Source organism: Haemaphysalis longicornis, unplaced genomic scaffold (genome assembly GCF_048455015.1).
Source record: "Haemaphysalis longicornis isolate Haplotype H1 unplaced genomic scaffold, Haemaphysalis longicornis Haplotype H1 scaffold_2, whole genome shotgun sequence".
Taxonomy (NCBI): domain Eukaryota; kingdom Metazoa; phylum Arthropoda; class Arachnida; order Ixodida; family Ixodidae; genus Haemaphysalis; species Haemaphysalis longicornis.
In genome coordinates, this window is record NW_027526295.1 from 22,576,715 (window position 1) to 22,648,803 (window position 72,089).

The 72,089-nt window shown below is 47.2% G+C and overlaps 3 protein-coding genes across 3 annotated transcripts in view; all 3 read left to right on the forward strand.

The window, feature by feature from the left end:
- The first annotated feature begins 10,892 nt into the window (after window positions 1-10,892).
- On the forward strand, window positions 10,893-34,570 carry LOC144167011 (uncharacterized). Its single transcript, XM_077696414.1, has 4 exons — window positions 10,893-11,074; window positions 21,389-21,610; window positions 28,943-29,111; window positions 33,896-34,570. The coding sequence occupies exons 1-4, from the start codon at window positions 10,917-10,919 to the stop codon at window positions 34,001-34,003; spliced, it is 657 nt and encodes a 218-aa protein (XP_077552540.1). The 5' UTR covers window positions 10,893-10,916; the 3' UTR covers window positions 34,004-34,570.
- A 17,764-nt stretch (window positions 34,571-52,334) lies between these two features.
- Window positions 52,335-63,303, forward strand: LOC144167012 (uncharacterized). The gene is made up of 4 exons (XM_077696415.1): window positions 52,335-52,678; window positions 55,140-55,367; window positions 59,442-59,527; window positions 63,098-63,303. Exons 1-4 carry the CDS (start codon window positions 52,354-52,356, stop codon window positions 63,260-63,262), a joined length of 804 nt encoding a protein of 267 aa, XP_077552541.1. The 5' UTR covers window positions 52,335-52,353; the 3' UTR covers window positions 63,263-63,303.
- Window positions 63,304-69,228: 5,925 nt separating this feature from the next.
- LOC144167866 (phospholipid-transporting ATPase ABCA3-like) overlaps window positions 69,229-72,089 on the forward strand; it is a 91,778-nt gene continuing 88,917 nt past the window's right edge. Inside the window, exon 1 of the mRNA XM_077697016.1 lies at window positions 69,229-69,466. Coding sequence (XP_077553142.1) covers window positions 69,229-69,466 — 238 coding nt within the window. The remainder of the gene's footprint in view (window positions 69,467-72,089) is intronic.

The window sequence follows — 72,089 nt, forward strand, 5'->3', positions numbered from 1 at the left end:
AGTAGCAGACAGGGCCCGCAACCGGACCTTCTTGCAGACGTCACGGAGAAGAGAGGATCATGGGCCGTCACGGTCGCGCGGTGAGAGCAGGTGGACGAAACGAGGGAGAATCGTGGCACGGGCGAAAATTTGATGTTTTCATTTGCAATAACTCGATTAACACTCCCCGCACGGGGCACTTTGACTAATCTTGGTGACGGTATTGGCGACACCGTGGACCCCGAGCCCCCATACAAAAGCTTTATTCAACCGTGGCGACGTGGCGACGGGTGAGAAACCACAAACGGTGGCCGTCGGAGCCTAGGTCAAGCTCTGGCGGATAGACTCCCTGTCTGCTTAGTAGGCAAGGAGCTCCGCGACCTCTTCAGCTATCAGGGTAAGGCTGACGAAGAAAGTACCTCCGTCTCCTGCTTCTTCCTATGCCATATCAATAATGCAAACCTCCCCTCAAAACGTGATCGGTCCCTGAAAAGGGGAAGCTCCGAAGTTTCCTTCCCATCCCTTCCAACAGTCAACATTCCGAAGCCTGACAACTATCCTCGATTCTTGGGTATCGAGGCAGTTGACAAAACCAACCCTGTTTCTTCCAAATCCGTATACCTGATCACTAAATTCCCGGACGGCATCCTCGGAAAATCGTTCGATGCTATCAAACTCCGTACCGGTGAAGTGTTAGTCAATGTCAAGACACAGCAACAAGGCATTAGCCTCCTGACCCAAACCTGCATGGCAGATCTGGCCATCAGAGTCACACCCAATCGTAGCCTCAACAGCTCTCAGGGTGTAATTTCTGAGACGTATTTATTGAATTAGGCCGAAGCCGATCTGTTGGAAGGCCTAAATTTACAGGGTGTAACTGCAGTGAGGCGTATCACCATCAGACGACATAATCAGGAAATCCCCGCAAAGCATATAATCTTGACTTTCAACCGCTCCACACTTCCTGAATCCATTAAAGCAGGCTTCATCTCGTGCTCCATACGAGCGTACATCCCGAATCCGCGTCGCCGCTGCAAGTGCCAGTGGATCGGGCACGGTACTTACTAACAACTCGTGCACTCGTGTCAGGGCCAGCCAACCTGCGCCAAATGTGCCCAACACCATCTCACTGACGACTGCACATCTAATAAATTCCTCTGAGCCAATTGCCAAGGACCTCACGCTAAATATTCGCGAACGTGCAAGCGGTTCCAACTTGAGAAAAAAAATCAACATCAAGGTCACAGAAAACATCACCTTTGCAGAGGCGTGAAAGAGGTTCGCCTGTTTCCTCCTGGGGAGGTACACCGACGAGGCTCGCTGGGGGGCGCGGAGCGGCGTCTTGTTTCGGCAGGAACCCAGTACCGTGATTCGGATCTGGTCTCACCCCCACCCCACATCAGGTTGCCTCTAGCGACCGGTCCCGCCCCCACACCACCTGCTGAGCCAGCAGCGGCTGTGGTGTCAACCACGCCAGTTGGTGACGCCGCTGCATCCAGTGCTCCCTCTTCACCGGCCAAAGCACACGCGAGGGCATGGAGAGATGAAAAAAAGGCACCCGCAGCAGTTCCCACCCCCGCCGCACCGTTTCTGCCACCTAGAGCGATCCTGACACCCTCGGAGGTCGCGGCTAAAACGAAGGGCACCTGGAAGGGTGCCAAGTCGAAGTTCAGGGAGTCCGGTATATAGGCTGCCCTCATGACTTCGGATGACGGCATGGACGTCGAGCCGTTCCGGCGTGCACCACAGCGATAGGAACGGGCTCTGGCGTCCAGGTCAGTACGGAAGGTCAAAAAACCCCTTCCAAGAGTTCAAGCCCCGAACGTCGACACATAAACACTCACATATTCCAGTCGCTTTATACTTAAATATAAGAAATAGAAAAAATCATATAATGGAACTGCAGGGGCCTTCTTAAAAATCTTCATGATGTCAATGAGTTACTGCATTCCAATCAGCCAAGTGTGATGTGTCTTCAAGAAACCCATTTATACTCCAGACACGCCGAAAAGACCATTACCCACGGCTCTGGTGACTTGCGCAGCCAGAGGCGTGGCGAGTCGTTTTGCGCAGGGCACGCCCCACCCCACGTCGGGAACCTCGTTTTGTTCAAAAGGGGAAGGCGTTAGTCGTGAGGCAAAACGTTATACTTGGCGTTCATTTGTAACATCAATAAACTCCTACACCGACACACGAGAGGTATGGACAAGAATGCGCAAACTGAACGGACAACAAACATACAGCCTGCCTCTCGTCAGCACAACAAGGGACACACTCGAAGACCAGGCTGACACACTCACACAGCACTTTCATTACGTGTTCAGTTCCGCACCCTACACAAAAACTTTCATAAAACACAAGCAATCGGCCGAAAAGAAGCCTTTACTAAATAAAAATAGGTCAGCATCTTCTTATAACTCAGAGTTTTCACTCAATGAGCTGAGGGCTGCTCTGAGCACGTGTAAACCCTCAGCTCCAGCCCAGACAACATCACATATACAATGATACAAACCTTACACGCAGACACACTTGAAACACTTCTGCATCTAAATAATAAATTATAGCTTTCGGGACACATTCCAAAATCGTGGAGGGAGGCCATAGTGGAGGCTTTCCTTAAAAAGGGAAAGGAACGCCGTCCCCCTCAAGTTTCCGTCCAATAGCTCTGACGAGCTCCTCCTCCAAACTTCTCGAGGAGATGATAGATCGCAGGCTCGTGTACTTCCTCGAGTACAACCGCCTTCTCTAGAGCGTCCAGGCAGCTTTAGGGTGGGGCGATCCACGTACAACCAACTCGTGGCACTTGAATCATATATCAAGGATGCTTTCATACACAAACAATTCTCTCTTACGGTGTTTTTGGGCATACAGAAGGCCTATGACGCTGCATGGCGTTACGGCATACTTAGTGACCTCAAGTCGTTCGGTGTCTCGGGAATGCCCTTATTAGTTAGTTGTCGGAGAGAACTTCTAGCGTGAGAGTCGGTAGTGTACTCTCAAGAGTTCACGTGCAAGAATATGGCATGCCAAAGGTGGATTGTTGAGCTGCCCTCTTTTCATAATTAAGATGAACTATCTTGGAAAAGCATTGTAACATAAAATATCTTATTCCATGTATGTATATGACGTCCAGATATCCTTTAAATCGTAAAATGTCAATCTGCGAGCGTCAAGTACAGCTTGGTGTCAAAAAAAATTTGCCGGCTGGGCAGACAAGAATGGCTCTAAACTGAATCCTGCAAAAACACCCTTGCGTTGTGTTCTCTGGGAAGCGTGGGGTTCATCCGGACCCAGACATCACTCTGAAGGGCGTTTCGCTTCCTGTGAACAAGAAGCACAAGATTTTAAATGTTGCGTTTGGCCACAAACTCACATTCATTCCTCAAATCAAACAACTGAAGCATAAATGTCTCAAAGCAATGAATATCCTTAAGGTCATCTCACGCAAATCGTATTGGGCCGACAAAAAACTCCTGCTACGCCTGTATACTGCTGGTGTATGCGTCGGCGACAAAACAGCATTCAGAATGCTCGACTCAGTGCTAGACTTGGGGCTTCACCTTGCGTCGGGTGCTTCCGCACTAGCCCCGTCCAAAGTTTCTATGCTGAGTGTAACAAGTGGTGCCTTGAGGACCAACGAACGTACATTGACTTGCTCTACGCTTTTAAAATTTCATCGCTGAATAACCATCCTTTTCAACATGTTTTTATTGATACATCAGCATCTCCACTGTTTGTAAATCACCCGTCCCTTTCTTTGCATTTCTCACTACGGGTGAAACAGGAAGCTTCGGGTTTCCACATCTCCTTTCTAGACATTTACACATATTCTTTTATTATTGTTTTACCACCCTGGCAGCTTCAAACTGTATCTTGTAAATTGTCCTCCATGAAAACTAATAAAACCTAGGTACCATAAACTGCTATTTTGCAGCACTTCTTGTCACTGCAGTATAAGTATCAATGTTTAGAGTTTTATAGCCACGCATCCAAAACAGCAAATATGGTGTCGTGCGCCAAACTTTGATGCATACAGAAGCAAGAGCACCTACACCACAATTTGCCCAGATGAAGCATATGACATCTTACTCATTGCAGAACACAATCTTGAAAACGAAATTCCGAAGTCCATAATATATACTGATTTCTTGATTGTTGTGCGCTCATTGACATCACACAAGCCATGCAAAACAGAATTGTCAATATGGTCCTCAACACTATCATGTCAATATATACTAACAAACTTGTTCAGGTCTTCTGCTCGTTTGCAGGCCACGCAGGGATCGCTGGCAATGAGGTTGCTGATGAGAGGGCCACTGCCGCCGCACTTAGGTACACAGTAGACATAACAACACTACCGCACAGTGACCTTAAGCCACAAATTCCACAACATCTTCGTAGCAAATGGCAAGCACAGTGGAATGAACAGACAGATAACAAACTACATGTAATAAAGTCACACTTGGGACGATACACAACTGACTCACTCAACAGGCACACCGAAGTGACTTTACCAAGGTTGCGGATAGGCCACACACATGCAACACACTCCGCAAACGAATGGGTTGACCGAAAGATTTAACCGCACGCTTGGCGACATGCTTTCAATGTATGTTTCTTCGGATCATTCAAACTGGGACTTAGTTCTGCCATTTGTCACGTATGCGTATAATACGGCGTCACAGACGACGACGGGCTTCTCGCCCTTCTTTCTACTTTATGGGCGTGAGCCTTCCGGCACAATACGACACCATACTGCCCTACCGACCCGACGCCTCCGAGTGCAGGCCCATTTCCGAGATAGCTAAGCATGCCGAAGAGTGCCGTCAACTCGCTCGATCCTTTACCGCTGCGGATCAAGGGCGCCAAAAATCTCGTCATGACGCTTCAGCGACCTAGCCTACCTATGCCACCGGATCTCTCGTGTGGCTGTGGATCCCGTCCAAGACGCCCGGCCTTTCGCCGAAACTCCAAGCTAACTACCATGGACCCTACACAGTTCTTGAGAAAACGTCCCCCGTCAATTACGTAGTTGAGCCGATCGCTGCCACGACCGATCTTCGTCCCCTCGTCGTCGCATCGCCTTGAGTCGCCAGGATGGCTCCTCTCTTTGCCGGGGGGTGATTGTAATGAAGATATCACGGCCACTTCCTTAAATGGGTGTGTGCCGTGCACGTCTCGCGTCAGACGATGTATGTACTTGGATATGGGACAATCCACCACAAGTGGGTATGTGCTTGAATCTGGGCTAGACAGCCCCATCGAGAGCGCTGTGCGCGAGACTGGTGCCCCGACCCGAGAGCTCGCTTGGACGCGTTTGGACTCCGCGGTAGTCAGGCCTTGCTATACCTTCCTGCCAATAAACCCCACTATAATATATATATGTAAAGTTCCATTCTACAGCATTTTTGCAGCCGCCCCTTTCTATAGGGGCGATTTCCCGTGCAAGCCGGGTGAACTTCCCAAGCGTTGCAGTCCCACACAAGGGCCGAGCGCCAGGCCGGGTAATCGCTTGTACCTATTTTACCGGTAGGTTCCCGGCGCCACCAAGGCACTCGAATGCACATGGTGCCTTCCATAGTCACGGTGGACGCCCAACTCGCAACCGCATTTTCTTTCTCCCTTTTTGCTTTCTCCCTTTTCCTGCTCACTTTCTGTTGATGTATAGTTCACTCGCTGGCTCCTATAACGCCGTTCTTTTACGCACATTCTCACCGGAGGTCCCCCCCCACAGGTTTTAACTACGGGTCTCTTTCGGTATTATTGTTTGCACGGACTTTTCACACATCTTAAATAAACTTAAACTTAATACAAGTGCAAGCGCGAGACACAAAGATATTTGAAGCTTGCCACATCTGCCGGGAAAGGTCAATATGTATACGCCACCCATCCCTGCATCCGCACGGGGTGGAATTGGCATTCCTGGAGCCACACATGGAGTGATCATTCTGGAAAAACTGGTTTATGTGTGTGCGCTTTTGTATCTATAAATGTAAATGATAGCGTGGGTCGCATCTACAAATTTGTTGTTCCTATAAAATGTGTGTTCAATTTTGCGCCCTGTATTCTGCGCCTTCGTTCCAAAGTTGTAGATGCAAGGGAAAAGCAACACTGGTTGTTCAGGTTTCCCGTGGAAACCTAGGAATTATGTGGTCAAATAACGTCCTTTGATCACATGAAAATACGCAGTACTTCGTCTCTCTGCTGCTATTACTTCGATTTTGCCCCGCTCTTCAACTGTGACTGCTAAAGTGCGATTTTAGTGCTCCTTATTTTGTGGGCGTGCATTCATTGTTTTTTCTCCCATTTGGGTTCAACGTCTCTTCCATTCTTATCCCCGTATTTTTCTCGTACCCATGCTCTTTTCTCTAGTGGGAAAGCGTTTTGAGCTGCGGCCAATCTCCGAGTAAACCTTGTTCTCTGAAGTTTTACGAGAGCCCATTGACTGCTCTAAACAACGAATCACGCCTGAATTTACGACAACATTTAATTTACTTATGCTCTCCTGGCTGATTAGCTCAGTATGCAGCTATCCTTTTAACTGAGCAGTGAGCTCTGAAACAACTGAACTTCAATGCCGTGCATTGGGCAATCTCCTTCGTATCTACAGGCCGAACTACCACGAAAAGAAAAGGAGGGCAAATCAAGACGGCGTCCATCGGTTGCACCCCCGGAGGGGTTGCGAAACGTGATATAACAGGCCTCGCGTTGCTTCTGATTCCCGTAAAATTGAGACATGGTAAGAGCTTCGGTTTACTGTCATTCGTAGTGTACGGTGGATTCACTAGATTTGAAGACAAGTAGACGGTAAAAAAAGTTTAGTGCAAAATTCTACCGAAGGCTAGTTTCGAAGGTAGGCGTTGCATCTAATCGTATGAACAGAAGTGTCCGTCTGACTGACTTACTGATTCATCAACGCCCAGTAAACCACCCGCTAGATCTAGAGACATGCAATATCAGGAGGGCATTCGTGTCATCACGTGGGGGCTCGCTGAGGCGGGATGTTCCGAAATTGTACTCCTTAGGAAAGGAAAGGTGAAAATGGTGTTTCGTTAAATTCGCTATTATTGTTTTGCTGATATTCACATATAAAATTCTTTTTGCGGTGTTCCCGTAAGCGTGGGCACATTGGGCCGGTTCTGCCTTTCGGAACAAAATATGTGTTCTTAAAGGTTATCCAGTAATTTTTTTATTAATTGACTTATCCGATTGTTTTTTTTTTATTTTTTGCTGCTAATACAAATACAAAAACCTTTTTTTCAAGGATATCGCCCTGCAACGGCGGTTAAAGGGCGAAATGATTTTTTTTAATGACCTCCCTGACGAGATGAAAAGGTTTAACAGATTATATCAAAGCCTTACCAAACTACTCATTCAAAAGGCTTGAAATGTAATTAGCATATTCTGTTTATTGCAGGTGCTGAGTATTCCTGAATTTTTTTAAAATGTCACTCGGGAGAGAGTGAACACAGCTGAAATTGTATTTCATGTATCGATTTTTTATTGCAAGCCAGTTGAGATATTGCACTGGTTTTTGTTAATATGTGTAACTGGTACAGGTATCTAAACATTGTTTGAGAACATTTTCAATAACCCGCATCTAGTAGGGCCAGTTGTGATTTCGAGAAAATTATGCGTTTTAAAAGATTACTCAATAACTAAACATCCCCTTGGTGTATCCAATTCGTTTTTGCTTGAAAATGCTGCCCACACAGTTGTCCAAAAAGCGATTTGAGGATTTTCACGTAGTATGCATATAAAGGCGACAGCGGGATTTTCTAACTTACAGCCCTCTGGACATGCAATTCAGTTCCATTTTACCTGCGTTCTCACAGCTCTAGCAATCTGTTGGGAGTTTCTGCAACCACGCGCTTCGTGTACCAGCCCATGTTACTTACTATAAAGCCGTAACTGATTAATACCCGTCATACCTACTCAGGCAACACTTCCCATGAGTAAGTGTTGCAACGTACCATCTTGGTACACATTGTTTCGGAAAAGCCCCCCTTCCCCCCTTCCAAAAAAACACGAGTTCCAGCCTTTTCCCACTACCACACGCCTCCGGTAGGATCCCATGTATTTACAGCACGCGAGAATCCCTAATTGTGTACAATTTCAAGGTCAATTACCGAATTATGGCAAGAAATAACTTAACAGTGGTTATTGGTATAGCGGCCCACCGGGTCTTTGCCGGTGCTACGGCTAGTCCTATTATACAAGGAATTTTCCCGATTCATTTATACCTCGCACATCTGTTAACTCGACCTACTCTCACGCGGCATTTGCTTACACATTGGACGTTATGGCTTGATGACGTGCTATGCCTACTTTCTTGGTGTAAAGAGCTGTTTATGTTGTTATTGCTTGCTCTACCACTGTGGAATACCTTTTAGCCACCTACTTCTTTCTGCAATGCCCTTTGGCCCTGAAGTACAGAAATAAATAAACAAATAAATAAATAAATAAATAAACAAAAAACAAATAAATTTTACACCGTAATTTGAATTTATTCCCACCTTCAATGCTAAATACGTCTGTCCGTAAGTATGTGCATACGTGCCCAAATTTCTTTACCGCAACTTTATCCAGTGTTAGAAGAAATTTCATGTGCAAACAGCCGGATCCTTCCAACTTGTGTTTTGCTTGAAGGCTTCAACTCACAATCTATTTTGCGTAAATAACTATTTCAGGACACTTAGGATCTGCTTATGATCTAGTGAATGCGAAAGCTTTATTGGTAAAGTTTTGAGCTGAGAGGCTCACATTGTTGGGCATGTTAAGTATCCTTCATTGTGGCGTGATTAATTTGCTTTGCACTACTTTCATGCCACCTGTTTCGGCTCCCCCTTACCATCGTAGGTGCTTCACATCTACTGCTGCGATGGATGCATTGTAGTTCATCGCATCCGCTTCGGCTCCTTCGTTGTGGCATCTCTTTGTTCTTATTTCCCACCGTCTTCAGATCTTTACTTTCGCTTTTCTCTGTGCTGGGCGATTTGGCGTCCCTTGGCGCTGTTTTGCTCTCTTCGCCCCAGTCAGTCGCTCCTGGTCCCCTTTAGCGCCGTATTTCACATTTCACAGCGGGTACGTTTCACAGCTGCTGGTGGCAAGATCCGAAACAGCAATCATAGGATAGCGGCGTGCAAAGCAAGCCGCCATATCAAAAGGGAAAGATGGGACCACCAAAAATTGGGAAGTTATTGCGAAAGGAAGTTATTGCGAAATGCAAAAACAAAAAATGTCAACCATGGTGCACCGAATTAAATTTCAGAGCTGTCAAAGTCGGTTAACACACGCAAAACGAAAGAACTTTTTGCGCACAAAACGGCAGTGAGAGAGGAAACACTGGAAACAAAAGAGGACGAAGCCTAAAAGCAACTAAGAAGAAGGTACCTATTGACACAGGCTGAATATAAGCACTCACAGGCAAACAGGGACAGCATGTACGATATGTACATCATGTGCAGCATGTACATCATGTACAGCATGTACAACATGTACAGCATGTACAGCATGTACGCACAGCCTGTACGAAATAGAGGATTTTAGTATGGCGTTTTCGTGCCTTTGCGTACCCTAAACGTTAATTTCTTGCTCCACGCCAAGTCGCACCGTGCGGGTAGTTATATAACCGCGTTTCGTCATTTTTGGGTTCCGACACGCTAACTATTGTCCCTAGGAAGATTTGCTAGACGGTCGTCCGCCGGCTTCGAAGGGGGCTCTTCCGTGATGCATGCAGCGGCGGCGCAAGGCAATCGGAGCGCGGCCAGCCAGTGCCGGCGCTGGGAGCAGTGCTGTTTTTCCCTATTCTAGTTCACTATAGTGCTGCCTTCGTAGGTCTGGGCCAACGTTGGTTTAAGCGGTTTCAGCCGATTTTTACTGCGCGTTTTCGTCCTCTCTTCGTGTCGGTCTACACAACGGATTAGCGAAATAAATTCGCTCCTACGAATACGAAGAGTTTTTTCACCGAGGCATGAATATATGGGGGTGGGTTTTCGCATATTATGAACGATCGAGCCAAACAACGGAATCGTGTCGCGGCCTATATATCCTCTTCCGGGCAAGAGGTTCGACACTTAGTCGGGGACAGCGGGAATAGTGTCGGCATGGCATCTTTTGCTAGCTGGGGCACATCATGCTGAATTTCGACTACGTTAACTAACAAAGAAGCGTTTTTGTGTATGGATATGTATGGATATGTAAACGCGGGAAAATAGGGAAAATTTTGTTGGGGTGGGTGGGCTCTCCAAAAATTGTTTTGTGGCCACTTCGAACCATTTTCACCTCTATCTGTTTGCGAGTCAAATGTATGCTATGAAGCTTGAACGGGATCTTACCGATTCGCATCGTTCATTAAATAGGCCCAATAGGTCTTCGCTGCTCCGCAGTGGGGATACCTGTTAAATGTATTGCCGAGTGAAAATATAGTGGTGTACGCATGCACACGACGGTTTTTTTGTTTGTTTGTTTGTTTGTTTTTGTACTTTCGGTTGACAGGGAGAAACTGACAAACGTTTCATTTTGCGTGCCTGTAATTTTTATGAATTCCACGATATGAAAAATTCGCTAACTTGAGGGGCGCGCGAAACCTATTTTTATCAAAATCAGGACGCCAAACAGTAACTGCGCTTGCATAACGCTACCAACGGGGCCCCCAATCACATAACAATGTGTGGGTTTGAGCTAGTTGGTAATTCATTGTACGAATTTCAAGCGCAGAGGTTCAGACCGGGGACGAACGGGACAAAAACAAGCGCTGTCACAATAACTACCCAATACCAATAACAATAACAGCAATCCGAAAACCAGTAACAATCTTCAAGCTGACCTATCAGCAGCGGTTGTATATATGAATGGCCGTAGGAAAATTACACAGTAACCTTTGCAGAACATTACCCTGTTTCCAGGCTTCCGCAACCTCACCGGCCCCAAACACGATGCTTGTGCTGGCAGAAGAGCTCTACCACTTCGCAATGTGGTCGGTCTGCACCCGAGACTTGGTGGTGGATTCGTATTACGTCTTCAGGACCAAGCATCATACCAGGAGCGTGGTGCTACGCATAGTCTTGTTCCTTCTCCACTCCGCCTTTCTTGGGTAAGAAAAGAAATTAGATAGTTTTAGCTTAGCTCGCAGTAACGTTGTAGTGTGAACACAACTTTTGCCGAACCATGCGCCGCACCCAAATCATTCGTTGCGCGCAGCATGCATACTTTAATATATTAAATATTTGCGGCTGAGATAGCGGTGCTCAAAGCGCCAGGCGTTGCCGGCCATGGACCGGCGGAGAAATTCAGTAGCTCACTTGACTGGCTGGTGCAATGCCAGGGGACACCGACACCCGACGAAGAGGCGGCATTTGGCATGGTGACAGTACGGTGCTTAAGCCGAATGCCACCAACGAAAGAGGTGGGATGCGAGAAAATAGATACTGGGTAATTATTTGTTTTCTTGGTGATTGATCCTACTTGCTTTTTGACCCCGTTCTGTTGTACTTTGCTTTGCCTTCGCTCAGAAGCCTTGCATTACCTCAAATTGCTTCGCATTAACTTTCTCTTCCTCAGACTAGGGCACTGCACGGGACCGATATTAAGGCCCGAGCACACGGCCCAAGCCCGATTTATGAAACCCGAGCCCAACCCGAACCCGGCCCGTGCCCGGGCGTCAATAACTGAGCCTGGCCCGGGCCCAGCCCAGGTCCATCATCTCAAGCCCAGGCCCTGCCTGGGCCCGGTCATTTATTTTGAAGCCTATGGAGGGCCCGCATGTCTGTGACCAGGCCGGGCTTAGACGCTGAAGAAAATTAGTTTATTCTGCACGTCTCCGTAGCGGGAAATAAGACGGCGCATCCGTTCTGCAGGCTCGTCTTGAACTAAAATGTCAAAAATTAGGGTTAAGAAATGCACGTACATTCGCCTATACCTGTAATACAAGAGTGTTTGAAATGACGTTTGAGTCAAATGGCCTTTGAAATTTCAAATGATAGTTGAACTGGAAGAAGTTCCGGCGATGTAACGACAATTCTCCGAACGCAGTTGAAGGTTTTCGCGTTCACCCGTCATGTTTTGCTGTCGCCGCTCTCCCAGTTTGGTTCCCGTAAAATCACAGAAAAAATTTATTTCCTTATTCAAATTGCCCACACAACACCATTATTAGTGATAACATATACAAGCAAACCAGACACAACGTAGCAGTTTTTATCTTTCTGCACCGACAGTGTTGGGAGTTCCAAGCGACTTTATAATCGTAGACCGAGTGATAGCAAAAAAAAAACTAAAGGTGATCAAGAGCGACCGTTTCAAAAACCAAGGTATGCGCGTAATTATTTTTGTAAATACGGCATGCATACACTGCGTACGAGAGTACAATTGTTCGCTTTTCAAAAGCCTTTGAGGTTCCCAAAAGTCGGTTGTCAGTCTCCTTTGACACAAACGGTCTTTATAAAATGTCACGTAGCAGCTCAAAGGTTGCGTTTGAGTCAAATGACATTCCGTTCGAAGACCTTCGATACGCTCGTGTAGCATGGGTATCACACCATCTGCAGTTCGCGTCACATCGACGTAATAACAGCTCGTATTCTTACACGAGATACACCATCCCCTTTGATGACCAGGTTCTTGGCAATTTCACGTGGTTGTCTCAGCGACAAGTTGGTATTGCTGAATTTTTTCGCTCCGCTCTTGAATCCAGGAGTATGTACGTAGGCTGAAATGTTTTACCTGCAGTGCCGGCTGAGCCGTGGTGTTTCTCTAGCATGAGAGTTTCATTCCAGCCACGTCAGCCGCATTTCGTTGGGCGCGCCTTTAAAACACACGTGTACATAGACATAGGTGCAGGGCTCCAGCTTGTCTAAGCTAATCCCTTCCCTCCTGGGGCATTCCTTGCAATCATACCTTTCGTATGTTATACCCCAAAATATAAAATCTTAAAGTACATGAAATGCCATTACAATTACAGATTAGCGAGTGCCAATTGAAGTTGAAGTTGTTTCTTCATTTGACCAAAAAGCAGTGCGTGCTCATACAAACGAAAGTACAAACAGAAAGCCCCACCTTCCAGAAAAAACAACAACAAAAACAAAAAAAACGAAAAGAAAACAAGAAGGAAGACAGTAGCCAAACTATGCAATATTAATTAAGCAAATAAGGCTTCCGCCATTTGTATCAAATGCATATATTTTTGCAGATAACAACACATTCAAAGTACTACTTTTTTTATGACCGCAGAATAAATTTGTAAAACAATTTTTCTATCGTAATACACTTATTTTACCAAAAAATGTCAGACACACAAAGTGATATTATTATATGTGTGTGACAGACACAGGTCTCCTACCCTGCAAAGCCCGTTTTTAAAACGTTGCGCACAACTAGCACCAGGACCCGCGTAAAAATGAACTCAAAATATTCCTTTTAATGCTCTTTCTAGACTTCACGTCCGAACTATTAACCCCTGTTTCAATTTCGACCCGGCCCTACAGCATTGAGCCCGGGACGGTTCCGTCCTTCCCATAATCAACTTCGGCCGGCCCGGCCTGGCCCGGCCCTCGGGACGGGTAAGCCCGGCTTTCGGGTAAGCCCGGGCCCGTGCTGTGCTCTACCTCAGACTTCAACCTTTCATTTCTATATTTATTTATTTATTTATTGATACTGTAACCCTCACTTGAGGGTCATTAGAGGGTGGAGTACAAACAAGAAAACAATACACAATGGCGAAACATACATTAGATTGGATGTTGCCGGTAGAAGAATTTTAGCGAACACTCAAACGCTTTGACATTGGAACTGGCAACAGCATACTCTAGAAGTCTTTTCCACAGTTCTATGGTATCAAGAAAAAAAATAATTTTTAAAACCGTCCAGACGAGCCCAAAAATGCCTTATTGAGTTGCTACGGTTCAACCGAGCTCCCCGTTTGGGTGCGGGTTGTATGTATGCATCTTGATTTATTTTCACTTCACCTTTTATAATTTTAAACAGCAGTTTCAGCCTTTGCTTTTCGCGGCGCACTTGCAGGAGTTCTAGTTCACATGATGTTAACAAAGTTGTGATGCATTCTGTCCTCCGGTACCGCGAGCAAATGAAGCGCACTGCTAGTCTGATTTTTTTCTAGTTTATCACTCAGTGACTGCTGAGGAGGGCTCCATACGGCCAACGCATATTCCAAAATTTGGCGAATAAAGGTCTTATATGCAAGTAATTTAGCATCTTTAGGATAAAGTGCGCAATAAAGTTCCAACCCTAAAACTCCTTTTGTCTCCCCCCGCACGGGGCACCTTGTGTATTCAAGGAGACGGTAGTGGCGATACCGCGACCCCCAAGAACACATACTCACACTGTATCCTACTCGGGCAACAAATTTTAAGGTGAAGTCTAGAAGCCTCGAACGGTGGCCGTCGGAGCCCTCGTCAAGCTACGGCCGATGGGCTTCCAGTTTGTTTACCAAGCCGAGGGCTCCGTGACCTCTCTGGTCATCATGGCAAAAGTATAAGAAGAAAGAAGTACCCGTCCCGTGCTTGATTTCTATGCCCTATGGAAAATTCAAACCCCTGCAAAAAACTTCATCGAGCCCTAGAAAAGGTCCGCACCGAGGTAACATTTCCCTTGCTCCTTTGTAGATTTTTGCATACACCTGACAACCACTCACGCTTCCTATTCAATGAATCTCTCGAAACATAAAAGCCTGTCACCTCGCAAGCCGTCTTTCTTATTTAAAAATTCCTTGAAAGTTTGTTCGGACTATCATACAACTCTAAGAAGCAAAGAACCGGTGAAGTTCTAGTCAAATCATCAACGAGCTTCAGGCCACCAAACTCCTGGGCCAAAGCCGTGTTGTCGGTCTTCAAATCGAGGGCACGGTCCTTCGCAGCCTTAATAGCTCGCAAAGATTGATCTCCGAGCCAGATCTGGTAAATGAGACGGAAGAAATCCGGGTTTGTCAGAAATCAGGCGGATATCCATAACACGAAAAGATAAGGAAATACCCACTGGACGCATCATCCGGACGTATACCCGTTCCAATCTCGCAGAGACCACGCCAAAGCATGCTTCATCCGGTACTGCGCCCGACCGTACATCCTGAATCCGCTGTTTGAAGTGCCAGCGGTTCGCGCACAGGCCTAATTCGTGTCGGGACCAGCTAACTTGCGCCAAATGAGCCCAAAATGACCACCTGAGAGATACCTGTACCACAATTAATCTGCATCATCTATGAAGGGCGTCATCCCGCAAATTCGCGAACCAGGGAGCGGGTCAAACTCTAGAAAAAAAATCACAAACATCAAGGTCGCAGAAACGATCACCTATCCAGTGGCGCGGAAAAGGTTTGCCCCTCCCTCTGGAAAGGTATGCCAACGCGGCTTTCCCGGGAGCGGAGCGGCGTCTGTTGTCGGCGGCCATCCAGATCAGCGATACAGGTACAGTCCCACCATCGCACCCCACAGGCCTGCCCCCGGCAGTAAACTAGCCATCGCACCACTTGCTGAGTCAGCAGCAGTTCTGGTGGCAACTGTGTTTGTCAGGAATGAGGCCGCACTCTTCTTTTCCGCTCCACCGGCCCAAAGAGCACGTGAGGGCATGGAGGAGATGGAGACGGAGAGAGAGAAAGAAAAATAACTTTATTATGTTTGTGGGGTAGTTGGACGTGGTGGGTGCCCCTAGTCCAGGGCTCCAGTCTCCGGGGAGCCGGTGGCTGCTCTGGCGATGGAGACGGAGGAACCCGCGGCGGCTCCCACCCCTTGAAGGGCTGCCTGTCCCACCCGTAGCACCCCTGCCACCCTTGTCGGTGGTGGTTCCAGCAAACAGCACCGAAAAGCGTGCGCAGTGTAGGGAACACGACCCGTCGAGTACTCTAAGGACGTCCGAAGACGACATGGACGTCGGACATTTCCTGTCTGCATTGCAGCGACAGGAACGGGTCCCTTCGTCGAGACCTCCAGATAAGCCGAAAAATACAATATTCACGGCCCCGAAATTAATAAACACACACACATACCTTTCCAGTCGCTCCAAACCTTAAATAATAGCATCAAAAAACATAGAATGGATTTGTAAGTACCTTTAAAATATGGTGATGATGGTTACGAGATACTGCATGCCACTCAACCGAGTGTAATGTGTCTGCAAGAAACGCATCTGAACAGCAAACACACAAACTTCATGCATAATTATGTTGTATTAGGGAGTACAGATATTGAGGCATACACTACACTTCTGGTGTGCCCATTGTCTCTCCAAAATCGATAGCATGTAACACTAGAAACTTAGGCTGTTCTCCACGCTCTCGCAATTCATACGATAATATATAACAGATTAACAACGGTATGCTCTCTTTACATCCCTCCTGGTTTCCAGCTATCTAGTTGCAATTTCGAGGAGCTGGTAGATCAGTTGCCTGAACCTTGCATCCTCATGCGCCACCTGATTGCACACAATTCTCTTTCGGACTCCTGTCGCACGAATGCCTGAGGTCGCCTTACTGAAACATTCGCAACACCCTGGGGACAAAAGCCTATTCAACAAAAACAGCCTACATACCATAACATAGCACACAACACACTCATTCACATCTTGGCTTTGCTATTGGCTCCGCAGTTCTTCCATCTCTTGAGTGGGCTGTGGGCACGAACCCGTACTATAGTGACGGCTTCTCTACCTCACTAACATATAAAAGCGAAACAAATCACCTTCCCGTGAGAAGCCCAATGAGCCACGAGCGAACTGGAGTACATTTACAGTAACATCTAAACTACACAACACATCCATAGCACACTTACACGTGGACTACGCAGCTCAACACATCACTACGCACACCCTTGAAACCGCCGAAAAGTCCATCCACCAGGCCTTTAGTGCACTGCGCAACCATAGGAGGCTGTGGTGGAACGACTGCTGCAGGCGGTCCCGAGAGGACGAGAACAAGGCTTGGGGTATCCTTCATCGGTCCCCCATGTCATATTATCTCATATCCTATAAACTGGCGAAGTAACTTGGAAAGCGCATGCGCTGGGAGCCAGAGTTAGCGCCCATTTGTGACATCTATAATCTCATACACAGGCACACAAATTCCTGACACGAATACATAAACTTAAAGGACAACAGACACATAGCCTACCCCTGGTAAGCACAACAGGAGACCCACTCGAAGACCAGGACAACACCCCAGCAGAACACTTTCAACACGTGTCCAGTACTGCACACTATACACAAACACTTTCATAATACACAAAACATCCTGCGAAAAGAATATTTGCGGGACAACAGTGTCAAACACCTCGTACAACTCTCCCTATTCACTTCATGAGCTGAAGATTGCTCTGAGCACTTAGCCTTTAGCGCCAGGTGCCGATAACATTACGTGCACCATGATATAACTCCTACACGCCTACTCTTGAGACATTCCTAAACCTATACAACAAAATATGGCTCTCTTGGCGCCTTTCCTGTTCTTGGACTTTCCTGAAAGAGGTAGTGGTGGCTGTAGTAGCGGCTTTCATGAGCGGAAAGACCATCTGTCTCCTGCAAACTATTGACCCATTGCCCTGACAAGCTTTCCTGTACAAGCTTTTCGAGAACACGATCAACAGGAGACGTGTACTTTTAAAACATTTAAGGAAAATGGCAATATGTATACCACATGACATTTCCACAATACTGCTGATTTCAATAAAGTGCCATCTGTAATTCCTATAATAGCGTAAATCGACATAATTTGTCGAACAAAATTTTGAAAAACAAAATAAATAAGAAAAATATAAATAATTACCGAAAATGGCGAGCCATGTAACGCCCTGCCTTTCACAATAATGCAGATCTCACAAAAGTTCCAAATGTAATTCTTATAATAACGCAAATGTAGATAATTCGTCGCCGACGTGACGAAATCTTGAAAAGGGCAAAAAGTATAGCGCATGGCATTTCCACAATGAGGCAGATTTTCCAAAAAGTTCTAAATGTATTCGTTATAATAAAGTAAATGGAGATAATAGGTCGAATAAAATAAAATCAAAGATAAATAAAAAAATATCTATCAAATAATCACGGTAACGCGCGAGCCATGTAACGCCCTGCATTTTCACAATAATGCAGAGTTCGGGAACGTTTCAAATGTAATCGTTGTAATAGCTTAAATGAAGATAATTGGTTTGACGAAATATCGAAAAAGTAAAAAAAACCAGCTGACGGATGAAATGGCTGCAGCAGCAGGCCTTCAAAACAAAGGGAAGATAGCAACACTACCCTACACAGACCTGAAGCCAAACAGCAAACAACAGCTTCGTAAAAGATAGCACACACTCCAGTGAACAGACAGACAACCAACTACACGTAATAAAACATCACTTACGTTGACAGACTAACGACACACACAACTGACAAAAAGAAGTTACTTTAACTAGGTTACGGACAGGCTACACCCACCTGCCCACTGGATCTCCAAGACCACTGGCACCAGGTGTGGAGAGGGCATATCTGTGAGCCCCACCTTATTCGATGCAGAGCACTCGACACAGCATGACGCAGACACATTGCAGAGGTTCAGGGACAAGACAATATACAGCACCTGTCTTATTTCATAGCGATGGTCCCATGTTTCGTAACAGACGTATTTTCAAGTACCAGTAAAAGTTCAATTTTCGCACGTAATTTTGCGGCACGCTAATCTCTACCTGGCACTTTCCACCAGTCATCTTCGTTTATTTCTAAACAGTCCACACTTGCTTTTACAACATATAACGGTAACTGAACACTCTTGCTTGGCCGTGGCTTTATTTCCTTTACCTTGCCTCAAACGGAAAGTGGGGCGGCGTCCGCAGCGCCAGCGTAACAGGAATGAAATCTAGCCTGAAAGTCCCATCCTTGGCATCTCGCAGTCAAATTATTCGACTGTCTTTTTCACAAAATATATGACCATACCCATTTACATAACGAACGGATATCACCACCAGAATATTTTTGACCTCGCCTAGAATGTCACAAGTTTGGAGTGCCATTATGCAGAACAAACGGCTGCTACACGTCATTCTTACCACGCACGAGCATCGAGGAGAATCACCTTCCCGTAACAATAGCAGCCACCCAACTTCCCGAATTCTTTAAAGAAAGCTGTTAGCGAAGAGTGCATAAGCTGGAGCCGCAATATTGTAATAACTTCGTATGAACTGCTGCACTTCTGTAATTTTGTGCGTGTAAAAACCGCTCCCCTCTGTAATACGTGCGGGTGCTGAGGGCACCAAAAAATTAACTGGAAAAGAAATGTATACCGATATGTGGTTCATGACACAAAGGTATACTGTTCTTCTTCTTGATGATCGATACATAGATTGTCTTATCTAGAACAGCTCCATCTGATTTTCAAGTAATCATTTTTACACAAAGAAAGCGCATGCGTCGTGTGCCCATAGACCTTATGAGAACTTTTCGATTGACCAACCGGTAAATGCATTAGTTTTTCTGAAAGAACACCATTGGTCCCACTAAAAAAGCTTTTGATTTAAAATAATTTCTGTTGCAATTTTGCTGTTCCGAATAAGTCATTGGAGTCACTCCTTATAGAGCTAACGCTCCTCTACGCCATACCAAACGAGGACATTCATCCCGTCGCAGGAGCTTGAGTCGCAGGAGTACAAATGTGGAAGGTGTGCTATCACGCCACGCCACGTGATCCGCTGTGATCGCTCGGAGCCTTGCCGCTGCGATACCACGTGACTAGTGGGAGGCTTAAAGGCTGCTTAGCCACCGCTTGGTCAGCCGCTGTCGCCACGAATGAAGCGCTGGATACGCCGTCTGTGTGTGCGATTCAGCGCTACCGACACGCTTGTGCAATCATCCTGTAGCCTAACTTTCATGAAACGCAGTGTGCACTGTTTGCAAATTCAAGAAAAACACACCTTTCGTTCGTGATAGCGAGGTATGAAGCGCTAAACCTGACCCACTTTATTTCTTACGTGCTTTGTAAGTATGCCACTCTATATCCGACTTGTTTTAAGCTGGCTTGCCTAGTCTCCATGCTCGCTATCGTTATGTCCTGTTTGGACGTGCGGCATAAGCTGCTCGAAATCGGTAGTTCGTTTTATTTTCCTGCCCTCTGGGCACATATGATGAATGTTCTGAAAGATACAGAAACGGTACTTTTATACAATTTGCGAACAACACATCACAGGCGTGTGGGTCCGACATGCCTGGAAACTGAAAACGATGTTTTCCTTTAAGATGCACAACCAGAACCAATATGTATAAATTATTGGATATGTCCTTCAATATCCACCTTAATATTTCTTACTCCTGCAATTCAAAAACAGCTCGCAATTTTTAGTTGTAATAATATAACAAGCATAGCTGCAGACATCACGTTGTTTCCATCTCGCCTAATTATGAATACATGTACTGCTGCGAATCCAATAATGAAACAGAATTTTTTAGAATAATGTGACTCGGCAAGGTATCCCGTTTTACAAATTCCGACACTGTCAGGGTGTTTGGAGATGCAAAAACAAAATGATTGTTGGGCAAACAAATACTGTTTCCAGGTGCTAGACGTTACTCCGGATTTAGCCGCATCCTTGCAGCATCGAAAGCATAGCCATGCATAGAAATTCGAAATTTATACCTTGCATAGAATAAGTAACAAAATTATCGTAAAAAATATCCCTGTGCCCTACGAAAAAATAGAGCGGTGTTTGTACTAAATGTGTTGTTTCATGGGGCACACGACATCCAGTTTTTGTTACATCTTGTCTTCTGTCCTTCCAGTCTGTCCGTTAATTTTTTTCAAGCATTAAAAGAAGCCGGCACATGCTGACCCTAATAAAAAATTTGCATGCTCATCTTAGTTGTCGTTCAAACCTCATGTCCATATTCCCAAATCACTCAGCCTACAATTCGTGAGCTCTGGTTGAATACAAAACATCTTACCTCACTCACACGGCAGGTTTCAGTGTCTGAGTTTACCTGAACACTCCCGCACATGGTAAGATAAGCACAGACGGATGTTGAGCTCAACCTTATAACATCAAAGCTTTGGAAGATTGGTCGCGTCTGGTGACGACTTCCTCATAGATTATATTCCTGGTTTATTGCGTCTTGGCAAGACGAACGAATGTTCACCTCAGGCCTATAACAAAATTCGTGCTCTTACATTGCCTTTACGGACTTGAAAACTAAAACTCTCCTCAAGGTGCAGACACACGTGCAAGCAGAGGGGCCAGAAAGTTTGTGAATCGCGCTGGCATTTTCAAACGCCTAAAACAACAACAAAACTATTCCATGAAGGTTGTCTACACACCATAAAAATATGGGTGGCTTGAGAACCGATTTCTCCTTATTAGCTTGTAAGTGTCCTATAAAATCCTTAGGTTTCGTCTCTTTTTTTTTTTAGGGTTTCACATGAATCGATTTATTTCACGCCGCAACGCAGGCGCCATGGAAACTCCGCAGTTCTGCCCCCGAAGATGCTCTACCTGTTCGACATGCTTTTCCACACGTGCCGCCTCGCATGGGACGCAGCGGTCATAATGGCCGCTGTGGGCTGCCCGGGCAACTACTTCGCCAGGATCACTGACCGAAAGCTGGGAGGCTACGACTCCGACTCGGTCCTCGTCGCCCTCATCAGCATCGCCTATCACGTCACGACGCTCACGTAAGAGAACCACTCAAAAAAGCACCTAGCCACACTAACAAGCCCACAGTAAAATAATACTTTGATGAGGTCAAAAAAACATATAGGCTTGCATGTTTGACGGAATAAGGCCTGTCTAACAACCATGCAGTGACATACCGATCTCTTTGTATTTTATTACCAAATCGCACATGGCAGACTACAAGAAAGCCGAGTGCATGACAGTGTCGCCACGAATCTGCGGTCGAGCTCGAGCGCTTCTTTATTTGTAAGTGAAAACATCGTTTTCAGGGTGTACTTTTGGCTATCTCAAAAATCAAGCCACAATAATGTGAAAATGGATGTGTAGCGCGCAGAACTGCACACGTTTCCGAAGTGTTTTGCTGTGTCACCAGTTCAGCTGACCAGGGGCGGGCAATGTGCTGTTGTAATGTATGAACTCTCCCGCTCTAACTCTCACTCGTTGGCTAACGAAGCGTACGCTTCCAAGCAGCCCCTGCCCGTTTGAAAGATATAAGGTTATCTGACGTGCGGCACAAACAAAGGATACCCCACACATTGTTCTAGGCTTCTCTCGCGCACTTACAGTCCTTGTTCAACCCCGGCCTCCATGAACCGGCGAGCCTTTACGGAAAGCGTGCCGCACGCGTTTTCCCTTCGGCGCCTCGCGACAGAGGGCGCGTCGGTACCGCGCCCAGCGCCATGACTTCATCGCGCCGCCGGGGCAAGCCTTGTTGCGCCTCCTCAATAATTTTTGCTCCGTGGATCAGGGTAACGCCCTTTCCGAAGATGGCTTGGGGTTGTATACGACCTTTTAAGCAATCAGTCGGGTTCTTGTCGCTCTCAGAGAAAGCCCCACGGCGGCAAAGTGAAAGAAAAACGGCGGATGGCGTACGCTGAAAGCAAGCTTACGAAATGGTTACTGAAACCCGGGAAAGCAATCAGTGAGTCCCTATGCGTGGATGAGCCATCAACATTTGGGCAAAAAATGAATAAAGGCTTTCAACTTGGGAATTACATTCTCCTGGTGGACGAGTTAAAACGCACATTAACCGATGAAGATAACCGAGAGAGAAGAATTTAGTTCCTCACCTTGGCTACGCATTCTTGGTCCCTCCAAAACATCGTGACATTTCCCAGCGTCTCGGAGCGGGAGGTGCGTAAAGCAGTGGCAGTGAAAGCACCTAAAGGAATTTTAGGAACACGACCAAAAATGCAAGGCCACGCACACAGCGATGTCATCCAGTCTTCCACTATTCGATTTTTCGAGGAGCACTCTGTCTTTTATTGCGTTCCTGGAAGGCAGCTAGGACGTTCTGATCGGCCGCCACAAGCTCCTTCTATTGCTGCACTAAAAAAATTACGCCCACCTTCCCGCGAGGGAACCCTGATGTGATGCAACTCATCGGGGGGTTCAATTGGTCGTAACGTTGCCTTGAGCGTTTGCGCTGACGCTGGTATTGGATTGTGTCAGCCCACTCGCTGAAGGGACCGTCGCTTCCATCACGTCTTCATCGGAAGAAACAAGTCAAGCACGGAGTCGTCAAGCAAAGTCACGCGGAGTCGAACGAGAGGGAGCGCTTACTGAACCGCAACAGCGCGCTACCCGCTTTATACTTACAGCGCCTGAAGGAGAGGAGACAGCGGAGGAGAGTCGCGCATGCGCGCACTTGCGCACCGGAGCAGACGCGAGCGGAGCGAAGCGCGCGCGCAGCTGTAGTTGTTATGCTAATGCGACGGAGTGAGAGTGTTGCACACAGCTGTCGGAGAGAAGAATGCGGAGGAGTTAGTTGCACATGCGCAGGTGGTGTGCGTCGCGCATGCGTGCACTTGCGCGCGCCGGAGCAGTTGTTAATGCAGCGTTACGCATCGAAGCGAGCCCAAACAAGCGCGCCAGCTGTGGTATGCTAATGAGCCGGAGCATACCACAGCTGTGGTATGCTCACAGCTGTGGGAGAGAAGAACGGAGGAGGAATGCGGACGGACGCCGCGACAACGACGCAGGAGGGACATGCCTCAGAGCAAGAGATGCGTCGCATCTAAAAAATGCACCGCACGTGGAAAAACATATGCAACTTAAAGTGCGGTTTTTCGTCATTTGCCACTTTGAGACTTGCCCACTGTGTTCTGGCTGGTGCCAGTAGCACAAACACCGTGTGCGTGTGCTCGCGCTTGGAGCACCAGAACTTCAAGCTGGCGCTTCATGCTAGTGACCTTAGTCAGACGCGAAAAAACTATTAGGAGCAACCGTCTGTTAACTTGAGAGCGAGATGTGCATCTTTGGGAGGTGTGGCGATTGCCGCGGAACAACGTACGCCAAGACTAAGCACAGCGAAGTCCAAGTCCAAGATCGGGTTGGTGGTACTCGGTGCGTACTCGAACCTTCTGGTCTGACACCACCGGAGTTTTTTGCAAAATGTTTATCAATGTTGAGTCCAATGTTGAGTCAAATGAATGTAAACATTATTCCTTGTAATTAGGATGCTTAATACGCGCGAGCTCTGAAAGAAGCCTTAGAAAAAGAGGAGCAGTTGTTCTCATTGACTTTACGGAGAACTATAGCCTTGTAATTCAAGATGCACCTCAGGTATATCACTGCGTGAACACGCAAGCCAACATACATCCAGCAGCCGTGTGCTACGCCTCAGAGGACACCTAGGTGATTGTCTGATGTCCCCGGCTATGATTTCGGAATGCTTGAAGTAAAAAACCATAGCTGTGTTAGCATTGCAGGATGATCTGATAGGAATGTTTGGAGCACAACTTCCCCGAACTAATGGAGATCCATTATTTCGCTGACGGGACGTGTTTCTAATACAAAATAAAACAAATTTATAGAACTTGTGCTAATTCAGAACACTCGGCCCTTGGCGGCGATAAAGTGCCGCACGACGATTATGAGCAGCTCCTTCGTCTCCCACACCGTCACGCTTTGGAACTCGATCCCGGATAATACTGCTTCGTGCAGCGACCGCGCAAAATTTCGTGAGAAACCAACCTATATCACCAAACAAAAAGGATGCCACCTAAACACCACACTTGCGTCCTTCGTCTCTCTCTCTTTTTTTAGACTTCTTTCTTTGCCTTGTTATTACACTGCTGTAAAATTTATTCTTAGTCTTGCTGTTGCACTAGAGTGTTCATTCCTTTTTTTTCGTGTTGCTTCTTGTTAAAATGTGTGATCAGTGTCACTTATTTAGATGTTACAACCCGGACGTAGGCCTTGTCACTTGAGTGTGAATTCCCTTCCTTTTTATTTCCTCTTTTGTTGTCCCTTGTTAAAACTTGTGATCATTGTAACTTTTTATGGAGTTGTTCAAACCCTGATGTACGTCGTCACTTGAGTGCTGATTCCTGTCTTTTAATTTATTTTTTGTTATTCCTTGTTACCTTTTTCTGAAGATGTTGCAACCTTGATGTGCGCCCCCCCCCCCCCCCCCCCCCGTATGGAATGCCTCCGGGTCCTTATGGATGAATAAATGAAATGAAATCACTAAAGTGACTACCCGATACAGGCCAACGGGAAATATTTTTCGACATCCCAGGGCAAGAGTGCGCGTGACAGGACTGGCGGAGCAGTTCAAGGTGCAATATAGCAAACACACAAGTTCGGTTTATCGAAAAGGTTACCTCGTTAGAATCACAATGACACAATTCTGAACGTACACTTCACTTAAAGAAGCTATATCATTAAAAAAAATGAATGGCCGTGCGACGCACTAGCTCATTTCCCGCAACAGAACATATGATGGCATACCAGCCAGCTCTGCGATTGGCTGAGGCCGGCAAAAGCAAACGTAAATTAGGCAGAGATTATAAGTTTGCCGAAAGAGCTATTTGCGCTTAAATTTAGGCCACATTCTTTTTATAGCAGGAAGAATGGTGGGATAAACAGTGGAAGGTATAAAGCACAGGTTAACATAGAAGTACCGATGCGTACTGCTGTTGGTACTTGCGCAGAACGCTTGTTTTAACTGCACATCCCTGCGGCTATCTGGGGTTGTCTCAGACGACACTGGATGATGGTAAGCGACGGCGTCTTACGGGACCAATTTGTCGAGCGAGCGCCATATTTCACGAAACTCCCGCCCTGCACAAAAACAAGCGAGGTTCCAAATACGGTCAAAAACAAAGCAAAGGCAGAAAACGGCTCGCTCTGGTATGGTGGCGTCATCTAGGTTGGCTAACCACAAACAAGTCTCCACTTCACACCAAGTTGCTATCAGTTGCTATTCAGTTCCTATCACCTTTTTTGTCAAAATTTTGTTAAGTATTTTTATGTCTATTTGCTTCTCTTCCCCTAGTTTTCGTGTATATGTTTTCTTGCGAATTAAAATCGCACAGTTGTTCGTCAGCGCTTGTGCCGTATATTACTTGCTCAGTCCCATCTTCCGCGCTGTTTTGAAACGATATGATGTACCAACAAGCCCTTAGTTCACACCAAGTTTAGCCTGAAGAACCGTTATCATGATGTCAGAACAGACGCCGTTAAAACACATAATGTGGCGGCAGAATAAAAAATTTAACCTAAATAGAATAATTTCGCAGTGAATAAAGCACCGCTTTGTTCATAGCGCTGGGGGTACTATAAAACACGAGTTCTTTCGAATAAAACAAACTTTTATTTTGACTGCAGGGCCCCTTTAAGCACATCGCAGAAAAAAATGGCTTCAAAGGTCTTTTCAGGAACAAATACAAGCGCCAGACGACCCATTCCAGCACCCCTACAAAACCGTGCAGTCTTTCGAGCTTGCAACGGTGGTCACGTGACGTCTCAATGGTGGAGATGCCGAGGACCTTCCCATTAACTAGGGTTGCCACCTGCTCGGTTTTGGACCTGCCCGACCGGTTTTTAAAGACGATAGTCTTTCTTGGGCTACTTAAACCCAGAAATTTTGGTCTGTCTGTCTGTCTGTCTGTGACTCGATTCAGCCACCCGGCCAAAGCAAAACAATGCCTGTGCAATAGTCTTATATAGTCACAGGTAAATCTACCCGTCTATGTCCGGTGTAATGTTCATACTTGTCAACATTGTTGAAAAAAAAAACAAGACATTACGCAAATATGAGACAACAAATCAATACACAAGTGATATTTGCACTGTTTCTTTATAAAAAATCAAACATGCTTGTCTTTTGAGAAATTAAATACTTCATCAACTGCAGAAAAAGAATTCACTCCGCCGTCGCCTGCTGTCGCTCGCGCCACTATAGCTTCTGGGGCCATTTTAAAAAATCAACCGGCAACAGTTAGCCAAGGTTCTACTAGGTAGGTTCCACGTTCTGCTTGCAACGCGCGTGGAGTAGGGAAACGCGGTTCTATAAACGCTGAAGTAGGGTGCCTCGATTAACGCGCGTCTTCGCCGTACGGCAGCGTTCGCATCGAGACACCCGGTTTGGAGCAGTGGAACGCGGGAAATTTAAAATGATTGAAGCAAACCTTTGGCGTCTTTACCTTGGGAGGAGCGTGACGCAAGAGGAACAACATGAGAGGTGAGCGGGAAAGCGAAGGGAGGCATTTACTTCGCAAAAGCCGATAAAGACTATCGTCTTTTGACGGCATTTGCAACGAAAGGAGCAGATACACGGCCACTTTTTTACACAGCGGGCCGGTTGCCGGTCCATACTTAAAACCGGCTGTTATTAGCCGGTTTCTTGGCCCTCGTGCCATGATCATGCCCGTTTTGGCGTTTTATAGGTGTCGATTCAACCACTAAGACAATGAATATATGTCGACAAGCTGCGTGAAGACACGCGAACAAAGAAAATACGTGGGCGAGCGCGCTTTTTGAGATGGAGGGGTCCTAAGGGAGGAGCAAAACAACGAAATGCTGCTGCCGCGGTCAGCGATTGCGCTTACTTTTCAGTGAAGCACATATAGAGCAATAACCACGCTCTCATTCAATTTCAGTACAAAGGTTATGTTGAGTAGAATCCTGCAATAAATGGCACTGCATCTCAACAAAGTGGCGTCTTTTTTTTCAACACAAATTAAACATTCTATATACCACCCCCTCCCAACCCCTGAAGGGCTGGTTTTTTTTGGGGGGGAAAGGTAGCAACCCTACCATTAACGCCGCCTAAAACCCGTATTTATGCATCATTGCGCCAACAAAGTGTCCATATCGTATTACGGTTATCTTGCCACATGCGGCCAATCATCCATTCAACGCGCTATTCTAGAAACACGACACGAAGTGTTCGAGATCAACACTTATACAGCCCGGATGCAACCAAACCAACCTGATCTGACATCCAAAGTACCGGATAGTACATTTAGGAGTAGTTCCCACGGTCTCCTTATGCAGGAACAATATACGCCTTTCAACCTACAACACGCCTTCGAATATAAGCCATTGCGAGTGTAGGGCCACCAAGGGCGAAGCAGGTTCAGCGGAACATTGAACACAAAAACAGTGCTGCTGGTTGGATATAGCCGGTTAGGTATATGTGAAAATGACCGCGTAAATATGCGATAGTCAGCGAGCGAGCGTAAGACATATCTGACATTATTTGATGCACGAAATTGCTTATAAAGGAAGATGCCCCTCCTTCAGCCGTGAGCCTGGGTTTATTGTATGCATGCGCCAGCTTCAGCCATCTCCGGACTGCTCAGGAATGGGGATCCGGTGTGGAGCAGAGAACAGTTTCCTATATTACCGTGCTTTCGATGTAGTGTACTTACCTGTATTCATATCTGCATTGCTGATATACGCCGCCTAAACAAATTGGTGACATGCTACTGAAAGAAGCGCCTTTGTTATGCGAAAGAACTACTGTACGTTACATCCAGACAACCTTCATATTTAACACTAGAATCAGTTGAAACAAGCGCCCGGCGCGCGGTGACGTCCAACATTCCGCTATTCCTTCGTTCCCGCAGAAAAAAAATGAATTGATGCCAAAAGTTGGCAAAGTAGAATATCTGTAAAGCTGCTGTTCTGTTGGCCTGGGTTGGTTGATGTATGCGGGAATCACACAGCTGTTCTTAAAACAGGCGTATACAAGCGCCAGAATGTCTTGTTTATAACGTCGCATCGATGAAACCTGTTCAAGCTGTATTTATTGAGTTATACGCATTAAGTGCGAACTTATAGACCATTGCTTCAATAGCCCTGTAATAAAAAAGCACAAAACGTTGCTTTCCAGCCTAAATGATGCGAGTCACTGTAGCTAGGCAGAGTTCTAATTATTTTTCGCAAGGCTTGAACTCACCATGCGCCAGTTGATACGCGTCCGCCTTTTCGACAAAGTTGGAAAGGAACTGATGATCTAGGAGCCGTTTTGTAATCGAACTAAGAGCGCGAACTGGTCGTTTCTAAACTCGCACTCACTCGCGCCGAAAACTGTGCAGCATGTACTACCGCCGGATGGACGTGGCCCCGACTGAGAAGCCCTCCGTCCGGGTGTCGCACTGCTTGTCCTGGCTCAAGAACACCTTCGAAAGAAGACGCGCGGCCATGACCGCCCCGCCGCTGTTGCCCGACGCACTCGAACTTGAGCGGGCGCGCGAGACCGAGCAGGTGCGCTATCCGTCTAAGATGCCCTTAACCAGCAACGCTGTGGTAGGTAGAGCAAGCCTCTTCATCCGGTCTGCTCAACGTTGCGCGTCACCCAGGTATAGGATCAGCTTCCCAGACAAGGCGGCAGTCTCGCAGAAGCCAGTTTTCAGAGTCATCAATACAGGGCGCAGTGGCCTCGTAGGGCGACCTCCTATTCCTCCCGCCGCTTACGCTTAGCTTTCCGCGAACTGCACAATTTGCGGCCTATAAAGCTCAAGCTAAAGAACGATGCATAATGATGTCAGACAATGCTGCATCGACATTCGTTTCCATGAGAAGGCAGCCGTACGGCTACAAAGGAAAGCTATAAGGCTTCCTCAGAAACTTCCCTGTTGAATAAAAATTTATCCTGGTCCAGGATTCGAACCCGGAACCACCACTTAATATACCAACCGAGCTAACCAGGAGGCTAGTCGTTTGTAGCGAAAGAGCGAATTGATCAAAAATTCGAAGTAAAGGACTCGAAGTAAAAGTTAATCGACCAGAATTAGGGGAAATCCCCACACAGAAACTTACTCCACCTTGAGGATTTCCCCTAAATCTCGCCGATCCATTTCCCTGTATAATTTTTATTTACATACATATTCTTGCTGTTGTATTCCATTGTTGTATTTTGTTTGTTCTATTTCTATTGCTGATTGTTTTCTGTTGTGTTCAGGGGACAACACAAAATGATATATAAATTCATTTACATGATTTCATGTATGATCAGAAAACGCACCCAAGAAACGGCAGACGCAATTTGTTTTATACATGACAAATGCATAAAAGGGGGTGTGCTTTTTTGTAATTTTATATTTTATAAACTATGTACTTAAAAAGGACTGCTTACCGACGTTATATGTCATGTACCGGGGGAACCGGTCTAGCCTCAAGTGAAGCAGTTCACTTTTTTCCCGGGCACAGTGAGGATACAAACAAAGAAATCGAATTTAAATTGGCAGCGCCGCCGTTCTCGGGCGAGCGGCCGTTGATGTCCGAGCCGACGTAAGAGAAGCACAGCTTCGCTGCTCCAGCAGATTTCACGCTGGGTGGAACTGGGTTCCTTTTAAACAGCGGAGCTGTAGAGCAAATCGTCATGTATGGTGTCCGCAGTTAAGAACACCAAGAAAATGCCGAGCGCACGTGAGCGCGCGCACTTGAGAGCGTTCCTCGCGGCGACCGCCTACAGTTAATCAGACCAAGAAAATGCCGAGCGCTCGTGTTTGCGTGGCTCGGGGAAACCGCCTAGCGTTCCCGGCGCACGTTTCTCCAGCCAAGCGGACCCACTTAAGGAGATTGGCCAAGATTTATAAAACAAAACTCCAATGTTCGCCGTAATGGTTGTAACCCTTGCTCGGAACGAAAAGACTCCAGTGGTCGCCGTAATCGTGGCAACACTTGCTCGGAACAAGAAAGACACGCCATATCGTACGCCTCTTCAAGGTGATGTCCAATTATTATCACTTCGAAAAAAATAACGGAAGCTCACACTTAGTGCAACAATGATGGAGTAAAGATCGTTGCGATAGCGAAGAAGCAACTCGACTGCAATCGTGAACTTAAACTGTAGTGAAGGTCGTGAAGGTTGCGTACAGGTTCGCTACCTTTAAGTCTTACGCACTAGTGTGACATGTCTTCTTTTTTTATCAAACGTTTATAAAACAATAACCATATAACGAAAAACACTTAAAATGGTCGCAGGTAAAATGATCCGTGCTCAGTAAATACTGTATGAGAGGTAACGAAGAAATGCGCCCGCTCACTCCGTACGGATGGTTAACCGGTGTAGCTGTACCTGTGGCCTGGTGATTTAGGTATGACGCGTGGCGTACCCATTTCGGAGTAACGCCACTGCCACATTGAAGCCGCTTTGCCTGCAGCGCCTCCGCCCCTGCCCGCCTTATAGCTGCGCGCGCCCTCTACTGCGAGGGACTGTTTTCTGTCCTTGCGATGTTCCGTTCCCACCTACGAGTGTTCGTTGATGCGAGTGTAGCTATGTCATCTAAAAACCCCGCCAATCCTCTCCCCTTCTATCTTCTTTCTAAAATGCCTTTTTCTTGCCCATGAGCAAGGCCTTGCGGCGGAGGAGTTCCGTGGGTTTCCCGGATTTTTCTTTTGTCTATCCCTACAAAGCCTCTCTTTGAAAGCGCCAATGGCGTGCTTTAACATGTAGAATCCGCGTCATTGGCATAAAATCTGTCTTTGGTATTGTAGTGTCGTCTGAAGATCGGACACTTTCGCTGGTTTTCCATAAAGCCTGCTTTGCAAGGCGTGTTGCTATGCAAAGTGGGGGCTTCTCACACTTTAATTATGCATCCTAAAACAACTCATTCAATGATTAGTCAGAAGAACGACTGCAACTTCGCACGCCGTAAACCGCGCCCGAGGACGCGGAAGATAGAAGGGGGGAACATGGCGGCGCTTACTGGCGAGCGTTTTGAAAGCGCCAGCTTTCTATGCCTTGTGATGGCGCTCGATGTCGCTACATGACTCACTGCAGGAAAGCCCACTTTACACAATGGTTTCACAAAGCTACGATGATGATAAGCGAAAGCACGAGAAAAAAAAACGCTTTCCCTGGTGTGATTCTAAACTGGGTCCCTCGCGTTATCAAGCCGACGTTTATCCAACTACGCCATTCCAACATAGCCGGAGCAATTTGAATTTTGGACGTTGACTTTGACTCAGCTTCTAAAAATAGAAAGCTACGCGTTGTAATCATTTTTTTGTTAGGCATAAACACAAATGCGGCGTTTTTTTTTTTTTTTTTTTTGAAAATGAGCCAGATCCGCAAACCGAAACCGAGCCGGAAAAAGCTGCAGTGACAGGAAAAACTCGGCAACTTTCCCCTCAAAAAGAGTGGCTAGGAAATAGTTGAGATAACGCCCCGAAAACGTGTACGCAGATAGTAGTTCGTATCGAAAATGAGGCAAATCCTGCTGTTGCGTGGATCAAAATGAGCCCAATGCATTTGCCCAATGGGTGTTTGCTTTTGGCATGAGTGTTCAGACTGTATCGTGGGTGTTTCCAGAAGTTTTTTTTTTTTTTTTTTTTGCGTTTGGGAGTTGGCTTATTATGAATTCAGACGGCAATTTAGAGATCGACGAAACATCCATCCCCAGATGGCAACAACGAAGTGAACGGAAGGAGTGAGCAAGATGAAACAGAGATGTGAAACAATGATTTCATTTCGTCTCACCCATTTCTACGAAATAACTCCAGTTATATTTTTTGCTCCCATATCGACCATTTCAGTGCTTAACTAAATAGCCACAGCTTACAAGCCCTGCCAAATCTTCCGTCCCCCCGCTCTCAGAGTACGAATTACTCCATTACGGTGAAGAATAAGATATGAACAGCCTTCTTGTGAAGCGTTTTGCAAATTCGCGGCAAAGCAATGAAGAGCTTCCTTCGTTGGTGCCTTGATGCGGGCCCAAGATAATTATCCTAAGGAAGAATTCGAAAAGAGAAACTAATAGTGCCAAGAGGACTCACCTGCTCCCCATGTATACTTCTACTGTTCGTGTGGCCCTGTTGCGTATTTTAATGCCTTTTCCACCAAAACTCAATCGCACAAAGCTTGAAAGTCAATTTAAATTACGTCGTCATAAGAATAAAGCATCAACTTCCCTGTTTTAATTCAATATAAGCCACTTTATCACCAAAATATTGGTCAAATTCATGGAATAATTTTTAATTACTCGTGGCCTTAAACCTCCCCTAGCTGACAGGTAAAATATATCATATAACAGTGTTGATAGCACTGCATTTAGGTCAGGTAACAAACTTCCGCTTGTTTCTCAAATTCGCATTATGTGGATCTGACTCATTTCCAAAAAAACTCCTCAAATATATACTGCCGCCGCAAACACTTTCTCAGGGCGTCACCATGACACTGGAGTGCACTAGGCAACAGATCAATATACTCGCACACAAGAAAACCGAGCAACCTAATTATTTGCTTTCGATGGGAAAACAAATTCCTTCTGATGTCGCGACCCAGGCGCATGGGTGATACACTCGCCTTCGTTTCTTTTTATCTGAGCCGTTCCCATAACTTCTGTTTTCCGTCGGTCATTGTTGCCACCATGTTAAAAACTGGCCTACCAAAAGTTATCCTGACAGAAGGCTAGGCTCGCCGCGGATGCTTTGTTAAAAATTATTTGCCATTCGTTCTTTGCTTCAGGGGCATTGTTTACTCATTGCCTTTATCATACGACAGAATACGGCACAATACGCCAATCAAGCACGTGCATTAATATAGGTATCATGAAGCTGTAGGTGGCTTTAAAATAATTCATATGCCCACAACACTCGACATTGCGCTACAAACACCGAACGAAGTTAAGCGGGCTGTCCTCCGCTGCTTCAAGACGTGTATTTTGGTCAGCACAATGACCAGCTGACAAGAGAGGTGATGGAGGTGGCTGACATAAAAAGAAGCGAAGATAAGTGTATCAGCCACGCGTCCGTTAAGACACATACGTTAAAGCGAAAGGCTTGCCTGACAACATATCAGTGATTACGGCAGCAAAGTTAAAAAATATTTGCGATCTATATTATCAGGCACGTACCAATCTCCTAACTACACAGCTCTTATGAAGACACTTTGTAGCTAATCAAGAGGTTAACAATGTTTGCATTTGGCCTGAGGGCGGGTGTGGATGCCAGCCTCCGTTGCGAAAGAAATTTTAGGGCTATGTGTTGAAAGGCTGTTGCATATCTGTTGCCTGTAACACACTTTTGATGTTTTATAACCGCAGATCTTCCAGAAATCACTGGACACTTCCCACCGCCCATCATCGAGCAGCACTGTGAAGAAGCGCCGCAAGGCGCCTGTCGCTACTCCAGGCCCGGTGAACGACAACTAGGTCGAAGCCCTGAACTGAACGCCTTAGTTGCTCATGGCTGCCACCAAGGATAGTCCGTGGCATTAGCTACCCAATCGCTTTATTTGATATCATCAGCTTGCCTTCCACAGTACAGGCTCTGCTCCTAGATTAAAGGTATCTCAGAGGGCACAAGTCCGATTTAAAAACGTATCTAGTAACTCCTGCTCTTCGCAAATTCTAACACATGGTGTTCTCAAACGACGAGGCTTAGGACGGCGAAAACATTTTCCTGATTATATTTTTAAGCGTTTCAAGTATTGAAGTATTGTTAGAACCCTACTTTTCTCATTATTATCGGCTTGCTCGCCCATTAAACACGTGCTCCATTGAAAATTACAAAATAGTCATGCGAATAGACACACACCCAACGTAAATGTTGACTCCTTGGTAAAATAAATTTCGTTTGCCACATGATATGGACTGGCATGCACAAAGTGACTCCATTTAACGGGGTACACGTTGTTCCCTCACTTGGAACAAGAATGCTCACTGGGCTTTTGCATAACAAACGATCATTCTTGCTGCACCTAATGGCTGGCGGGCTATTGATATCTTGAAGGTAGATTTGAATCCGTGGTGCAGTCATTATTGTCGGTAGGCTCTGATTGTAGGTCTGATGGGAATCACCATAGAAATAAAACCTCGCTATTTTCCTCTGTCCTCCCCTACATCTAGTAAATGGAAAGCATGCGTTTTCCTTGGGTGGCAAGAAACCATGTTGCCCAAATAGTAGATGAGTTCCTTAACGGCGATCATTGCTGCCTATCGGAACTAACGCCCTCAGCGCGTTATTGCGTCTTACTACTGGTGTGGGACTTCACACAGCTTAATAAGGGAAACGCTGCGGACGCACAGGTCCGCAGAGAAAAGGGCTCACCCCGCAAGGCAAAACATCTTCGGTAGTGTGACAACGTTTATGTGTACATACCGGAATAAAGCAATTACGTAATCGCGTCGTAGAGATTAGTTAAACGAAATTCTTAACCGTTGAAAGCTTATAACCCTTGCTACGTTATAGGTAGTTATAGACCTGTATCTTGCTTTTATCTATGTTAATCATGCTCAATAAATTTGATGACCGCTGAAAGTCTCCACAACGTTTTATTTTGCCTGTGCTGCACAGTTCCAATCCGGCGAGGAGAAGCCAAGTTCATTTCGAGTCTTCAAGGGTAACGCGTACAACGTCAGCCACGTCAATATTTAGTTAATACGTCATTAAGCTGAGTTCCATGCGCGAGGAGCTTCCCGCAGCGCCGTAGTAGTTCTAGATGATGATAATGGAGCCTGAGAAGGGCCACATAAAAGTTTCTGGAAATCAATGAAGTTTGCTTTGAAGAAGAAAGCATGGTGGTATCAAGGTCTCCCTAATTCCTACCTTTTGTTTGCGTCTGTTTCTTCGCTTTCATTCTTTCAACTCATGGCGCGGATTGCTCCAACACGTTACATCGTGTTTCTGTTCCATTGCTTCCTCCTCTTTCTCTGTCTTTTGAAGCTGGGCAGACTGGGGAGACTGGGGAAACGCTACAGCTTCTTCGGAATCAGAGTTTTGCGCGGCTGAGGCGAACCTGTTCTAATCACATGCTGTCACGTTCATTGGTGACGCGGCCGCACCGGTCTACCTTTTCTTCAACCGTTGGCATTGTGCGAAGGTATACTGATAGGTCAATCATGGCTCCAACTGAGAAGAGCGCGGTTCAGTTCCCATAGAATGACAAATAGTTTGTACTTAGTCTTCACAGCGGCGGTAATTTTTTGTACCGGAGAACAAATACAACGACGGTTTTTCGCACAATGGGGCAAGCGTTCGCCTTAAAACAGGTTTTCAGGGTAGGTTCCAAACCTTCAGTGAAAATTGACAACAATCTGTACCATGAAGGACCGGGCAGTCAATGATGGTAGCGGAGGAGAAAGTAGGTACAAAATCGCCGGGGTGTTTGCTCTGCCCTCCTGAGCTTAACTGAAAATACTAATCGATTCCTACGTAATTTGCAATGTTAACTCTCAATTTTTTATTATTTCTTCGTTTTTGGAATGCAAAATGCCTTCCAACAACTTTAAGCTGTGTTGATACAGTGCTCACCAATTAAACGTTTTTTCTACAACCACTCATTGGCCCATCCCCTCAGTGGGTATCTGCCAAACTCAAAGGAATAACGACAAGCACCACAACAAATGCAACTTCATTTGAGCGGAAGAACTGTTAGAGCTGTGTGAACGCGAAAATCAAAAGAGCGCTACCCAATTGGACAAGAAAAAACAACACACGGCGCTGCGGTATCTTCTTGTCCCGTTTATGAGTGCTGTCCCAATTCACGTTGAATATGCACAAACTAACCAAAGTACCCGCACCACTCCATTTCGTTAAAACACATTTCAAAAACGGAAGCGGTTGGCAGGCAAAAAAGGGGAAAAAGACAGTGTCATTGTGAGCCTATAAAGCAGGCAAACGAAGTTTAAAAAATGTTTCCTTCACGATGATCCTAAAAGCAATGCACTGTGCATTGAGGCCCGACCTGTCTGCTTTATGACAAACCCTACGTCTTGTTTATAGTGTGGAAAAGATGTAAAACCAATTTACAGCATAGCAATAATAGGTAAAAATTCCACGCGGAAATAAACCCGGCAATTTTTCAACCGTCGAGGAATGCCTGAAAGATTTATTTTAGGAATAGGGAGTGGCGAAGTGATACTTGCAAAATTTTTTGACCTCCTAAAATATCAGAAAGACATGAAAGATGTTACTTATTTTAGAAGATAGGTGGCCAAAAAAATTGGCTCCATTCTATGCTGTGAAGGTCGATGGAAAGCAAATCTTTAAACTACACCCACAACAATTGCCCATGCGACGTCTCTTGAATCGTTACCTGGAATTCGCGGGGGCGGCGTCCCGAACATAGCAGCAGCGTCGGCCACGGCCGGGCCAGAGCGGCGGACGCCGCCGCTGTAGTCCGGCCGTGAGTCGGGAGAAAGAAAACGGAGAGCATCGTCTTTCGAAGGGTGACACAGCGTAACCTATCCTGATGCGCTAGCTTGTGGCTACACCACCGCGCGACACAGGCGCAGACACCGAAACAATTCGGCATGTGATCTTAGTGATTCCCATTAATACCGATTTAAACTAGTTTAGTAAGTCTGAGAATGGCGAGAAAGCTGAGGGAACTTTTATAACCGCTTTTTATCAGAACCAGTTGCTCTTTCGCCTTTGGTAATACCACCTAAAACATAACCGAATTGGTATTCACCAATTTAGAAAACGGAGTCCGATTCGTGGCAAACCAGTGCGCAAAAGGTAGCGTTTCTCTAGCGAACAGATGTCTGTATGTGGTTTGTACATTTTGTTTTGCCACCCTGCAATCCAATCCTTAACGTATCTTCGCCGTACGACCGCTTAATTCCGTCGGGTGTGGGTTACCCCGGAGGTGCCGCAGAACAAGTTAATCAAGCCGTGCGAAGGAAGCGCGCAATGGACGCGAACTGCAGCAAAGAGTCTTAAAACGGCCCCCGCTAAAGCAGACGACAAAACCGCACCACGGACGCCCGCACCGGCGAGCAGGCACTTCCGCTCGGGGGGGGGGGGGGGGGGGGGCACCACCAGGGGGCTGAGCTGTTCAGGTACAGTCCACATGGGCTCTGTATTTTCTCACTTTTTGTGGCGATAATTCCATGACCACCTTGGAAAGAATCACTGCATCGAGTGTCTCCAAGCATCCGCTACCTGAGGACACCAAATTTTGGAAGATAGGAACCCCGGCTGGCCTTCTTCGGCCAACATTTCCATCTCAAGCGGCCCAGCCCAGCTAACCCTACTCCGAACATCGGCGCACCGAGGGACGGCGGCGACGGCCGCCTCCCCGCCTAGACTCACGGGTGACCATCCCCCGAGCACCGGAGTCGCAAAATGGAGGGCGTCGAAGTGGAAGGTGAGCCCATCTCGCCTGAAGAAATTACGGAGGAGGCAGGCTGGCTCACAAGCCATCGTCGACGTGGCGCTCGCGCCATCGCTAACATGAACCTGACCCATCGTGGGCAAGACGCTGGCAGCGCCCGGTCAACGAACCAGAGGCCACGTGCACAACAGCAACTGCGCAGGCAACGGCGAACGCCTCGCCAACCGCACCTGACCAAGGAAGACATAAAGATCGTGCTGCGGCCGAGAGAGGGCCTGGACGTGACGAAGATGAGCCTCGCTGGTCTGCGCGACGGTGTGTTAAGCGCGACCGGCCTCGCATGCGAGGAAGCGGAAGAAGACGTCCTCCGCATCCACACCACCAAGAACATCATCGTTGCAAGTACCCCCAGCATGGAGCGGGCAGAGAAGTACAATGCAATCAAAATGCTCCGCATCGGACAGAAGACCTATGAGGTGTCCGCGTACGTGGCACCGCCGGAGGACACCGCCAAAGGGGTGATACACAACATCCCTGAATATGACAGCGCCGAAGCCATAACGAAGAGTCTCGTGTACAAGAAAAACCCCACGATTCTACAAGCAAGAAGGATGGGCCGGACCAACTCAGTCATCATCGTTTTCGAAGGCGACAGAGTTCCCCACTACGTCTATTATCGCGGAGCCGAGTACAGATGCTTCCTGCACAAGAAGCAGCATGAGGTATGCGACGCATGCGGTCGAGTGGGACATCGGTCCGATGTGTGCCCCATACTAGAGAGCAAGGTATGCAAAAACTGTGGCAGTAAAAACCCGCCAGAAAACCATCCCTGCGAAACAAAATGCGCTCTGTGTGGACTGGATCACCCCACCGGCGACAAAAAATGCCGGCAACGATTTTGTACTCCCTACTTGATTAAAAAACGACAGTGGGAGAAGAAACAAAGGCAAGAGGAAAACGACAAGGGAAAACACTGCGGCCGACGTGGGGACACATCGTCCATACTCAAGCACAGCGAGAAGCAGGACAAGGAAGGCGATAGGCGTGATCGTTCCAGCTCCTTCCCGCGTCTCCCTCTTCACGAGCGACAGAGCAGGAAGGACTCAAGCCGAGCATCTGGTGTCCGAGGTGATTCCACCGGGAGACAGCACCAGTCGAGATCGAAGTCTCGACGCCGAAGCCCCAGTGCCGCGGGCTGCCAGGACTCGAGGCATCGATCAAGGTCCACGTCTCGCAGCGGAAACCTTCCGCCAAGTGGAAACCCACAAAGCAAGGTGAGCTAGGCTAGCGCGGTCTCCCACAGCGCAGCTCCGCGGACGAACGCGGAAGACGGTGGTAACAAAGCTAGCTCGGCAGAAGTAGGACAATCAGAAATAACTAAAATCAAACAGATGCTGGAGATAGTACTTAGCGAAAATAAGGCCCTTAAAGCAGAAATTGCGAAACTCAAGGGTGCAAACGGTAATCTACTGGCCACGCCACAGAATTCAGGCGCATCCCATCGCAGCCTCGCGGCAGCGAGCATTATACAGCATCAATCTCCTAAAACACTGGTGGAAAAAGAGCCGTCGCAAATCCCCTTATTAGAAGCTTCGTCTAGTGACGAAATGGACGAGTCGACACCTGAGTCGCCTGAGTCCCCCCCTCCAAAGCGCAGGGCGACTAACGAAGAACAAGGCCTCTCGATAAACCCCGAGGTATCCGGGGCAAGTGAATGGGGAAATCAAGAAATGATTAACCAATTTGGGGGAAGACTGAGCGGGACGCTAAGCAAAAAATTCGAAGCCATGCTGGCAAAATTCGCCGAGAGCATTGGCGCCAAAATCACATGCCCTGAACACGAGAGTGACATTACTTGAAATCGCCACCCCGCGCCTTAGCGTGGGAGGAGGAGGGGGCGCGGGCCCAATAAAACCTACCAAACCCTACTCCAGACCCACTTCGGTGGAAAGTGCTAGATCCACCCTCCAAAACGCTCAGAAAAAGAACTATGGCGCGGAATAAGACCAACAAGCTTGTCGTTTGGCAGTGGAACTGTCGGGGCTTCCAGCGCAAAAGGGGTAACGTAGAGCAGTTTGTTAAAACCAAAAATCAAGATGATACGCCGGACGTTCTTTGTCTCCAGGAGACGGGTGGCCCAGCAAAATTATCAGGCTATAGGTCCTACTGTGAGCTGGAGAATGAAGCCTCGGATGATGAACCAAAAAAGAAATCGATTGTGGCGACCCTCGTCAAGCGTAACTTGGCGGCCATACGTCGCGACATTGATGACGGCACAACGTCCGCGGATCACGTTCTTGTAGAAATAATACCAGACAGGAAACACAAGGTTGGCAGTATCTTCATACTTAATATATACAGCTCCCCTCGTAAAAATCACAGATTTGCAAAGCTGTTCCGCAAAACATTAGAAATTGCCAAAGGAAACACATTGGTAATCGTAGGAGACTTCAATGCTCATCATCCTGCGTGGGGATAGAAGCGGGAAACGATAAAGGGAAGGAACCTCTGGCTTGACGCGCAGCAGGAGGGCCTTACCCTGATGACAGACCCCGCACACCCTACGCGGACAGGAAACAGTGTAAGTGGAGACACATCACCGGACCTCACATTCACGAAAGGTACACGAACAGACGCCACATGGCTAAATACACATGAAACCTTAGGCAGTGACCACTTCATACTTGCGACCACATTCGAGGCAGGGGTCGCGAAACACAAAGGGGGGAGACGACTCAAAATTATCGACTGGGATACTTTCCGTCAGATAAGAACAGCCGAACTTGGCTCAAGCGACAGCGCTAGCACCCACCACAGGGATATTGAAGATATCGAGGAATGGGCAGCACAGCTACGTAGTAGCGTAGCGCAAGCAACTAAAGACATACCAGAAGAGGCAAACCTCAGTCAGGCCGATGCTAGGCTACTGCACATGTGGGAGGCCAAGCAAAGCCTACAAAGGCGACTAAAACGACAAAAATTAAATCGTAATTTACGCAGACGTCTGGCAGCCCTGAACCGGGAGATTGATGACTATGCAAATCAACTAACACGGCAAAATTGGTACAGTACATGCGATAGCATGGAACCCCAGATTGGCCTCGCAAAAACTTGGAGCATTCTTCGCTGGCTTATTGACCCGGAAAATAGCAAGAACACTCAAAAGCACAACCTGAGCATCTTACTGCACCGATTCGAAGGCTCGGATGATGACCTAATAGAAACACTTCGTGATAGATATATAGGAATGAACGCCAAAGAGGAGCTTAAAACATACACGGGCAAGGAGAATGAATTCATGGACCGTCCCATCACGGAGGGGGAAGTACGAGGTGCCATTCAGGACCTCCGCACCAGATCTTCCCCGGGCCCAGACGGCATAACGAACAAGATGCTGCGCAACCTAGACGACGCCTCTGTCGGGGCCTTGACCCGGTACATGAACGTCTGCTGGGAACGAGGTCAAATTCCGGGGCAGTGGAAAACAGCCAAGGTGGTGATGATCCCGAAGCCCGGTAAAAAGTTGCAGATAGAGAATCTCAGACCCATATCACTTACGTCATGCGTAGGCAAACTGATGGAACATGTCATATTGAAAAGGCTTAATAGATACGCAGAAGAGGAAGGGCTTTTTCCCGAAACGATGATAGGTTTTCGCCCAAAATTGTCAACGCAAGACGTCATGCTCAGGCTCAAGCACAGTATCATTGACGGAGATAATTGTTCCCCTTTAGATACTAGGGCAATTGTGGGGCTCGACCTAACCAAGGCCTTCGACAACGTAAAGCACTCGGCTATATTAGAGAACATGGACAAACTAGGAATAGGTCGTAAGACGTATGAATATGTCAGGAACTTCCTTACGGATCGAACGGCTACACTTACAATAGGGGGGCTCCAATCGGCCACTTTGGAGCTCGGGAGCAGAGGTACGCCTCAGGGGTCTGTCCTCTCGCCCTTCCTTTTGAATGTGGCCATGATGGGTCTTCCAGAAATCCTAAACGACATAGAGGGACTTTATCACAGCCTGTACGCCGATGATGTCACGCTCTGGGTGGCCGGGGGTAGCGAAGGGCATGTACAGGACACTCTACAACGGGCGATTGAGGCTGTAGAGGGGTATGTAGGACCGAGAGGCTTGAGTTGCCCCCCACAAAAATCGGAGCTGCTCATATACCGTCCGACCAGCAGAGGGCGCAAAATCGACTCGACCACTCCAAACATTGACCTTTTTGCAGGTGGTACTCAGCGTACCCCTACAGTTCAGAGTATCAGGGTTCTGGGCCTCAGAATTCAGGCCAATGGGCGGAACATAGAAACCATACGCGCGCTGGAAAAAAGCGTCCATCAAACAATTCGGCTCATCTCGCGCATCGCCAACAGGCACCACGGAATGAAAGAGCATAACCTAATAAGATTGGTGCAGGCTTTCGTTTTAAGTAGAATCACATACGTTACCCCTTACCTGAACCTAAAGAGGGATGAGGAGAACAAAATAAACGCTATGATAAGGAGAGCGCACAAACAAGCCCTCTGTATACCTGTAACTGCATCGAACGCACGCTTTAAAGCGCTCGGCCTCCATAACAACCTTAGTGAGCTCATAGAAGCCCAGCTAACCGCCCAAAAGGAACGGCTTTCTAAGAGTCAAACAGGGAGGAAAATACTAGATTCTGTCAAGATAAACCACAGAGGAGCGCAAGGCGCGAAAGTCGAAATACCAGCGGAGATAGGGAGCCACATACATATCCCTCCACTCCCTAAGAACATGCATCCGGTACATAACGAGGAGCGACGACAGGCCAGAGCCAGGGCTCAGCACAAAAGATACGCGAAATGCGAGGACGTTGTGTACGTGGACGCCGCCGAATATACCAGCCGCGACGCTATGGCCTTAGCGGTAGTGAATCGACAGGGCGATTGCATCGCCTCCGGCTCGGTCTGGACGACGGACCCGGAAATTGGCGAGGAGGTGGCCATTGCCCTGGCAATGGTCGCGTCCTCCAAGACCAAAGTTATAGTAAGCGACTCCAAGTCGGCAATATTAAACTATGCGAGGGGCTGCATCTCACCCGAGGCGTTTCGTATTCTAAAATCCGGCTTGACTATGGAGCGGGACGGCAAAATACAACTGATATGGTCACCGGCCCACTCTGGCCTGGCCGGGAATGAGTGTGCGCATGACGCGGCTCGAGGTTTCATTGACCGAGCCGATGTCGAAACTCCTGACACAGACGCGCACTCGATACGACGGTCAGGAAGGGACAGGCTGGTGTCCTACAGAGACATAGTTGACCATTATAGACTGGAAAGGGCCAAATACCCAGCCCCAGACAAGACACTGAGCAAATGGCAGTCAGTAGCGTGGCGACGGCTGCAGACAGATTGTTTCCCCAATCCAGTGGCTTACAGCCAATGTTATCCAGGGCTCTATTCAGATAAATGCAAGGCGTGCGGTAACATGGCTGACCTACATCACATGGTATGGTCTTGCCCTCTCCGGAGAAATGACCCGCAAAGCAGTAAGGCAGGGCAGCCTGCACTCAGCATAACTTCGAAGGAGCAGTGGGAGACCGCGCTACTCAGCTCCGACCCGGGTATCCAGACCCGGCTCGTCCAGATGGCCACGACCGCCGCCAGGGACCAAGGACTCCTGACCGACGGCTAAGCGACAAATCTGTGCAAATAAAAAGTTGTTCAATCAATCAATCAATCAATCCGCTCGGGGAACGCTGGGTAAATTCGCCGCGCCGTCTCTAGTGTGCTCTGCAAGTTAAACCCTTGCCCCCCTCCCCCCCCCCGCCGACGCCGCCTCCGACGCCTTGGTATATTAATAGTAACGACCGTATTTACTACTAACTCCTTACAAACCTTACTACACCGCGGTTTTGTACGTAGGCTCTGCCATTAACAGCTGCATGGTTAGGAAATTAACTGAGTGTAGGAAGCAGTATGCACTAGGCTAAAGTCGTGCTTGTGACTAGGTTATGCATGGCCAGTTAGTCAACGCATGTAGCTCAGAATAGTGCTATCGCTGGGACTTTACTAGGGGAGGCCGTGGTATCTACTGCCTGCTTCAGTTAGTAACCGTGACTTGTACTAAGTTTACTACCTCCAGTTACTAAGTACCTAGTGTACACTGGGACAAGTAACTTGTTAGTGTTCCATTAGTGAATGCCGGGAACTTTTTTTAAGAGTGATAGTTTGTTGTCCCACACGCCACGAAAGAACCGTTGGCTTGTAGAGTTAAAAGCTTTGCTTTGAAAAGAGTCCCGGCAAAAATGACTCTTTTTACTCGAGGTGACTCAGTAGAAAGTCAGTGATAATGGCACTTGGTTCGACTCCGTTGCAATTCTGTTGGCGGCACAATTATGTGGGAGAGGGGGACAGATACGAGGAGGGACAGAAAACAAACAAAATTCTGCCGGTAATTTATCACTGTCATTTGGCGCCGTAGGGTGGGTGTACCGTCATGGCGCTTCTTTTACCGCGCGCGCAGGCGTGCTGTCGTCGACATGCAAGGTCACAAGGGTTATCAGATTGGGTGAGAAAGCGCCAAAGTGGGAACTTCCGCTCCCGTTTAGCTAGAAAAAACAATTTTGGCGGTTGCGCGAGGTTTAGGTTCGGGCACGTGATCAAAATTCACACAATATTTGAAGAGCAAGCGAGATATCTGTACGCGTTCGAGGCTTACATACTAATATTTGGTGCACCAATTCCACTTTGATATCTTTGATCATTGCAACAGGGAATCGTAATCTTTTCAAAAGAAGTCCGCTGTGTATGTCCGAATGAAGCCTATTTCACGACACCGGCTTTGTTGATTCGCAAATACACGAAAAGAGATAATCACTTTCATCCCTCTATAAATACAACAACGTTTGATTGCGGAAAGAAAAAGAAACAAAGTGTGGATTATATTAAGCATCCCAATTATTTCGTGGCAAGCACTGAGAAAAAGGTAGCGTTTCTCCAGAGGCCAGATGGCTGTATGAGGTTCGTACATTTTATTTTCCCGCCCTGCAATCCGATCCTTAACTTATCTGTGCCGTGCGACCACCTAATTCTGTCGGGTGTAGGTCACCCTGTAGGTGCTCTCGAAAAAGCTAATCAAGCCGTGCGGAGGCACCGCGCAATGGAAGCGAAGCTGCACTAGAAGACGCCCAAAACAACCGCCGCTAAAGCAGACGACGCACTTGCGATTCCCATAACGCATTTTTGTCACAATTGCGGCGCGCGGTACTCCTCAAAAATAGTGCCGTTACACAGTCTACGGCCGAAAGAAATACTGTCGCGCCTGATCTGGAAGCGCATTTTGCGAGATGACGTCTTCAGACGAATGTCGCCACACCGTCCAGCTCCGGCTCTACCTCTGGCGACATAGCAAGGGGGAGTGGGTGAAGTACTCGCGCGCCTACAAAAGAGAATGGGAAAAAGACGTCGACTTTAAAGGTGCGCGATAACTTTGACTTTGCTTTTTGTGGCCCATTACTGTGACGTGTAGACCAGTTCCCTTGTTATGCACACGAGTAAGACAGTGCGAGATTTGTAGGCATTTTTGCTGTTGCATTTTCTTACTGGTTGTTCCATGCGTGCCTTTGTTTTCCAAGTGCAAGATTTTGCTCAAAAGCAAGAAACAAACAAGCAGAGAAATATTGGAACCCCAGGAAATTTTCAAAGCCGGAGACGGATGCATTAGTCAAGCATCAATTGCTTTATCGGCAAAAGAGATTGTTTATTTGGAACCCCGTGGCTCGGGAAGGGGGCGATAAGATTGCGTAGTGGGGTATCAGATTTATTTGTCCTTGTTTTTGGTTTGAAGTTGAAGTTTTTTTTTTGTTTTTGAAGTTGAAGATTTTTTTTTTCCGCATACAGGGCGAAATGGCGGAAAGACCGTGGGAAAAGCAAAAGGCTAGAAGCCTGACAGAGGCCTTTCCCTCAATGGCAGTTTTGCACGGCTATGCATTTGAAAGAAGAACATATATATATTAGGAAAAGTTACACAGCACACATCTTTGATGTACCCCAAAACACTATTTCAGAATTGCACACATGTACAAAAAAAGCACAGTCCCTGAAAAGCATACATCTCGTAATAAATCAAAACATACAATGTTAGCCTGGCACATGAAGGCAAACAAAGAATACCAATCTTGCCCGAAAGTGAGCAGCTGGAAAAAAAATAAAAAAGCACAAGTTCGAGAATGCTGTTTACATACATAATCTGAAACATTACAACAATTGTATGTCATTTTTTATAAGTAGTGTTTTATAATTCTTCTTAGATCTTATATTACTGAGGTCGATGAGGTGGCCAACTTTATTTAGAAGGGTAGGAACTTGGTAGTTTACGTGTTGCTTGTCATAGTTAGTTCTAGTGAGTGGTCTCTTTAATTGTGGTTTACGAAAAGTATAATGCGGACTTAGGGCGGAAGTGTCGCTAACGTGTAATTTGTTGCTACTAATGTAATGTAATAACTTCACATAGTAAACTTGGGTTGCTCGCAATATATCAGGTTTTTGAAACAATGGGCTGGTATGGAGAAGTCGAGGTGGGCCTGTATATCCTTCAAATAGCCTTAAAATCTTTTTCTGAAGTATAGTTAGTCCGTTGTAATTTCTACAGTTCGTGGTGCCCCATACTAGCGTGCAGTAAGTTAACTTAGAATAGAACAACGTGTAATACAGAACTTTCTTTAACCATAAAGGAATACGTCGTGACAATTTGTATACGCAACTAATCGATTTGCTAAGTTGTAGAGCTAGTTTATCGACATGAGTGTTCCAACTCAAGTTTTCCTGGAACCATACGCCTAAGAATTTTTCCGTGTTTACACGCTCGAGCTTAGCTCCACGAAAGACAATATCAATGTTTTTATCCATTGGTTTGTTAATAGGTTCAAAGATTATGTATTTGGTTTTTTGCGCATTCAGCTGTAACTTATTTATGTGAAGCCAGAGAGATAATTGTTTGAGATAAGCATTCACTATCTTTTGGAGTTGGGTAAGCGAAGATGCTGCAAAAAATATATTGGTGTCATCGGCATACATGATAAATTTGGGGGAGTTAGGAATATGGCACAGATCATTTATGTATATGATGAACAGCAATGGCCCAAGTATAGATCCCTGGGGTACACCATTTTTTGTGCCTAAAATTGATGCGACGCTTGGTTCACTTTCACAAATTGATTGCGGTTAGCTAAGTAGCTTTCAATTAATTTTAGTACAACGCCTCAAACACCGTATTTTTGTAATTTAGTCAAGAGAACATCGTGGCATACAGAATCAAATGCTTTGTGTCGCGTAGGTCGTCTGTTATCGTGTACGCTATTATAAATGTGTGCTTCTTTCAATAAACCGGTAGTTGTAAGTTAGCGCTTTGTCATTCGTCTTTTTTTGTGCTATACATCTCTTAAAGATGATTTCTGACACATGCCGCGATGCTTTACATGGAGGGAGAGCAATTGCTTAAACTTCTGTCATAAAAATTGGCGGGTAGTCTGGGGTTCGTAGCCGATACCTCCCATCTAGAGATTGTGAAAAAATACCAATTCCAGCCTTCTCGCAATTTTTATCTGCATCAGTATAAATCGCAGAAAAAGCACGATACTTGGATAAATACTCATTTAAAGTAGTGTTTATTATAATACGTGGGAACATTTTTGCAGCCGAACCGAAGGGGCTTTGAAAGAAAAACTCAGTTTCAAGCTCAATGGTGGGTACTGGAATAACTTCATTTAGCTTAACAAAAATACGATCAAGGCATGTGTGAACGAGTTGCTCTTGGGGGTAAATACGTTTACGCCGCGTAGATGTAAAAAACAAACTGGGCTCACAAATAAATACCGGCTTCACAGCTCACAGGGAGCTTCGTAAATGCGGATGTAAGATTGCACAAGCAAGAGAAATCGGACCCTGAGCTGTGTAATGCGTGCCTGTAAGTACAAAACCCGGTTCTATACCTACCGGGGAAGGCCAAGGCCAAGGCCAAATCGGAGGATGCGCCTTTCCAACAGGTATAACCGTCGCAGTTTGTAAATAGGGCAATTGCAAAACAAGACGTAGCGAGTGAGTGAGCGAAAATGACTTTATTAAATACCTGAAACAGATGTAGTGTTGCCACTACGCCAGGACGGAGCCGCTCGTCGGCCCTTTAGCCACTCCACTACAACAGCAAAAGTGTGTCCCGGCGCATTCTCGCTCACATAGCGTTTTCATGCGACAAAATGATCTCTCCGCTTTAGTGACTGATGCATCAATGTGTGTATGTTAATCAAGAACAGAAGTCTACGTAATACCAAGATACTTCAGTGAATCCACCTGCGGAATGACTTCATTTTTGTAAGCGAGAAAAATCGAAACTTGTTCTGTAACCGGGCGGACAATTCGAGCACTCTTCGACCCATTTAGCTTGAAATGAATGATGTCAAGCCATTTCACAAACAGAGAAAAATAAGCGTGCGCACGTTCATATATCGAATGAATGTCGACTGCAGCCGCAAAGAACGCTATATCAACCGCTTAAACGTAGGTTGTTACATCTGGGAGTACAGGAATGTCGCTCATAAGGATGTTGAAAAGTAAAGGCAGTAAAACCGATCCTTGGGGCACACCTCGAGTTTGTAGATATCTCCTTGAGAAAAGCCTTCCGTTTGTACACAAGAATCCCGGTCAGCCAAAAACTCCCTAATCCAATCAAGAAGGTACGCACGGATGCTTATGCGGGCTACTTTGTTTTGTAAGGTACAATACTCGACACTGTGATAAGCTTTAGCTGCATATAAGGTCACTAATGCTGACACCATTTTTTCCTTTTTTGTACCAAGAGAATCCTTGCCTCCAAGTCCACATGAGCGTTCCGAATGGAACATCCTCGCCTGAAACCAATCTCAGCAGAACTCAGTACTTGCCTGTCCTGCATGAAAGCAGCCATTCGTTTAAAAACTATTCGCTCAATTAGTTTTATCATGTTACAGGTAAGAGCAATCGGGCTTAAGTTTTCTAAATCGAAACCCTGGCCTGGATTTTTTGGAGCAAAAGTATTTTGGGAACTTTCCCGTTCTATGGAATCCAACAAAACTTGAGGGATGAATCTGTCACATTCAGTGGAACCGGTTCGAATTCCTCAGCCAAACATTTAATAGCACCAGCAGTCACGCTATAAAGCCCCGGCGCCACAGATCGTGTGATAGACAAGGCCTCCGTCAGATCAAAAGATCAGACTGGCAAAAATTCATCCGTATCTGTAGGACTTATAAGAAGGTAGTTAAAATATGCATACAACAAGAAGAAAAGAGAACCGCAAGTCCCCTACCGTTGCCCTTATAAATCCGGGCCTCTTCAGCCGCAGTCAAGACCTCTGATGACTAATTGCTTGAGAGAAACCTCCGGATTGATTGCCAGGAACTTATAAAGCGCTGCTTTGTAAGTATAAGGCACGTATTCTTTCATCCTCATCCTCCTCTGGTACACCATGCATGCGTCGTTTTCATCGGTTCTGTTATTTTGTCTGATCGCGCGAATGACGTCAGCAGGCAGCCACGCCACAGCTTCCCTTCAGTCAAGGTTGTGCGCAGCTAGTGTGCACGTGTTATACTCTCGTGTCATCACGTTAAGGTGTTAACGAGGCCTGTATTATTCTACATCTTCCACATTTCAAATTCATTGTTCTGCGAATTTTCGTAAAGCAGGCAGACTGTCCGTCAATGCTTCCGATTTGTGGCAAATCCCCCACGTGCCAAGGTCAGTCCCACAAAGAACAGTTGGTAGAAAGCAGTAGATAGACATAGGCATGAAACACCGGGATAGATAGCCGGATAGATAGTAGATAGATAGTAGATAGGAAACAGTTGGTAGACGCGGGTTTAAATCCCATCGGATTAGGCATGCGATTTTCTATTTATTTACTCTTTACTGCGGCGGAAATTTTCTTAACCGGAATACAACAACAAAAACGACAGTTTTTCACGGAATGGGCACTTAGGGACTTAGCCTGAATAAATTGACTTTGCGCACCCTTTTTTCACTTTACCTGCCATTTCAATGGTCTGAGAACTGGCTAAAGATTATTGCTCACACTTCCAACTCAATAGGGAAAGCTGGTGAAAATGGGTAAGCTCGCGACCACCCGTATGCAGCGGGCGCAGCGCTTCCGGCTGTTTCATGCCTACTAAATTTCGAGTAATTCTGGTCGTTCGTCTAGCCACGCGACGCTAGCAAATGGTCAGAATAATGATGGCGATCCTCAGAGTATTTGATTCATTGGGGTAGGCGAGAACTTGTCTTATGTTTACCAAGTCAAGTTGAAGTAGTTCAAGCGTTTCGTAAGCACTGAACAGCTGGTGTGCGGTGTTATCCGGCCGGATAGAGTTTGGTTTATAGCAAATACGCTTAAGGAATCAGCTCATCGGAATAGAGTGACGGGAAAATAACATGCCGTATTGAGTTTCGTGCCGTGCAAACTTTAAAGCGGTTGAAATCAGCGAGATTACGGCACTTTGCATAGGCCGCATGGGAAGACGAAGGGAACGAAGTAGATCCACGCCCCACGCACCGATACTTCATCGTCGTCATCGTCATCGTCGTCTTTGCTGTCGCCGTCGGTTCATGCAACGAACAGATCTCTACCGACACGTCTTTTAAAAGCAAAGGTAAGAGTCCAAAACCTCGCCTATCTGCCTTCTATTGAGCGCTGAGTGTTTGCCGGGCCTCCGTCCCGCTCTCGTGAGGAGCGCATTCTCTGTCAGGAGTATATAGCTTGCGAACTGCCGAAGTCGCTGGTACTAGCAGCTTAGAGGGCGGCAGCAGTGTAGGCTAAAGTGTTCGCGGAGCCTCTTTGCATTATTCTCGTCTGCAGCGTGTAGCTAGTTTCAGTTCATTATTGGTTGTGGCTATACCCACGACGTCGCGCAATGTTAGGTGAATGGCTATACGCACGACTTTGTTAGTTTCCCTGATATGATATGAACAGCGTTCTAGTGCGCAGCACTTAAGCGCTCGCTCCACTTGTTTCACGTCGCCATCGTCCCTCGTTGTAACGGATCGAACAAAGGGTACACTGAAGACAAACGAGATAGAACGAGCAGAAAAGCGGAGGAGGAAAGTATGGCGCAGTGTGCGGGGGGGGGGGGCGGAGGAGATGCGGTATGCCGAGAGATATTGACTCCCTCGGCGACGAGCTACGAGGTAACCGCGAGAATGAAGGGGCTATCCAAGAAAGAGACAGCAGAAACTCGGAAGATTAAGTTATGGCGACAGACGCTAGACATGGTCCCGTGCGGGGACGAGCTTCGAGCGCACTCCAGAGAATATCGCGCGCCTTCGAGCAATCTCTAATGCGCCGACCACTTCGTGAGACGCAGCACGTATGCGGCGTCAGCCCAGAAGACTGCAGTTCGCCCTGCGCACAAATTTCGCATTACAAACATGTAGGTTTATACAGTGAGGGTTTACAGGAGGCAGCTGGGTGAAGATATTTCACTGATTAATGTAGTTTTTTTTTAATACACAAATGTCAGAACGGTGCGGACGGGCAATGGTCGAGCATCTGATTGCTTTTCTGCAAATGTCAAAAGAGGACAGTGGGCTCCCACCTTTGCAACTGATCTCCGCCGCTCATGCTCTTCCCCTCCCATCTCACTCATCTCGCGATCAATGGAGCGGCGGAGTGTTGAATGCAACTAAATTTTCCCGCCTTCGCACTGCTCGCCCACGATTCGGTGGGAGAGCGCGCATCTGTGTTTCTTGTTATGCCAGGAACAGCATGAGCGGGGGTTCTGCTCTTTTAGTGCTTGCCTTTATCTCGCACGAGCTGCAGGCTTTCTCACCCACTAAGCCAGGATTTTCACTTGCTATAGCAAACAACCCCAGGTGCACATTCAGCCAAAAAAACGCGTCCCCCTCCGTGTTATGTAATTACATTTTACCTGAACTGTGCATTACGTTTTTTTTGGTAAAAATTGGAGAAGTGCATGAGTTACGCAAACAGGTTTAGTAGTTTGAAGCGGCTGCAACTATATTTTTATTTATTTCGTTTTAACCCATTCCTGCTTTCGGTCGAGGGACAGACGGACAATGAACGGACGGACGGATGTACGGACGGGCGGACACATTGATTGATTAATTGATTGATTCGATTAAGTGATTGATTGATTGACTCACTTACTGACTAATTGATTGATTCATTCATTGACTATTTGACTGACTGATTGATTGACTAGTTGATTCATTGATTTTCTAGTTGATTGATTGATTGATTGATTGATTGATTGATTGATTGATTGATTGATTGATTGATTGATTGATTGATTGATTATTTGATTGATTGATTGATTTTTGGACAAGCTAGGAAGGTATTGAAGGAGGGCGTGTCCTGCCTGCGCGCTCATGTGATGCGCGTCTGTTTTCAGGAAGTCTTGAAGCCACGGTGAGGCAGCAGAAATGTCTGAGACCACGGGCTGCTGGAGTCAGCTCGGCCTGGTCATGTGGCGCCAGGTGTGGCTAACTCGCATCCGACGCCGCTACGGGACCACCATAGTGCAGGTCGCCGCCATGCTGCTGGTCACGAGCTCAGTGTGGAACGACTCCGTGGCGCCCTACAGAGCCAAGCGCCGCGAGGAACACTTTTTCGACCCCGCCGACGCGATCCAGTTCTGGGGACGGCGCGGCGAGTCCTGGACCAACGGGGATCTCGCCTTCGCACCCAACCTGCCCCTGTTCGCCAATCTGGCTGGAAGAGTCTGCGCTTCCCTAGGAGGCACTTGGAGTAAGTTGGTACTAGCGCTAGACATTCGTAAGAGCATACTATATAATACTACGCTACTAGTACTAGATAATATTTACGCATAGCTGCGTTGTACAGCGAAGCTGTCTATGGTCAAAATTTAACAGAACGTCTCCGCCGACAGCTCAAGCGCGGAATAACTTTCAGCGTATAAAAAATTTTATTAAAGAAAACGTCCCAGGGCCTCCACATTTTGGTATAATACGGCAAGTATTTCAACTAAACACGTCTTGCCATGCGAGCACTGCGTTTGTGTTTGGAGTTAGCTGAATTTAAGGGGATCGGCGTAAGCTTGATGTTTGTAAGCTGTCTTTGCCAAATTTTGTGTTCCACACTGGAGCATGGGCATCTACGGAGGGGAGAGAGAGAGAGAGGAGTAAGCTTTAATGTGCAAAAAAGGAGCATGTCATTGGATTCCTTATTACAGGACCCCGCTGGAGCTTGCTCCCTTCTCTGCACGCTCCAGCAGCCTAGGCTGTGTTTTGCTGCTGATGCAGGCCAGTTCTCTTTCCCACTGCACAAATAACGGTTGTAGATACTGCGGGAACGGTTGGAGACGTGCAATCCAACTCATACGACGGGTACCAATTATACGAACGTTTACTAGTCAATAAAGGCAGGTGAAACAATAATTTGGAGCCGCACGAAAGGCAGACTGCGAATGTTTCCTGCGCAGCATCGTGTACGCACCATGTCTGTAAAAATCTAACGTAATGGCACAAACCTTTAAAAGGTCTGTTCTTAATAAACGAGCGTGTAAGGATGATAAAAGGGAGTGCTTGTGAACGCCCTGAACTAAGGGAGTGTGCAGGCAACTACACGTGACAATGTGTATCGGCTGAGCGCGCAGCACGTTCAACCCGCACAAGTCACTTGGACGCCAAATGAATTGAGCGAGCAAACCAATGGGTTGCACGGTGAGAGAGACTAAATACTTACCCTACAACTACATCTGCTCGCCTTGCTTTTATAGCCAGCAGGGGAAAGCCCTCTGATAGAGTCGGGGAACTTGTAAAAAAAAATGAAATATTCTAGCGCTAATTTTGGAAGTACACACGTTATGCAAACATGCGAATTTGCAAAAAAAAAAATCTTTTAATCGTGAGGCGGCGTGAAAAAACAAAGAACTGTTCAATAAATCATGGAATGTTATTAAATAACATTCACCTATTCCACACCCTTTCAACACCCTTCAAGAAGGGGTTAATTATTTCAATGCCATTTCGCCACATGAATGTAAAGCTGCAAATTAAGGTGTTGGAACGTAAAAAAATGTGAAAAAAAGGTCTTTTACACGCTTTTACAAGGGTGGACTTGAACATTGTCTACCAGGGGAAGGATGTTTTCTGCCTCAGTGTTGAAAGAAGACCAATGGGCATAATTTATTTGCAACTGAACACCCATTACAACACATGACAAAAATTGAGGATGTTGATTACCCAGAGCACCCAAAGGAAATTGAGTGGCCAAAGGTTGTAGTAAAGGGTGTTGGGACATTAACAAAAAAAGGTGTAGCCACCTTACAGCCTTTTGCGGTCTTTTGGAAATGATTAGAGGACGAAAGGATTGAGGATTGATACGAGCAAACCAAACATAGAATATGGAGAAACCGTGTTACCATTGTGCTTAACTTTCTACACAATTCTTGGGTTCCATCAGTACTAACAAGCATAAAATTTTCCAGGGAGACCAGTGATTGGTGTGCTGTATAATTATTGCGTAATGAGTGTTAATGCCATAACAATAACTTAATCCTAGTATGAAGGGGGCCGCACTCCTTCGAGAGAAGAAGCTACTGCGATGCACTTCAACATCTTCCACAATCGGCGAGGTGTGAGTTGTTAAAACTAACTATATGGCCTGAATAATCATTGTTGTAATCAAATAGCCCCCATTACACGCGCGTTCAACACCCTAGAGAAAATGAGGATGTTGCAGGCGGTCAAGATCCTTTCTGCCACACAAAATAATGTAACGCTACAAATTACGGTGTTGGGACTTAAGAAAAAGGGTGTAACCACCTCCCAGTACCCGTATTACAATTATACTATAGCGTTTTTAGGTGATAATGGTGTAAAAAGATGTAGTGTGCATGTTATGGCCGACACTAATCCTTTTTAAATGAACGAAGATTGTCTGAAGATTACTTGAGCCGAAAGCACTGACCAAACATGCCTAAATGCCGTGTCTTCACTTGTGGTGTTAGCATAACTATTTCGCAAAGGGTGTGGTTAACAAGACCGGCTAAAAGGCCTGGCGCACCTGTTTACACTCTGTAGAAATTGGCAACGTATAGCGCACATCAAGACTAGGGCTCGCTTAGTTTGGAGGACACCGTTCCAGCCGTGAAACTGCACCTTTGAGGGCGGTGTGCCGCAACCCAGTGATCTACACCCATTTCTATTTATATATAAACAAACCACCCTGCTTTCTGCGAGCGCAGCACCGGTTCCCTTCGCGGACGCTGAGGCGGCGACGAAGTACGTCGAAGAGACAGCGTCCTCCGGATCTGGCCAGCGTCGGCGCGTGGCCGTGTGGTTCAATCGAACGGCAGACGACAAGCTCACGTACCACGTGCGCATCCCCGATGGCATGTTCGACACGCAGGACGACTACGTGCGGGAACTCGTCGTCCCTGGGCCGGCCGATACGGACGGCTTCGACGAAATGAGTTGAGTGCCGCAATCTAGGCATTTTAGATGCGACTGCATCTCATTCACTCCCCTTGTCCCTCCATACGGCATTGTTGTCCGTCCGCACCCCTCCCCCTACACAATAAAAAAAAATAATAGTTAGCGGCACCCGGTTTCGATCCCACGACCCTGTGGGCGAGGTACATAGTGCTCTTCCCTCTGCGCCACAAAACCGAGAAAGAATCAAATGCTATGAACGCGCCTTATATCCTTGACTCATTCAAACTACGTCAAGATGCTACTGCTACAACGCATGATGGGGCAATGATTAACACTTGCAATAAAAGAAAAGAAGCTCCCACTTACAGCAACAATGATGGAGTAAAGGTCGTTGCGACAGCGAAGCCCCAAGCATACCACTTAGAGATATTGACCAAGATTGGCCAATAAAACATAATAATAATCATAAAACATAAAAATCATACGCGTTCCCGATACGTTTCACGCGATTTCAGAATCAATCCAACGGAAACACCAAGTGAACCCCACGATGCGTCGCATCTACACAGGGTTCCCCTCGCGGGCAGGTGGGCGTAATTTTTTTCCGATAATGCTCAACAGCGCCGTCATCAAAGACAGCTTTATAACAATCGTTGTACGGAGAGTGTTGGCAGGGTTACCTGTCACAATTGCTAAAATTTTATTGTTTAATGTCTCTACGTTCGTAGCCTTTTCTCCAGCGTTGCTGCATTCAGTCCCACAACTGCTGCGGTGACGTCCAATTTTAGCCGAAGAATTACAGGTTATTAGATGCAACGCATCTCATTCACCCGCCTTGTCCCTGTATCCGGTGTTGTCGTCGTCGGCGTCCGCCCCTACCCCATTCTACTCGCAGCGCCAGCTGCGCTCTCCGCCGCTCACCCCCCCCCCCCCCCTCCTCTCCGATAGCGAACACTCTCTCGCGAGGGGCATTGGATTGGATTCGAATGGATTGACTTGGATTGGCTTGGCTTGGTTTGGCTTTGATTGGATTTGGATGGGATTGGATTAAAGTGGATTGTGTTGGATTCTGTTGCGTCATAGCCGCGGCTGACGCACTGGCGCCGGCGCGTCCCCTCACCGTTATGCGCGCTATAAAACGCGGCGGTGCCTGCGCCACGCCGCTCCGCTCCATCGTTCCAGATCCGTTCCTCCGCTGTCCAACGCTGCAACCTGAACCCCCTATGCGTCGCATCTACACAGGGGTTCCCGCGAGGGGAGGTGCGAGCTTTTTTTGCCACGACATCTTTTAGTCGTTTCACAAGCTTTTGGCATCGATGCGTATAACAGACTTGAAAAAGAAACATAAGCGTAGTGATTAGTCAAAGCATAATTGAGCAGGTCTAAGCGAAAAAAGCAAAAGAACTAAGGCTAAAAAAAAGAGCGCTCCTATTTAAAAAAAAAAAAAACTCAGAGGGGCTGCTCACGTGTGCAGATGCGAAAGCTTTCCATCCGCGCGGCTGAAGTAGTCACCCTGGAAGCGATGACACGCACTCACATACAGTCAAACCCGTTTATAGCGAACTGCAATATGCACCGCGATTAGTTCGATATATCCAATAGTTCGATATAGCCGAACCCGCCTATAACGAGCTTATTGTTACGAGTTCGCAATCCGCGTCAGCCCCCCGCCCCCTCCCTAACTCCGCCATCCGCGTATGCAGAGACGAACACAGTACAGTAGCCATTACCAGACCAAAATAATCCATTAATTGCAAGTATCAAAGCTACTTTCCTCCTTAACTGCCCACGTTGCAAAAAAAAAACGGTGATTTTTGTTTTCACTTCCGTTTTGGTGGCTTCAACTAGCATAGCATTCTCTACACGAAACATTGTTTGCACCAGTTCGAGTCCGTGTCCTCAAAAATCTAAGAAGCAATGACGGAGCACATCGACTGCCGAAAGCGCTTCATTATAAGCGTCGGACCGATTTCACTGGCGACATCATCGGGAACGTTGGCGAGCTCTTCCCACAGTTCACCGATGCTGCTGTCTTGGTCCGTACTCACTGACTGGGCGGGTTTCGTCGCGAGTCCCGCGCATCGGAAACAGTTCCGGAAAGTATTGGGCGTCACGTCGCTCCGTGCGAGGCGCAATGTCTCAGTCGCGGCTCTTGCTCCGTGGTCGCGGCCAATCCACATCTCAATCGCCGCTCCGAGATCATGCATTTCGGCGGCCATTCTAGGCGCCCAGAGTTCGATATATCGGATGTGAACTTCGTTATAAGGAATATGTTTCCCATGTATTTCCGTAACTGAATTATTTTTGTTCGATATATAGCATAATTCGGTCTATCCGGGTTCGTTATAGCCGGGTTTGACTGTACTTGACGCAAGCATCCCAGAGACGACTTAATGTGAGAATTACTTCCCCGCAGTTGTGGTGCCCCTGTTCTGCTCACGTGCCGTCACTGACCCCTCACACGCAATCTGACGTCAGCGCCGCACGCGCTAGGTCTTCTCTCTCCGCTCATTCATACTCGGGAACACCTCACTGGCCTATTACTTAAGGACCCGTAGTCGCTTCCCATACGAATTCCACTGTACTCAATTTTTAACAGCGATTCTCTTTAAGCTGGTGGTTGGGCCGGCGAACGTGGGCAGAAAAACCTCGCCGAGGGGTCATGTCATCGCGTGCGCCGGCACCGCAGCTTTAACTAGCTACACCTCCTGATGATGATGATGGTTGGTGTTTAATGGCGCAAGGCCGACGAGGTCAAAGAGCGCAAGAGAAGTAGCTACAGAGAAGTAGCTACATCTCCTAGTACACTGTAATATAGCTTTGCCTCCTCGCGCTCGGGCGGGACTTGTGTCGCCACCTGTCGGAGGCGCAATACAACTGCTACAAGCAAGGCTTTCGAAACTTCGCTGCGTGGCTCGCTGTATTGCTTGTTGCGACAAGTGGTGCAGTCTTGACCATGCAAAGAGGAGAAATAACGCCAGAAGGAAAGAAGCCAAAAGTGCGAGAAGCGATAAGTTTAATCAACCTTTCCATTAGCGTACCACACACCAGACCACCCAAGCCGAATGTGTGGCCACCCAGCGAGTTCATAAATTATGAGCAAACGCTCGTCCTGCAGCGTCCTCCGCCACTCTTAGAGCTTCACGGCAAACACCTTTGTACATACTTTACATGCTTCAATCACCGAGTGTCCATTGCTCTTTGGGGGCTAACGACGACACCCCGCAAAAAGCCATGTCGAGTCACTAGCCGATCCAAGAATAAGCTAGCTGGGGTCGCCAGCTTCGGTGTTTGCTTTCTGGTGTTTGCTTTCTGGTTTTTGCGCTGGTTGCTTTCCAGGTGCATGCAAGAAGCACAAACACCTCAGTGTCTATATTTTGGCGCTCGCTAAAAGTTCCCACTTGATACCAATTAGTCAGGAGCCTTCCCACACCAAGGGCCCCGGATCCCAAAAACGTGAATTAGAAGTTGGGGGGGGGGGGGGGGGGGGAGGAGCGTGGCAGTTGATTAAAAATAGAGAAGGGTAATAGCCGGCGTGGCTTGCAAGAGTGAAATCTTGGGCGCGCGTATCTGATAGCTTCAAAACAGCACCACCAGGTCAACTCACAAGACTGGGGAATACACAGAGCCCACTAGTTGCTACAATGGGCACATTCTGTGCTCGCCACGCTAGAGGTGCATATTATTCGTGTTCTCTGCTATGAAGGAAGCTCAAACTAACATGTATGACTTGAAGGTGTGGTCACTTCACACGAAGGGTGCCTCGGGGTTGTTTAAGCTGATAATTCAGCTCTTAGGAAGTTCCAGTTTTAACTCTCATCTTTCAACTTCCGAGAAGAAACCGCCGACTGGGCTTCAAAATTTAAGGGAAGATAGGCGAAACTTACATTCAAGGCACCATATTAAGGCTCCTTGGAAATTGGACTGCCCTAGAGGCTAGAGGGGCCGAGCTCACGTGTGGATGGTCAATCTACTCGCGTTGGACATAAAGATTAATTCCCTCGTTAGCACAATTTGTGCTTCTCAAACGGAACCACACATACAGATTCCACTGTTTCACTAACTTGATCGAAGCTGGTTTCTCTCTACTCACCAGTGACGTCCCCTTTCAGGATTGCTCCTCCCGCTGCAGTACTTCGTGGAATCGTCTTTTATTGACGTCGTGAACGGCTCGCAGAAGAAATCACCCTCGCTGAAGGTGAGTGCAAGCCGGCTGCTGTATCCGGAGACACGATGTGCTGTTTTCCTTGAATGAATTCGTTCTTTTTTTTTTACTACATGACCACGTTCACCTTCGGGCTAAAACAATGCGTTGGAAGGGTCTATGAAGGGTTAATTCAAGGTTCGTGTATTAGAACGAATGTTTCGTCAATACAACGGGGATTACAATTTTATCGCCGACATCAAACAAACAATCGAGATATCGAAGAAAACGTATGATACAATGAGGCCTCCTCAACTAATTTCCGGAGATTTTTCTCTGATCTCACAGAACCTCCTCTCAGAGATTCGCAGGCGCCGACATGAGCCTTTGCGAGAAATTCATGATTAGGAGACTCCAGTCTGTCCTTTAGTTTCCTTTTATTGTATCAATTGAATGCTAGCGTGATGTAACAGACGCATAACTAAGGTTACAGTGATTGCTTATATTCTGTCACTTCTGCCGGTATTCGTAATCGTGGCCCCAAATTCGAATAGTTTATATTCTGCGCGTTTTTTTTTTTTTTTGTTTTGTTGAAAGCGTCGTCAGTGACTGAAATGAAGCGCATTGAGTTGCCAAAGGGTAATTCTCTCGGATTTACCGAAGTTTCATTTTGCTTTCACGGCCCTTTGAACGACGCGCAAGTCTCGAGAATGCGCGCCCCTTCGAACTACCAGTAGTCGACTCAATTTGATAATCTAAAGATTTCTTTTCAAAACAAAACGTGATGCTTGGAGAAAAAAGCTACCTGTGAATTGCCGCATGGACAACGAGCTTCCGAGGAAGCAGCCACTCGTGCAGCCGAACGAACGGTTTTTAGGAACTTCGAAGATGAAGAACGACTTCGCAATTCACTCTTAAATGGCAAGCTTTTGCGCTATGTCAGAATATTTTAAGTCTTCCTGCTGCAGCTCTACACAAAGAATATTGTGTTCAGAATGTTATTCTCGTGTCTTCGTAGCTAAACCGAAACTCTTAAAAAACAGTAAATAATGCTGTAACTCTTTTCTATTGTAAATGAATATAGCAAATACATTGGACGCGTTGCATTGAGGACAGACGTATAACAGTTATTACACAGTTTTAGTTTCACGTGCGTAGAGTAAAACGTTAAAAGTATATCTACTTCATGCGCATGTAGTTTTAAACCGTTAAACCGTTTTAGTTAACCGACCGCGACGCACTCCGCGCGTAGGGCATTTAGAGGCACGTAGTCCTACCGCCATCTACTAACAGACACAAGCACCGCTGTAGCCACTCGTGATCCGGAAAGCTTGCTGCTATGACGACGACAAACGCTACTTGATAGGGCTTAAAGTGTCACTGACCGAAAAAGTTTGCATAAATAGTTGCGATAAATAGCTAATAGCTGTTGCGATAAATAGCTAATGGCCTCTTTATCACGTGTGAAAACCTTATTTGCTTTAGCGTGCCACGGTTGTTTATTTAGACTCGCTTTCAATGCGGCCAGTCGCAGTATCGGTTTCAGCGGGTGCCGCAAAACGTGATTTTGTATAACCAAAGCTGTCCACGTGACCGTCAGACGGATATCACAGAACAGAGCCGCTGTAGTACTGTCGAATACGCGTTGCCGGAGTTTCTGCGAATGCTCCCACGTACGGATCTCGTGAGCCGCTTAATTGAAAGTTAAAACCATTCCAGTCAATGTGAAAGCTGTCGGAAGTGCAGAGCAGTGATGCGCCATAATGGGCTGTACCGCAGTTATCCGCTTACTGCTACCACCCCATGGAAATCAAATTTCCCGCCTTCGCAGTGCTCGTGCGCCCCCTGCCTCAAACTGCGCCAGCGGGAGTTCTGTTCTCTTTGTCCTTTTCTCGCCGCACGAGCCGGCGTTGCACTGCCACATTTTGAGCAAGCCCGAGGATTGGATTGGATTGTGTTGCATTGCATTGGATTGGATCGGCTTTGGATTGGATTTGGATTGAATCATAAGCAGCAGCAAGCATGATCAGCTAATCCTAGACAACCAGGAAAGCTAAGAATAACCAGCTGAACCTCAGCTCACGCTGCGTTTATCCTGGCATAGCCGAGCTAAGCCACTGCTAAGCGCCTGCGGTTCACGAGTTTACAGCGCTTATGACTATATAAACCGCGGCGAAAGGACCGTTCACACCGTAACGCCGTGGCGATATGCTTGGTTCCAGCGAGCGAGCTAGGACGACAAGGCGAGCGCCTAAAGTGCTCTGCACTTAAAAGCGACTGTAGACGTGACGAAGGCGCAGCGATTTCAAATTACTGCCGCGACTAGGGAACGACGCGCGACGCCCGAGGCAGTGGGTCGGGAGAAGAGCTCTGGGAGTAGCCGGCCGGATGTGTTCGGCTTAGCACTGCACCGGATATTCGATTGTCGCTCTCGTAAGCGCTGCAGATGACGATATTTAATGCAAACCACCGTCGTATCACCAAGTGCTTCCTCATATGCATTGCCATTTCTAGGACTTGGATATCATTTCGTGCAGCGGTAACATAATATCGCTCGAGCTACGTGCGCCGGCCTGCGCCTCTTCGCGACCGTGGCCGCCGCGCCCCCTTCCCAGTGACCGTGCGGCTCACTCAGTGCGCTTTTCGTGTCCAGTGCAATAAAAAGCAATAAAAATAGAGTGCCTGGAATCGCAGTAGAACTTAGGTGGCGGCGCTGCCCGATGAACCAACGAAATCACAGCGCCTCTGCCGCCAACGATCTGATCGTTCGTTGTTCGAGAGCAGAAGCTCAGACCTCCGATTGGAGCCAGGAGCCGGCGAAAAATGGTGGCAGTGCGGAAGCAGCCAACAAAAAGTCCTGACGTGTTTGGATGTTCGTTTATTTACTGCAAATCCTGGAAATGCCTGCTACGCTGGCTGCTCGGTTGCGTTTCGCACACTTTCAAATTGATTTTAATTAAGTTCTAGGCCGTATTTACAGCTGATATTTTGCAGATGATGTATGTGTGTTCACACCAATCTGCCTCCAAAGTTATCTCGCCTTCAAAATTTTGTGTCAGTACCCTTCAACAGCTGAAAAATCGCTATTGTATTTGAGAAACAAAACCTGTGTATCGATTTAATCGGGTAAGAATGGACGAATAGAAGGCGAAATCAGCAGCTTAGAACATACTATATTCGAGGGATTTGCGACGAAGCCGTTATTGCTGCGAAGCGTGAGGGCAGGGCGCCACCATGGAGGTCAACTGTGCGTACGGAAGTAACGTAAAGACCGCAACGTGCAAAAATCGAATCTCACGTGCGGACGTGACTCACGTAGGCCCTTTGCGTTCTGAGCATCAGCACTGGTCACCCGTGAAAGCTCTACGCACGTGGAACTTCGACGTACGGGAAACTAAAACTCTATTGCAAGGCTACGATAGTAAACGGGCAAGAATTGTCATTGGACGAGACAACGGGAGAAACGCCACCGAGAGGATTGGATGATGATGTTAAGGGCAAACGTTGGCGATCACGATTAATGTTATTACAATGTCGACAATGATGGTGATGACGGTTCAATTCAACGTTTCACCTTCATTCCCGCGTGTCTGTGCCCTTGACCTGTCCGTGTGATGCCCGCAGGTGGAGTTGATGCGGTTTCCGTACCCGGCCCTCTTCTACGGCTCCGAGGATCGTACACTGAGTCATGTGGTGCTGCGCTTCGCCATCGGCTTCTTCGTGCCCTTCTGCATTCTGGTGGTTACACTGGCGTGGGAGAAGCGCACTGGGGCAAAGGTAAGACCATGAATGCGCCCTGTTGGTGGCCGGATCCTGATAAGGAACGCTGTTTAGAGTCATCGCACGCGTTTTCTGATTTTAAATGCAGAGCATTTCAGTAACTCACGATGCCACCCGCGTTGTCCCGTCGTAGTCCGCACCGTCCTTGTCCGCGCCCTTCCCCCTACACTATATAAAAGAAAATACTATCCGGCGCCAGGTTTCGATCCCTCGACCCTGCGGGCGGAACGCAATGTGCATGGTGCTCTACCGACTGCGCCACAAAGCCGACACGGAACGGAACGCTATGAACGCGCCTTATATCGTTGACTCATTCAAATTACTGCTGACGAGCGCTCTCAGGTCAGCAGTTGCCACAAGTGCAACTACATTAACGTAACGCAAACTACTTAACGTCGTGCACCCCCGGAAATGCTCTGCATTTGATCGTGCCCCTCGCGAGGGGGATGTTTATACAGGAACTCCTACTTCTAGCGGACTCCTGGCGCCCTCTTTCTGCCATTGTAGAGACTATGAGGCGGTCTTCGAAGGGCGCCAAATTTGAATTCTACAAAATCGATTTTTGGTGTTTCTTTTGTTTTGAGTGCGCGCGGAGTTTGACTGACGAACTAAATATTAGATGCGACGCTGATAGCATCTCTTGTCAGCGGCCCTGTCCTTCCTGCGTGCGTCTGTTGTTTCTGAGGCGTGATAGCTTGCACTGACGTCACTGTATTGCCGTGTTGGTTGGTTGGTTGCACCGTGGAAGTCTGCAGCTCTTATCTCGAGCAGTGCGGATGAAGCTGACAGCGATCGATAAAAAAAAGCGGTGGCGTCGTTATGTGCAATCCACATGTTTTACGAGATGTTCCAAGACGTGAGCTTAAGCGACAATCCCGGCGTCTGGCGTTGGCGTTCATCACTTCAAAACGATTCCTTCACGAGGCCTCCCACAGTGCGAGCTTAAACTCGACAGTAGCTGCTAGCGAGGGGTGGGCGCCCGCCTGTACACAGTAGTAAAGGTAGGGGAATAACCACCACCGAAATTCACCATCATCGTCAGCGTCGTCATTAGACGGTGGCATAAACGAGAAGCGGCGAATGAAGTTGCCACTCGAAAGTAAAGCCATTCGAAAGCAAAACGCTCCTCCAGCGGCAAGATGCTAGAGCTCTTCGACAAAATATTTGAGGCTAAACAAGGCGTCGCACGCGTTCAACTGGATATTATGATGTCCGATTCACAATTCACAAACGTGCTTAGGTGTACTCGGATTTTTTTTTAACAATAGTTTTCAAAAGCCATCAAGACAACATACAAATCTGCTTAATATGGGAGAACTATGCTTCGGTAAAACTCAGCTGAATTGCAGCCAAGAAGGGCGTCTCTAACAAAAAAAAGCAGGAAACAATAAAAGCATTGAAATTTCGCTCTGCAGTGTCATATTATGCGCGTGAGTGCTCATAGAAACCAGCAATAAAAATTTAGTTTTTAATGGGCCAATTGCACGTTAGTATTCAAGTGATGCGATGGAACGGAACTAGGGAAGAGACCCCCCTACAATCGCCAGTCACATATCTTGTCGATGGCTTAGGTAGACGAACGCTCATCCACCAAACAAGATTCCACCAGCGACGGTGGCTCGGTGGCTATAGCATTGACTGCTTAGCCCAAGGGCGCGAGTATGTTTCCCGGCCGCAGCGGCCGCTTTTCTGATGGAGGCGAAAAGAAAGTACGCCCGTGTGTTCGATATTTTGGCGCACGTTAAAGATCCCCAGGTGGTCAACATTTATCCGGAGCCCTCCACTACTGTGCGCCTCATAACCTGTGTAGTTTCGGCCCGTTAAAACTGACAATCAATCAATCAATCAATCAATCAATCAATCAATCAATCAATCAATCAATCAATCAATCAATCAATCAAACAATCCAAACTATTTTGCGACGTCATCGCCGAAAAGTTGCGAAGGAGTAAACATATTGCGTGATTTTTTTATCGCCATTTCTTGAAGTTTGTGTTAAAATTGATATAATTGTTAACGGGCGAAAGAAGTAAATGAACCAGTAAATACGCAATATTTGTACTACGGTCACTGTATACATTAGCTGCTTCAATGAACAGCAGAGCAGCTTTTTTTTTTCGTTTTTACGCATGAGTTTCTACGACGGATCAGGGTGCCTTGAACGTGTGGGCCTCACCTCTGTAATGCAGTGCAGCCTGCCAAGGTGCCCACCATGGGTTCGAGCGAGCCAAGCCGTAGACGGCCGCGGCGGCCCTCGCCACGCGTGCGCAGTCACTCCGCGGAGACGAAGTAGCTCCTCAGAACGTGGTTTTATTCCGGGTAATCCACGGTACAGCAACCAGCCCTGGTATTACACTCCTAGCCCTGGGGCAGAGAAGGGGGTACCCGCCGACCGTGCGCTTGAAGCCACCGAGCCCGACGTGCAGGGGGGGGGGGGGGGGGTAATCGGCAGCTGTTGTTCCAGTGGCGTAAGCCACCGAAACGCTGCGGGTGATGGGCCCGGCTATGACCGGAACCGATCACCAGACTGGCTGGGAAATCCAACTCCCGGTACGTTCGCCGACCTCACGGAAGTGAGAAAACGGCGGTCGCTCAAGCCGAAGCGAGGCGAGCAGCGTGCAAGCACGAAGTACCTGTCGGAGTCGGCACCCAGCCAATCTCTCCCGGGTCCGACCGAAGCGCGCGCCCGCCACCGCGAGCCCCTCGGCGGGGCCACTACGTCGCGCCCCACGTGGCCCACGGACCGGCGCGCATTCGTCAGCCCGTACCCCCTTGCAGGGAGAGGGCGCGAGGGGCTATCCTCGCCCCTCGGGGAGAGGGGATCGCGGGCTACGTGCTCGCGTAATTGGGAGTAGCCCCAATTAGGATCCCCACAAACGCCACTATTCAGAGCCGCCCGAGTGTCATGGACATTATTAGGAGATGCTTTGCTGGCTGCATTTGCCAGATTAATTTAGCAGCTCTGCGTTTTCCTGTGTGCTTGTGGAGGGGGGGAAGGGTGGGCTTTTTGTTAAAAAGTGCAAGTTATGTTTAATTCCTTGTGTTACGAGCCAATGCGCCTCGGCGGGGACCAGAAAACGAAATGATTTTCTTGACTGTTCAATGTCCATCAAATTTATCTCCAGAGGCCTCCACAAGATAAAACTATCAAAATTGTTGCCAGTGCACATCAGTTTCTATTTACCGGAAAGACTAGCACGAATGCGCTCTGCTTGGAACAGCGAGGAAAAGAACAACCGCTGCGCTAAAAGGCATGCATACAGCACAGTTTGTAAGTTGCAAACGAGGTGTCGTGTACAAAGTGCTTCTGTCGTGTGGAAAATGCCATTTAGAGCAGGCAGGTAGGTACATTGACGGGCTCCGAGGGCACCGTACAGTCATCCAAGCGCTCACGGCGGTGAGCCATTTAACTGACCGTTGCCGCCGCTGCCTCTGCGTCCCACACTGCGTTGCATGTTTCGAAAAAACGCGCTTTGCGCTGTTTTAAAGACCAGGCCACCCGTGAATTGTTTGAGGCATGGTGTACTAGGTGACAACTGTGTTAGCATGGCGTCTATGGCGCTGTCAAAAAAAGAAATAGGTTATCTCAATGCGCACTTGCCCCGTGCGTAAAATAATAACAGCCCCACCTGGCCTCGTCGCGAAACATTTTCCTGATTATATCGCTCATGTTCGCGCATGCGCTGTCTATGTATACCTTTCCTGTGTGTGGTAAAGTTTATTCAGATGATGTCCAGCGCTAGTCCCGTGTCCTTCTTCCTTTGCGTCCCGTCTCTAGCAGCGCTGTTTTTACCATGTTTCATTGCTCCAATGAACTAGCCCTCATTCCAACTTTGAAAAGTCACTGAAACTTTCGTTCCACTATTAAGTCCAACTAATCTTTTTGACAGTAATTACTGCTGATCTGGAGTAGGGACGTGTTGGTTCGTCGGTCTTCAAGAAAGGGTCGGGTCGGTTTGCAAAAAATAAAGAAATGAAAAGAGGAACATATCGTGACACTCCAAACAGTCCAAGACTAGCTAATCTCAGCCAGTAGTGTAAGCTGATAGAAAAGAACCTACGCGTCGCTATCCGCGCGTACGCAACCTAGCCGGACGTTCTCAGTACAGCATGTTGTTAAGCTAGTTGGTGCTGCATTCGACTCGTAAAATGCAGGACTAGGCGAAGAGGACAGGACGGGCGTTTCTCCTTTCCACTATGTCATAAAGGTGCGCAAACAGTCATGCCAAAGCTCATCACAGTCTTGTAGGTCCGTTGCGATGAAAAATTTAATGAATGCGCAAGCGGGCCCTCGGAAACGAGGCAAGCGTCAAAACACAGGGGGAAGTCATGTGTACTAGGTATGGGCGAATAGAGAATTTCAGGTTCGAAACGAATGCGAAGGGAATAGTGATTTGGTCGAATAATTTCGAATCGAAAAAGTTGGAATAGAACAATTTACAAAGACAAATGGGTGAAGTGTGACCCGACTAAGAACTAGAACTCTCGTAGGGACAGCATTTTGTGAAATCATTACCAGTTGAGTATTCATTCAGAGAAAAGTACGTGCACAACTTTCCTTTGCTGTATTGATAAGTTTTTGAAATACTAGTTGCTCCGCATGCTTCGGGAGAAGTAGCTCCAACCGGCTGATGGCAATATTTCCGGCTGTACAGAATGGCCGCGCACTGCTCGCCGACGTGGCAGGAATTAAATGGTACTTTCGAGCCACCCTGGCCAGCGTTGGGTAAAGCCGGCTGCTGCGGATCCTCCTCTACTCCAACGATTTTGAGACCGTGGGAGCACGGCGGCGTGTCACATCTCGCGCCGTGAGCTGCCGTATTCACTATATTCTAATTTACAGTGTTCTAAGCAGATACTGAAAAACAATGTAAATACAAAAGTGATGCGTCCACTTTCATTAGAAGATTTATATGTAAATGCAATTGCTAGCCGGCCAAATAGAAAAGGGACACGCAGTTGGTTCCAGAGCTTTTAGCGCCACTTAGAAGCTCCGCTAATGAAACGGTCTTGTAGCCACTATTACACGCGGCTGAAGCCAAACAAAGCACAAGTTACAGGCCACCGTTTTCAACTGTATTCCGCTAACTCCGTATCGAATTGGCAGTACACGTGCACCGCCTTGGAGCCGCTATGTCGGCAGCGATGCTGTTTCAGTGCCGCCTTTGAACGGAAAGCGTGACGGTGGCCGAGAGCTCAACGAACGTTTCGGGAGGGCAACAGTTGGGTACTGATGATAGAGGTGTCCGCGTTGGCGAGGTCTTGCGACAAGCCCGGCATGACATTGCGGTGTGCTTGACCGAAATGCTTGACCGAAACGCTGAACAATTCCAAATATCGAAGAAATTCATTCGGATCGAAGTGAATACAGAATAGAGAGATATTCCATCGACTAATCGATAACACCGAATATTCGCCAATCCCTAATCTGAAGAGAAGCGATGCCGACACTTACTTGACGTAATTGACCGTGCAGGTGAGGTCACAGTGAGGTCGCAGTGGGTATGTAGGTAGCGGATACTGTGGCCAAGGAAATCGTTAACGAGCAGGTGTAGGACAGTCGTTGAAGCACTGCAGAAGGCAGGTAGGATTAAAGGGCGTAGGATCGCTGGAAGGTTTCAGCTGGCGCCCTCGAGGCCAGAGCATTCGCGTGACCCCCGAAATTGTTTTTAGCTGTATCTGGGGGCATCGACATACATACATACATACAGACAGACAGACAGACAGACAGACAGACGTAAGGACGGACGGACGGAAGGAAGGACGGACGGGTGGGCTGGCGGGCAGGCCGGCAGGCCAGTCATGTTTAAAGACAGCACAGGCATGTCACAAAAATGATGGCTCGGAAGTGGGTATGACGCTCTTTAGAACCCTTCACTGGGTCTGGCAAATCACAAAGCCTGTGAAAACTGACTTCTCGTAAACACCGCTTTCTCAACGGGGGGCATCAGTTCTCTTTCTGATGGCCTCAGGACATGCTCCGGCGCTCCGGGCTCTCCGACATGGCCTACTGGATGGGCCACTTCTTCGAGACGGGCTTCGTGGTAGCCTGCGCCTTAGTTGTCCTGTACGTGCCACTGTTCGTGCACCGCAACGACAGGGGCACGGCTTTTCTGGAGTTCGTCGACCCGGCCGTCTTCATGTCGTTGCTCGCTCTGTTCGGCGTCCACACCATCACGCACGGCATGCTGCTCTCGGTCTTCCTCTGGGGACGTAAGCAAATTTTCGCCCCCACGTAACTCTGCTGCCCTGTGCACTATGCCCTCCCGACAACAAGGAACGCTTGCTGCGCCAACTCGCGGGGGTTCTGTTACAGGGACAGACAACCGATATTTGTGCAGTACATATGCTCTCTATCCCAAATGAAAATACATTACTTGAGAATTATGAACAGATATGGTTTTCCTGATGGGGCCCTAGAACGTCTAAAACCGCATTTTTTAGATCTAACACCCTCAAGTATGCAGCCAAAAGGAATGCCGGCAACTATCTGAATAACCAGCAACATACTCGCAACTGTACGTGAGATAAAGAGGGGTACTTGACGGGACACTAAAGGCCGAGTAACGTTTTGTTTCAACTGAAACATTGCGCGTTCCGTGGCTCTCTCAGTTTCTGTTTACAAGCCAGCGATGCTTTGTTTGCTGGGAACTAAATAACTGGAGCAGGCGTTTATCTCTCCCGTTTCTATTCCATTTTTCGTTGCGTTTTCGAGCACGCCACAAGGCGGCCAGAGCGAACCTGGCTTGGAAACACTCACGGAGCAGAGAAATGCTCAGGAGAGAACCTATGTGGTGGCCGCGGGGGCCTTGGGAGAAGTGTGGAGGAAGGGACATGGTTTTTCCACGCTCACTGGGGTTCACTCGCATCGCGTGTCCCATCAACGGCGCTGAAGGCTGTCCCACCGAAACCCTACGTCGCTTCCCGGCCCAGCCGGTAGCGAATGGTCGGCAGGAGGAGGCGAAGAGGAAACCGAGCAGACGTCAGTGGAGCGAGCGATGGCGGAGAAGGTAGCCTGTGCGCGCAAAACACAAACATAAACGGACCACCTCGAAAAATGGCTTTTATGGATTCAGCAGAGGTGACGTCAGGGTCTCTCCTGCGTTTTTCCTTCCTCCATGGTAATACTCGATCGCCACCATCTTTCTGAAAGACTGTTTTCATTGGCTTGCAGTTTTGTCGCAGCCAATCAGAAAGCGTTTACTTGGTGCCATCTTGCTGTGGCGGCGTTGCACCGCCCAGCCTCCGCTCTTTATTGGCGGGAAGAATGACCTCGGTGAAGCTTTCCTGGGAGTGTGCCTAGTTCCAGTGACTAACTGGGCCCAGGACGTGTTTCCACCTGGTAGCAGGTGTTTAAAGCACGTTCGTAATTGACCAAAAGGTTTTACGGCCTTCTCGTTACTGGTCGATTCGAGCTACTTATAGTTGTTTTTGCCGCTCGCTGAAGTGTACATGCGCTAGTGGTCAGTAGGTGCGGCAGGCTGTCGCGTGCATCCGCATGCATGCATCGTTTGACTGTGCTTGCACGGAAGCGAAACATTTTAATGAAATCAAAACCTAAACACGACCGACCGCCTGGAATATGGCATCATATTTTCCTGCGATTTGTCTATTTCTTAAAGTGCGTGACCATCACAGCTTCCCGTATACATTTATATTGCATAGCGCGGCCCTGCTGCATCCGTGTTTGTTTCATAAAACGCTTACGCAAGCTCCACTAGTACCGTTTCGCCATGAATTGGCGGTTGGTGATGTCACAAGTTGTGATGCACAAAAGTGGATGGGTCGTCGACACTTGTTTTCATGTTTTTGGAGTTTCTGTGGCGCTGCGATTAGCATGTTGGTATTCACAACGCTCCAATCTACCGGTATAGTCAAACTTTAACTCTTTAGTCTACCTTTAGAAACTTGTTCCCGGCTATAAAATGTAATTCAATCACGCATTAACACCGACGGAGCTCTCTGTATACGTACGGTAGTGTCCCGTTTATTTAACACCAAAAAATAAACTGATATATTTTTGAAACCCCCATAAGGTTGTACCAAATAACGATCATGTTCTTCTGAACACGCCCAAATGCACAACTTGCTCTTGGCGCGATGTAACAGGGTACCTTCGGTAAAATATCTCGGTGTGTTCACTGACCGTGGCCTGTCCTGAAACACATGGGACATGTCTCTAAGAAATGGCGAAGCGTTGCGTGTTTACTGTGCAATGCGAAATTATTTCTGATTTCCTGAATTAGGAGGTTATTGGCCCGAGCTCTAGTTTACAGTCTTCTTTCTTATGGTATCTGCCCTTTTTCCCAATTATTGTTCAACATGAAAGAACAGTGTTGATAGAATACTGAAAAATATTGCAAAAAGGGTTACTTGCAAAAATATTGCAAAAAGGGCAAAACTCTTACTTGAGATAAATCAATCAGTGTCAAAAAATCAACAGGTTTGCTTGGTTTTCACAAAGTATCTAAACAACCTGTCATTTTAAAGTATTTTTGTGAAGTGATTATAAGGCTCATAACACGAAATATTTACGTCTACGAAATGTGTCTGGGTATGTGATACCAAGAATTATAACTCACTAGGGGACAGCCATGGTACGTCTCAGCATATCTGAATGAGCTTCCAGATTATCTGGTTTTAGTAACGTCGGGAGGTGAGCCAAGAGCGGGCACACTTTTTTTAAGGACGGCTGAGGTCGAATGCTCCTTAATGTATCATTTTCTTGCCCCTTTGTTTTTTGTGTGTTGTTTTTGTTGTGTTTTGTATTTGTATTTCCTTGTAAACTTCCTTCGGTAATGTTTTGTATTTCCTGTGATGTGTCATACGCAATCTG

Bases quoted from the DNA above. Each gene is read 5' to 3' on its own strand.
- LOC144167012 (XM_077696415.1), top strand. From the start codon at position 52,354: ATGTCTGAGACCACGGGCTGCTGGAGTCAGCTCGGCCTGGTCATGTGG. The intron at 52,679-55,139 runs GTAAGTTGGTAC...CTGCGAGCGCAG, and splicing joins TTCCCTAGGAGGCACTTGGA to CACCGGTTCCCTTCGCGGAC. The intron at 59,528-63,097 runs GTGAGTGCAAGC...TGATGCCCGCAG, and splicing joins AGAAATCACCCTCGCTGAAG to GTGGAGTTGATGCGGTTTCC.
- LOC144167011 (XM_077696414.1), top strand. From the start codon at position 10,917: ATGCTTGTGCTGGCAGAAGAGCTCTACCACTTCGCAATGTGGTCGGTC. The intron at 21,611-28,942 runs GTAAGAGAACCA...AAAACTGTGCAG, and splicing joins TATCACGTCACGACGCTCAC to CATGTACTACCGCCGGATGG. The intron at 29,112-33,895 runs GTGCGCTATCCG...TTATAACCGCAG, and splicing joins GGGCGCGCGAGACCGAGCAG to ATCTTCCAGAAATCACTGGA.